The following is a 60948-nucleotide window of genomic DNA, read 5'->3' as shown; positions in this document are numbered from 1 at the left end:
CTGTAAAAATACAATACTTGTATTGCACACAAGTGTATCAGCAAGTGTTTTGTACACAGTGACAATAAATAGATGTAAAAAAAAAAGGGATCACCTAGCAGTATAGTGCTGGGGAGATCGAAGGGATGTAAGTCCAGGGGGCCGTTATTAAGAGTTTAAAAGTCTTATAGCTTGGGAAAGGAAGCTGTTATGAAATCTGGATGTTCTGCTCCTGATGCTGTGAAACCTCTTGCCAGAGGGCAGCAGGGAGAACAGACCATGGTGGGGGTGGGTGGTGGGTCCGTAATGATGTTATGAGCCCTGGTCAGGCATCGTTTTTGTGCAATGTCCTGGATAGAAGGAAATGGAGTCCCAATTATCTCCGCTGTCCTCACCACTCTCTTAACAGACTTTCAGTCTGAGGCTTTACAGTCTCCAAGTATGCTTATTTAAGAGTAAACTATTTATATTTCAGTGCTCCCACACTTCACTGTTATTTCACAGGTTTTCCCGTTGATGGGTCCTGTGAAGGGTGGTTTCCTCCAGAGTAGGGGTAAATCACTGTCAAACTATCAATCATAAAAGAAAAGCCAATCTTATTCCTGAAAGAGAGGCCCTTCCTCAAAACAGCATTTTGTTGAAGTAAAAAAAAAAAAATCAAACTTTATTTTTGGTGCTTGGTCAAAAATTTCTGAGGGTGGAGAGAGGCTTTTTGAGGACTGGACTCACAACCACAGTATTTTTGAAGTCCTGGCTACGGCCCTGAACTAACATAACTACTACAGATACTATACTATGCTATACTAAACTATATTGATAATAATAACTACTACTACTAAGATTACTAGTAACTGCATCATTATCATCGTCTTTTCCAGCCTTTATCAAGTATTCTTCAGCTTATGGAGGTCCTACTACAGGGATGGGCAACTGGAGGCCCGGGGGCCGCATACGGCCCGCACTCTCACTTGAAGTGGCCCTCAGTACAACGACATGCATTTGAGCATGAAATCTTAAAAGTGCAGTGTAAAAATGCATAAAAATGACTTCTTGTAATTAATGTTGGTCTGCTGTTCTTGCACTGAAAAAAAGAGATCACAGTAATTGGTTATTTTTTATTTGCTTCAAACCTTTTGTATTCCTATTTATACTGTTATACATGCATTTGAGCATGATGTTAAGTTACTGCACTGTAAACAAAATTAAAATTGCAGTTTCATCATATCTGGTTAAGTGCACGGTGCTATATGTGGCCCTGTGGTAGTGTCGATGAAAAATTGTGGCCCCTTCCAGCATTTAAGTTGCTCATCCCTGTACTAGGTTGTCGCCTTCATTTTGTCCGACAGAATTTGAACGCATCCTCACTTCCTCTCTCCCAAGCCGCGCCTGGTTTCCTCTCGGTGGGACGGGGGGCTGACCGACGGACGGACGACAGCCCATCAGCAGAAAAAACACCATGTGAAGAAAAAGTATATAAAAAGGGACACGGAAAGCAAACTTGCGAGGGTGAGAAGTTATTCGTTCCTCTCATCTCACCGGGTCAGCGGTTTTTTAACGGCTCGGCAGAGAGCGAATGGACAGAGCGGCAGAGGAGCAGGACAGTCTGACCGACGGTAGGAGCTCACCGTCCGTCCGACCGCTTACATTGTGTCTGTGTGGGTCTGTCAACCGTTGGGGGTGGTGGAGGATTCACCGGGTGAAACTTTGAGGGTTTTTTGTGTGTGAAGAAGCCTCCTAGAAAGCTAAAAAGCGGGTAAAACGTGACAGTCAGTGCTGCGTGTGTGACCACGCTAATATTTAAAAGTTGTAGGTGTGCATTGTGTTGCTAACGTTACGTGTGCTGCCCGTTAACGGTGCTGAGCTACAATAAGTTAACTGTCAAAGTGGAGAAAGCCACCGCATTAAATTACAAAAATGTATCTATTTCTTCAGCGGAACTTGTGCCATAGTGTATTCTCCTATATGTTCCTCATTTGTGGTGATGTGTCGGTGAGACTTACACAATGCCTTTTAAAATGTAGTAGTGTGTCTTTATCGTTCATCTTTGGCCAAAACAAACCCATAAACCCACAGAAGTAATGAAATCCTACCCGATTTAACCTCGATGTCAATCAATGACATCTCACTCGCTGCATTTACTAGTGCGGTAGTCTAGTAGTAAGAGCTGTGACAGCTCTGTTTCACCTTTGTAGTTTCGACTTTAATGTAGGGAACACGTGGCTTACTGTTTGTTACACTGCCAATGTCGATTTCTGAAGAACAGAGTGATTTTACAGCTGTGGAATGTGATGGGTCTGTCCCGCTTTGACTCCAGTGTTTCCCCTCACATCTGTTTGATATTCAGTAGCTCTGAAATCAGGAAAATATGAGAGAGAGGGAGGCAATGAGTGAGTCCCTGGTCATTACATGAAGTCCATGAGAAGCAGTTCAGCCTTTTGATGAGTGTATTTTCCACAAGTTGAATAGCCCCGAGGTGAGTTAGACCACAACTCTTTATGCTCTGACAGGTCAGTTAGTAGCAGGGGAGCAGGACCAGCTTTGCCCTTTTTATGGTCAGGAATGTGAATAAAAACATAGCCTGAGATAGGGTTATAAAGACTGATGCCTGGGGGATCATCCCATCACAGGGTTCCTGCTGAATCTGTCTGGTGTAGGACACAGACCGTGAGAATATCTGCATGCCTTTTTTAATGACATTCCAGTTCAGGTTTAGATGGAGAATTATCAGCTAAAGTCCTTCAAATAATGGCCCAGAGCGACTGTCATGGGATGATTCAGGTTGAAGTGGGTGAGACAGCTGCTGTTGGGCCTATCTTATATCGTGGCCTACGTAAATGACTGAGCCCTTGTCAAGCAGCCCTTGATTCTACATTGCTTTGTTTATGAGTTGAAGAGGTTTGTTGTGCTCTGGGCTAAAATGATGACTAATTGGCTTGGCAAGACAATGGTCTGTGTGTGTCTGTGGATTGGCAAGGGAGTGTGTGTGAGGCTGTGTTCACACATATTGTTGTGTGCGTGTGAAGCACTGACACACACCCGGATGATTTAAAGTACGAAAGTCATCACTTTCAGCACGCCTTTAGTTTAGAGGAGCCTGTTTTCAACAGTTGTTGCAGTTTTTCACTTTTAACAACCTCTTAAAAGAAGGGATCGTTCATCAAGTCACGTGGCCAGAAAGTTGTGTGGAAGCTTGAACCTGCTGACTTTTTGTTTATGAAGACTTATAGTAGCAAGCTGTAATGTCATTACAGCGGTACAGGGTGTTTGTGTTGAGGAAAAGTGCCATTTAAGCCTTTTTTTCTGCAATGTCATTTCCTTTACCCCTGCTTGCTTGTGTGTGCAGGTGTGTGTCCATATGACCTTTCTATGTATGTGTGTGTGTCTGTGTCCATGGCTTCAGATCACCGTGTGCTACCTCCTCTAGTTGTGTGAAAAAAAATAAGTGCAGACTGAAGCTGGCGCACTCTCCTCCTTCCTTACTGTAATTGGTGCCATCTGTTTTGGCTGTGTTAACATAGTTTGAGGAATGTTGCGATCCATTATTCACAACCTCCTTCACTGGTGTGGACATGGGCAGCCAATGTCACTCCGTGTGAGCCGAACCAGCCAGAGGATAAGCTGATGGTTTTTGATTAATAAATAAATAAATAGATAAATAATCCTTTAAGATCCACACTCAAGATCGGAGGTCCACGAGTGAAATGCTTCAAGGGTTATTGCCTGTTTCCCCAGAATCAGCCCCTTTTCTTCCTTCACCTCCAACTGTTTTTACTGTCATTTTATGTGCTCTTTTGGTGTCTTCTTCCTCCCTGTTGACCTCCTCTGTCTGACCTCTTTTCAATCACCGCTTCTTGTCTCAAAACACTTTATTTTACTATTTTACTCAGTTCCGCCTATTTTGCTTTAAATAGTGTGTTATTCAAACTTTACTGGCAACAAACCTCTGACTTCAGTTGAAAATAATCTGTGTAACAAGCTGCCATCAAATTTACATTCTGTTTTTAAGGGATATTTTTTGGGCATTTTTGCCATTATTTTAAAGTGTGAAGACAAGGACGCGAAATGGGGGAAAAGAGAGAGGCGGGTGACTGCAATAAAGGTCCCAAGGCTGGAATCGAATCTGAGTATTTGCTGTAGAGTGGCATGAGCTTTGACCACTCAGCCATCAAGGCACTGCAACATTTTGTTTTTTGAGTTCTTACATAATTGGATGTGACAGACAAAAGTAAATATTTTTGTAGACTTTGACACTGGTTCCAAACCTTTTCCCCAAAAACACATAAACAGTGAATCCACATTGTCATTTTTCTCTCAGGCAGAAGACACGTGTACCATGCCGACTAGTGATGGCCCCAGTCGCTTCCCGGTCTTTGTGGCTCCGCCCCACGGCAACCACCAGAGGTCTCCAGGTTATGTCCCCGGGCGGGTGGCTCCGGTCCGCTCGCCACCACCTGCCAAAGCTCCACCACCTCCACCAATAAAACCTCACGGCCCCCCGCCACAGCGGCGAGCCACTTTCAACGTGACGGAGGAGAACCAGCGCAGGGAGCGTGCTCAGAACCTCCAGCAAAGAAAGAACACATTTATCTGTTTTGGAGTGTCGATCGGGGCTTTCTTCCTCACCCTCATCCTCGTCCTTAGCCTCACAAGTGGAGACGTGCTAGATGGTCAGTATAAGGAATTACTGATTAAAATGTTTTTGCTCTCTTTTTTCATCTCCTTATGCAACCCAGTGCTTTTCAGCTTGCTGCGTATGTGTTCCCATACCAACTGTGTATATTGACTGTCAAATGAGAAGTATGCAGTTCTGTAATTTGTCATTGATTGCTCATGTTTGCAGAGAATTGTCCAGACCACAACCCGTCCCTTAGCAGCTGGAATCCAGGCCACCAACCAGAGAAAGCTGTTATTGTCAGAAGTGGACATTTGTTCCGATTGGATTCTTCTGCTACCTTCCAGACGCTAACAATCCAGTCAGGAGGTAAGCTCATCAAGGCGTATGATTTTTTTTTTAATCACATTTTTGAGTTGTAAGCTCATGGATGTGTGGAATAACTCATGGTTTCTCACTGGCTCTTCACAGGTCAGGTCGTTTTTGCAGACAACGCTGATGGCTCCAAAAACATAACCTTGAGAACACGTCACATCCTTATAGAAGATGGTGGAGCCCTTCACATCGGTGCTCCCAAATGTCGCTACCGTTCTCACGCCACCATTGCCCTTTTGGGACGCTCAGACGACAGGGCAGTCCCTGAAGTTCCTGGCATGGGCCGCAAGTTCATCGGCGTCAAGAGCGGTGGTACTCTGGAGCTACATGGCACAGAAAGAGTTTCCTGGTCTCTACTGACCCGAAGTGTTCCAGCCTCGGGTCTGGCCACAGGGGGTTATGCCTTCCAGCGAAACTTCAGCAGAGGCATCAACTTGCGCGTGGTGGACCAGGACACAGCTGCTGTGCTGTTTTCTGAACGCTACGACACACACGAGTCTCGTAATGACAGTCGGCGTCTCACCCAGCTGCTGCGAACCCTGCCGGTGGGCCGCATCGTCACTCTGGCTATTGGAGACTCAGCTGTTAAAAGTCTTCTGGATGAAACTAAGAAGGCCTTTGAAGAGAGGCTCGGCAGCAGCTTTGTCTATGATCTCAAATACAGGTAAACAGTGCCAATTTATGAATATAGGAAATACTTTACATACGTGTAAATTACGTATTTTCAGATCAAATAATGAAAATGCATTGGGGTTTTTTGTTGATGTTGCCTTGGCGAGTGTGTCTATTGTCAAACTGTATGAAAATTTGAGAGTGGGTTTGTGTCTCAGCTGTGTGGCAGAATATGCCAGCTCTTGGAAAGTTTGTGTTGGTTCTCCATGATGTGCTGTCTGTGCAAGTCTTTGGGAGTGTTTTGTTTATTCTTGGTCTCTTGGGGCTGATAAAGACGGTTAATGTGTTTTTGTTTAACCACTCAAGTAAGACCCCCTCACTTGCTTGGACTGAAAACACTGGGATCTTGTTCCATGTCCATCTTCCCTGGAAAAGTCCTCTTTCATCTATCTTTCTTTTCATCTGTGATGTTCCCTTGAATTGTTCCCAGTAATTAATCTTCCTGTTTCCCCTGTGTTTCCGCAATATCATGCTCTGCCAGAAAAGGAAGCGCGTACAGGATAATGGGGTTACGGTCATAGTGTTTCCAGGGTTTGTGCAAAATGTGGCGATTCAGGAGATTTTTATGTCTTTGATGCAAAAGGATAGATACTGGATGTTTAACTTTTTTTTTTACCGTGTGGGCCAATATTTTCTTTAAGTCCATAAAGTGAGAGAATTGGATTTTTATCTTATATGACATTAGATCTTCTGTTACTACCACTCAAATGTGTGCACACATTTCTTTCAATGGAAAGACTCATTTGTAGCTCTGCCCGCTGGTTTGGGTCCTTGGTTGACTGAAAAGCCAAGTGCTACGCCAGATTCTCCAGTGTCACATTTCGCCTATGGGGGTGGGTGCCAAGTCTTCAAACAAATCCCCTCAAATGGATCAGACGAAAGAGCCCTGCGTATGTGCAGAGGCGCTTTTGTGTGTACCGATACGTCAACGGTGTGCACTCTCTTCTAATCCTCTCACCATTTATTGGATTTTTATCTTAGCTTTCTGTGGATTTGCTTGTGGTAGGAGGAAACACATAGCACACATTTATGAGAGAACATGGAGTTTAATGTCTCGTTAAAGTCACATAATGTTAGGGTGAGTGATTTTTGGCTGAAAGAGTTGGGTGGTAAGGCGAATGACCTATAGGATTGAGCGTAATGATGAAGTGTAGATCACTTTATGACCTGTTATGGCGTGTCACAGACAAACGGCAGAATGTAGCTGGAACATACTTGGGGAAAAATTTGGTGCTTGTTTTTTCAAAATGTTTTGTTATTTTGCATCAGTGGTTCATACCATGGTGCCCACAGGCATATTTTATGAACCCCTTTAACCCCTTGTGATGTTCAATGTATGCCTGATTTAAAGTAAACAATAATAAACTAGCACATTACCCAAATACCATTACATTTATATAGGTTGACCTCAGGGGCGTCAGCCATCCTTCCTGCCACAGTGACATGAATGCGTTGGCTCCAGCTCGTGCCTGTTGAACCCTCTCTGTCTTTAACCTTTGTCTCTCAGGAGAGCACTCACACACACTTAAACACACCTTTGTGTCGGTCTATAGTGAATTCACCTCTCGTCTCCGCATATTTGCTTTTTCTGGTCAAACAATGGGGTTGTTAAAATGCTGGTGAGCATCAAATCAAGGACGTGGCAAAAGGAAAGAGTGAAAACAACCACTTCTTTCTGAACACAGAAAGCCACACGCTCGGGCCGTAATGACAGTGGCTCCACAGATGGATCCTGTTTGTGTGTCAGCAGGGTGTGCAATGACATGGCGCAGGGGCTCTTTCATCTGCAAAAAGATGTGTTTACGTTGTCAATATGCCAGTGGAAGCAATTATTACGGACAGAGATGGATATTAACACAGGGGTAAGTCGGAGATGATGGGATCAGAAACTGCTGCTTGTATTCAGGGAGACTTTTATTTATTTATCCGTCACTTTGGTTTATTTTTTTGTGATTTAATGATTCCAGAGATTCTCCAAGGAGTAGATGCAGTTACTTCACTCTTTTGTATTATGTTCAAATACGCAGTGCAACTCACTGTGTATTTGAACATAATGGCTGTACTGCAGATCCAACATAGTACCTGTTGAAATTGAGCTGGAGAGGCGTAAAGCTGAATGCTGGGGTTGCTTTCCTCTACTGTATAATCTGTATGATTCCATGTTTTGTTTTTTTGTTTTTTCAAATAGGATACTGAATGGTTGAATGATGTGGGAAGGTCATATTGGCCAGGGTCCGTTTGTGTTGATAAAGTGTTTGAAGGTCATGCCATAGGTTAGAACAATGGTTTTAAAATACTATTATATCAATGAATAGCAAGAAAGCTTTCAGCTTCTTCGTACTCATTCATCTTCCGCTGGACAACAAAAAAACAAGAAATCATTCTTAAGAGGCTAAGGAAATGACATTTGAATCATCCAAGGCCGAGCATTGGTCATACGCCCTCAAAGGCACGCCCAATCCCTTTCCCCATCCACACCCTCAAGTCCCTCCGCTCAAATGATTTTGGCCTCTCTTTCTTATTTAATCATTGTAATCTTGTTTAAAAATAATTTTCTTGACATTCCTACTTCATAAGATAGCGGGCAATGAACTGAGAAGGGAGGATTTAGGGCTAAAGTACAAAGTTGGATTTGAATGAAGTTTGGGATGTGGCAGGTACGCCCTTTAATCCCCTGAGCCACATGAACACCCTTCCTGAAATCCTCTGTCTTCATTTCAATAATCCCTCAACTCCTCTGATATCCTTCCTTTATTTTATTTTATTTTTTACCTCTCATTGTCTTTTTCTTATTACATGACATTCACTCTGACATTCACTTGCCTCCTCCTATCCTGCTTCAGACTCATCACAAGCATTTGCACTGCCTTCAGGGCATTACACTGGTGACTAGTTTAATCTCTTTTTCAGATGTGTGTGTGTGTGTGTGTGTGTGTGTGTGTGTGTGTGTGTGTGTGTGTGAGATTGATCCTCACCTTGATGCCTGATACACCTGAAACTAAAACACAGATAAACTTTATTATGCAGTTTATGTGATGTCCTTTATCTGACTAGCAGGCACATCTGTAAAATATTATGTGAACCTGATTTTAATGTCTTGTTGACCTTTTTTCCTGAGACTGATCCACTAATTCTGGTGTCGGCTCTACTGCAGTAACCGTCACCTTTCAGTGGCGTAACATCATGGTTAGGATTGCCTGTCACAAATAATGGGTCATGTTTGGTGTAAAGTTATATTGCCACCAAGAGAATTTGACACAAAACTGCAAGACTGTGATTAAATAGGCCATATCAAGTAACTGAAAGGATTCAGTTGTCCAAAGGGAATCTATGGAAAAATAAGGTCCAGAATCTTATAATTCCTTGCTTTCTGATACCGATGTGTGAAACTAGTGTATGTACTGTCATGTCTGAAAAATGACACCCTCTTCTTTCTGTCCCTCTCCCACTTCTCTTTTCATCCCTCTGGTCTCTCCAGACAGGCGTGGGCTCTGGTCTCCGTTATTGGTGGTGGCAACGCGTCATGCTCGGAGGACGTTAGGGAACATGAAAACCACGACACAGGAGGGAGAGCTTTGGCGAAACGAAACTTCACCACCGTGGACGGAGTAGGCTTCTCTGTAACCGCCTACAGCGAGTGGAAGAATGGTGAGAAGCAGCTTGATGATGGTGTTCTCTATTTCAAAACCAGTTTGAACATGCATGGTTAGGTGTTGGCAGCAATTAGAAATTATATATGACCAGCCAGTTATTTAAGTGTTTAGTTTATGCCTTCTGTCATTTTGTGTAGGTCAGCTAAGTTGAATGCTATTTGTCAGTAGTTCTTCACAATGATTGGCTTGAGTAGCATGGGAGCTGTTCAGGTTTCTCTAACTTTGAAGTGGTAAAGAGTTTTTAGGAAGGTGACAGGTTGAGGAATGAGGTTTACCACATGCCAACTGCTTTACAGATCAATCATCTGACCATGAAAGACATTCTTGTGCCTGACAGAAGTTTTGTGACCATGCCATTATGACAAATACCAGGTTTATAGGCATGTAAGTGTGTGTGTATGCGTGTGGTTTGGGTGAGGCGCTAACTCACCCATTGCCTTATTTATTGCGGCCATAAATGCCCACACCTTGTAATAAACATTTTGTCAGTGACACAAGTTTACTGTGAACATAAAGGGTAAAATGATTTTTTGCTTTCTGGCAATATCTAACTGTCTTGCATAAGTATTTTGGTTGATATTGCCCACAACGGGACAATAATAACTGCTGTACACAAACATTTAATTTCCTTTCTTCACTCCACAATATCTTGGTGGTTATCAAGCTATTCAGAAGCCAGGATCTAAATTGCTATTCAGTGTAAATCATTACTTTACTATGTGCTACTGTAGAATATCATAAAAATGACTGCTTAGTAGATTTAGTTCTTTGTTATACTCGTGTTCCTTATCCGTATTTGATGGGTATTAACCCTCTCAACCTCAACCAAGTAGTTTCAGGACATTTTATTGCTCTTGTCATGTTTTACTCACTCTGAAATGTTTTCTATAAAGTCCTGTACCTTTGTAGAAACAAGACAAACATGGTGGCTAGAAATAAGGAGAACTCAAAAATTTCTCTTTTGTCTTTTTTGCCTTTTTTTTGCAGTATTACACAATAATAATGCCATATATCATAAAATAGAAAAAATGCAGGTTGCATTTCTTTGATCATTTATTATAAAAAAGAAATTCAAGGAAATGGAATCTATGTAGTGTTACCAATATTGGGGAAAAATATTTGCCCCACACCATACATTTTGAACAGTTTAACTTTTTCACAACCTATCTTGTCCTCTCCTCACAGTAAACAGCCTGTAGTTCTGCCTTGTAACTGTACTATGTCCCTCTTTTCTCCCAGGTTTCCCCATCTCAGGCTTTCAGGTGGATGCTGTGGACCAGGTGGTGCTGAACCTGCAGGATGAAGTGCAGCAGACCTGGCAACCCGGAGATCAAATTGTAGTTGCCAGCACGGACTACTCAATGCACCAGGCTGAGGAGTTTACCTTGTTGCCCTGCTCTCACTGCAGCAGCAGGCAGGTCAGGATACAAGGTGAGAGAGAGAACAGTGGTGTGTGTGCGCGCATTTGTGTGTTTGTGTGTGTGGGGAGAGAATAGTTTTAGTGGCAAATTAAAACTGGCTTTGTCTTTGTCATTGTTTGTCTGCAGCGCTATACTGCAGGCACCAGTTTGAGCTGTACAGTTCTTGTAAAATGTGGTGAAGGACAAAAAGAAAAAGGAAGGAAGATTTATGTGAAGTACAGGGCAGTCATATTTCATATTAAAAAGCATATATCAAGATGTGGGCATAGAAGATCTAACACTAATTTGTCATTATAGTCAATAAATGTGATTAGCAGATGTGCTAATGATCCTGAGGGCCAGAAAGATCTAATTTCCTGTTCAGCTGTAAGATTATTGGAGGAGGCAAAAAGGAGATTGCTATCTTGTGTTTTCGTAGTAACCTCATCTTATAATAACCACAGTAGTTCAAATACACCGCCTCTGCTTCACATTCCCCTGCTTTCTTTTGCTCTTTCTGTAGCAATCTGTTCCTTATTCTTTGTCCATCTCTTTATCAGACACATTTCCTGATCCCATTCTTCTGTCAACAAACGTTAACTCCCTTCCTGAAGAGAAGGGTGTACTTATGTGTGTGTGTGTGCCTAGTTTTTGTGTTGCTGCCGTGAGGAAGGGTTGAGCAGCTGGAGTACTGCTGTGCGTTATCATTGGCAGCTGCACCCTATGGGCACAAGTACTTTCCGCATCGCAGAAGAACTGATTATTTTGCGTTTCATATGTATTTGATTACTTTACGTGTCTTTTATATGTCTATTATTTTGGTTGGTTGGTTTGTTTGAGGGCGTAGGTAGTTGTTTATGTTTCAGTGTGTGCTGCTAGGCATATTTCCTGTGGTTGGCAGTTGAAAGCCCACCATTTCCAGAAAATTACATTACTTTAGTTTAGTTTCAATGCCACTTCCATTTTGTTTCAGCATCTTATATTAAGTTGGTATTTTAGTGAAAAGGTTTGAGTCTTAGTGTGACCTGAGAAAGGTTCCACAACAATTCAAAGCCAGATTGGGTTATTATTGTGTTATTGCGCCAAATTAAATGAGTTTTCTCCTGTGTTTGTGCTCTTTTCTGCTTTATTTGTATATTTATATTTATTTGAATATAAATGTCAATCACTGCATTCAATCTCATCCAAAGTAATGACTTTCACCTCTGACAGGTTTTGTCCAATTGTGTATCAGACTTTTCTTTAAAATAAAAACCAAGAACCTGCCTGTCTGTTCTGCCCAGGGAGGCCTCAGTACAACCACGTTGGGGAGATCATAGATGGGGTCGACATGCGTGCTGAAGTGGCTCTGCTCTCCAGAAACATTCTCATCTACGGAGAAATGGAAAACTCGTGCTACGGAAACAACGTGTGCCAGTTTTACAGCCATGACACCTACGGAGGCCACATCCAGGTGTGTGTGTGTGTGTGTGTGTGTGTGTGTGAGTTTATAACACAGGCCCTTGTTTAATCTGTGTCTCTGTGCCTGAAGTAATCTGTGTGACAGTTTCCATACTGCAGAGCTAAACTGTTCATATCTTCTATATTTATATGCCGTCCTAAAAGAGAGGGGTTATTCATGTTCCTAGTTCAGTTTATGTGAAGCACTACTACTTCTTTCACTCCCATTCTCTCTGTTTTTCTATATGTCGAGCACATGTTTTTTTATATAAAAGATACAGTCTATACATTAAAACAAACATAAGAAAGATTTAGGTCAAACACGGCCATAACTGGAGCATCATATCCTCTCTGACCTACATGGGTCTCAATATAGGCAATGAGTTCACTGTAATTTGGTTAATGATGGTTTAGTTTCATCCACTTACTTTGATGGCAAATACACAATAACATTCCTTAGGTGCTATGTAACTGACCCCCCTCGTGCTAAACAAAATAAACACACTTTTTTCCCATTCCATCATTTCTTTTTTTTTACCACATTAACTGTGTCCAACAAAAACACATTGACTTATGTTACACAATCTGCCTCTGAAATGATTGACCTCCCCACTCCCAAACAAACAGAACTCAACAACACATTCACCACACACAGCATTCACCAATGGATATTTTCTCAATTCATTTTTCATGAAACTCTCATCTGGACATGGATAAAATATTTATGGCAGTCTTGTCAGTCAGTTGTGTGAATATGTACAATGCAGTATGTATGCAAGAACTCAGGAATACGGAGGCCTTTTTATGTATATACAGCAAGTATTAATGTCTTGAGGCATCATGTGCAGCACGTGCAGAAACAATTAGTTTGTTATCTAAGTCTGCATGTGTGTATGTGGGTGAGTTACAGTTAGCTGCAAGGATTGGCCAATACCTCTTTAACAGGAACCAGACTGTGTGGATTATGCCATACCCACAAAAAGACCTCCTAGGCAGCATTGTACAGCATATTTGTATTGCATGACAATCATGTTTAACTTTATTTTCTCTCCAGTCCATTTGTGTTTTGCATGTGTGCATCCCTATGTGTGTTTAGCTTTTAATTTGTGCTTCAATAACTCACATCTCTTATTCATCAAGAGGAACATCAGGGCTTTTGGCGCTGTTTGACTCACTGTAGCATAATGCCAACAGTACTATGGTTTATATCCCACTGGGATGGTAGACAAACACAGAGAGTCATACTGTAGTCCTAAACCTTTAATTGGACCAGAGTGGGTAGACGGTTAGCCCACTTTTGTGGCATAATATGAACCTTGTGTTGCCCTCCAATAGGTCAGTATAATTTACTTTTGCATTGTATAATAGCTCTTTGTTCTTTCTTTCGATTTTAAAATTGCCCTTTCTTTTGCGATTTATCCTCTTCTTTGGCCTTTCTCTGTTTTCTTTCTCCCACAGATCTTTGGTAACTTCTCATCAGTGCATCTGTCCCACGTGGAGCTGAAGAACATGGGCCAGCAGGGAGAGCAAGGCCGCTACCCCGTCCACTTCCACATGTGCGGGGACGTGGATCAGAAGGGAGGCTACCGGGAGCCCACCTATGTGGACGGCCTCTCCATACACCACTCCTTCTCCCGCTGCCTCACCATCCATGCCACCAATGGCTTGCTGGTTAGTTGAGTGTGTGTGTGATGAGTAAGTCTATAATGTATGTGATGACAAAGAAAAGGCAGCTGTAGATACATGAAATCATCTGTATATTTGGCGATGTGCAAGACAGCTCCTTCTAATAAGAACCATGTGATGTTAGCCTTTGAATACTCATCAATTACAGCCTCCATTGCTGGATTACTGTAATGGCTTGTTTCCTCCTTTTTTTTCTTCCTCTCCCCCTCCTTCTTTTTCTTAATCTCTCCCTTGAAATCCTCCTGTTCCGTACCATTCTCTGTTATAAAATTATCTTTGAAGAAGTCTCATTTGGAAAGGAATACAATCATTTATTAGTCCCTCTCTTTTGACAAATATAAATGCTGTTATATACTTGCTGGATAAGTCAAATTACATGAAATGACATGTCTGTTTACTGAAAAAAAGGATTGTGTGTGTATGTGTGTGCTATGCTCTCTCTTGACGTCAAATGGTAATGGGTAAATTCTGTCCTTGAGGCCATAGGATTGAGAGCGTTCTTCCTATCTGCTTTGAGGAAATGGAATTTACTAAGTTTTGGAAAACATTGTTTTCCCTGTTTCCCTTCTGGCACAATGAGCAAGTGAATATTGTCTTGTTGAGTGTCTCCTCCAACAGCTCTCTGATCCCATCATTTTCAGATGGGTTTAATAAAAAAATAAAAAAATCCTAGCAGGAAATTATTTAAGGAATTTTAAGGACGCAGGCACATCAGTTGGAAAGTACTTTATTTTCCTGTGGGCTGCTGCTGATTCCAAGATAGACTGAGAAATGTTGCCTTAGCCTTCTTGTTTACCAGAATTTTCTGCACATTTCCATTTGATACTAAGTGCCTCTTTGTTGGTAAGGGAAGGATTTCCATTAATAGGATATAGTACTGTGTTTATTTTTCTCTCCTTTCAAGAACTTGTAATAATTTGGTCTTCTTTCTTTGACCCAGGTGAAGAACACTGTCGGCTATGACACCTTGGGTCACTGTTTCTTCCTTGAGGATGGGATCGAGCAGCGTAACACCTTCTACCACAACCTTGGCCTGCTGACTCGACCCGGGACTCTGCTGCCTACTGACCGCAACGAGACCCTCTGCACCAGCATCAAGGACAAAGTCTACAAGGGCTACACTCCCTCACCCAGCACAGAGTGCAAGTAAGGGATAAGGATAATGACCTTGTTTTTTTCTGTTTGGAGATATGAGTGCATAACAAACTGATAAAGGACAGCACGAGTTTCTGAACAGTCATAAAGAGCTTGTAACACCTGTGAATAGTTAGAATGGATTGCTATAAACAACCACACAGGTCAACAACGTAGGATAACAACTTGTACTTTGTTATTTTACAGTACAGTCACGTCATTGGTGTTAACCAAGTGGGTGTAACAATCAATAATTTACTAGTGTGAATGTTTATATGTTCACACCCAGGAGAGTAAATTAAGCAGCCTTGACAGTATTGAATGTCTGCCACAGAGCCATAAAAGCTCTGTAAGTGCTTGAAGAGGTTTAAAATAATCGTCATGAATGTTGTACAATTTGTGTTGAGATCCCAGTCTTTTTTTACCCAGATTTTATGCATATGGTGGTATGTTCTTTATACTATGACAGTTTTCTTAACATATATTTTTTCTTATATACAATATTGAACTACATCACAGTATATTGAATCATAAACCCCTGTATTGTGATAATGCATCAAATTGCCAGTTTCCTTGACAATACACAGCTGTAGTCGTAGTGCAGACCTTCTGAACCACCATCATGTACACAATGAGGTCCGCTTTCATCTAGTAGTGAAGACAAAAAAGGCCATTTCTTGGTCTCCTTTAAATATAGAATGCCAAAACCATCCACCAGCAACAGCTGCAATTCAGAAACCCCGGGGTCTTGTGAAGCATAAGCCTTAGGATAATTGTAATGACAGATAATAGCAGGGACACTGCAAAGGCACTTGCCAAGCCCTGAGAGCTGTGAATAAGCCAACATCTTGACTGTAAAGTAGCTTGATATTTAGGCAGTGAAATATAGAAGACACTGAGCAGCTGCCTAATCTTTGAAAACACAGACCAGTGGGGTCAAATCAACACAAATGACAAATGACGACTCAAACGCTGACATTTAAGACTTTGAATCTCAGTCAAGTGTCTGTGTGGGGAAACCTGGTGATAGTGCAGACATACCCTGATAGAAGACAGATGGTGTGCTTCCATGTGAAAGAGATACTGTAGTTAGTATTAGTGTGTGCGAGAGATATTGGCTGGGTGTTTTTATCCATGCAATAACAGCCTCAAGTCTCCACAGGATGTTTTTATGTCGTACCAAGAACAAGAAAAGTGCCTCTGTGAGAGAAGCAGCAGGGCTTGTTTCCAGAAGTTTCAGTATGTGTGTGTGTGTATGTGTGACAGGGAGAGAGTGTTGGCAGAGCTGTCCCTGTCCGTGGTTTATGTTGGAGAGGTGGATTATTGAGGGAATGTTGAAAGATCACAGGATTCTTTGATCTGTCTTGTGCTTATTAGTCATAGTCTCTCTGTTATGCCTGGATACCTTCTTTTTAAAAAATATTTTTTCTGCATGTCTTTGTGTATCTGTCTCTGTCTTTGTGTGTGCGGCGGGGGTGTTTTCCAGGGCAGTTTCAACATTCTGGATCGCCAACCCTAACAACAATCTCATCAGCAATGCAGCTGCTGGGTCTCAGGTAATAACACCAGAGTTATTGAAGAAAACAGCCAACCTTTTACAAGTGATTAACAAAAAATGAATGATCAACAAGGAGAGCCCCTTACTGATTTATGATATGTAGTGTATTATATGAAGCTGCCATGGCTTTGGTGTTCCTGAACTTTACAGAATGAATATGGAGGATTTTCATGCTCATAACAAATTGATCCGCCAATAAAATGGGATATAACAGTTTGGCTTTAGTGTCTGATAGAGGGGTGCAATAACGTAGTGAGATGAGGTCGAAGTACAAGACGAGGATACCTCACCGCGTCTCTTTTTCATTTTGGCACAAACAGCGTGGAGGTCCACTGGGGAGGGCTGTGTACTAAATATTGGTAGGGGGTATGCTTGTGATATTAAAATTCTGTTATGATAAATCTGTGTCTATTGAAACATAAACTTTAATGAACTATTGAGCTCATATGAACTCCTACACCTGGTTTGTTCTTTCCGTGGGGCATGGACCACATGTAGTATGACATTCTGCACTGTTCCACTTATTGGCTTTATATGTTACTTCAGTGCTCCGCCTACGGATAATGTGTGTATGAGCCTAGATAATTAAATTCCTGCTGGTGCCCAGCTGTACCATGAAAATGATTTATAACCTCATCTGTCTTCTCCTCCTTGCTGTCTCCAGGATGCTGGCATATGGTTTGTGTTCCACAGCTCTTCCACTGGAGACTCTCATGGGCTGGTACCAGAAACCAAGGCAGAGCTCACTCCTCTGGGGATTTTCTACAACAACCGCGTTCACTCCAACTTTAAGGTATCATCACTGTGTCTTATCTTTTATCTTTTTATTATTGCTGAGTTTCCACTCACATATACAGGCCAGTCTACCAGGTGCCAAACCCCTCAGTGATATCTCTGCCTGCTTCTCTGTTTTATAGAGACAAGAGAAATATTGTATTTATAGCTTGTAAAAAAAGCATGGCACATAAGTCTGTTTATTCACATGGTTCTTGCCAAAAAAGAGACATGGACATGCGCACACACATACATGCACATAAGTAGGGTCCACAATAGTGCTCTGTTGTGTAATGACAGAAGTCGGGCAGGTGAACTGTAAGGTCTTTGTTCAGTCTGACCAGAGCAGCCTCTCTTGTAGAGGAAGGAGCCCAGAGGTTTAAGACTATACCTCGCTTATACCACAGGACCAACTCGGAGCAGTTTCCATATACATAGGACACACAGATGTATAACATTTTTCCTATAATTTATTTTACAATTCATTTTCCAAACATACAAAACTAATCCATATTATGGACTATGAAAATATACATTACGTTTTCATGCACATTATAAATTATTCACAGGAATTCTGTTTACCACCTTTCCTACTTTCCCTGTACAGCATTAACTCTATAACTCTGTTGGTCCAGGATTTAAATTTAGTACATTTATTATTGCCTCAGGACAGGTCCCGCACTGTAAAATATAGTAGTAGTCTTGTTTATGTCAGTCCAACAGAAATAGATCTGTGGCCCATCGTGGATCTCTAAGTATAGTTTAAGAGAACATTTGGTGTTTAACTCTAATCATATCTTCATCTTCCTAGGCAGGGCTTTTCATTGACAAAGGAGTAAAGACCACCAATGCCAGTGCTGCCGACCCCCGGGAATACCTGTGTCTAGATAACAGTGCCAGGTGTGTATGCATGTGTGCAGTAGCATAACACATTTGAGGATGTATACAGTCTGTCATTTATAGCGTGGAAAGAGATATTGACTGCTCTCAGGAGTTCTTTTGTATTACTTAATCGAGTAGTTAGTGAGTGAATGTGAATATAAATGTATAGTGACTCAAATACTCAAATTAATACTCTACATGTTTTTGCACAAAGTGCATAAATGCATCAGTGGGTCTATAGTGGGTTATCATATGCATCGTGGTGTACAGTTGCACTGTATGAATATTATGGTATTTGTGGTTTACTAATGTGTTTGTTTAATGCCACTGTCAATAACTGTTTGTGAATTAAGTTATTTATAGCCTCCCGCTCTACAACTTTTAGTATATGGTCAGTTGGCTGGGATAGATAGATAGCTTTACACACTGTTACTGCATTTTAGTGGAAGGTCTGTCAGGTTTGTGTTGACAGAGAAAACAAGGCTTCACAGATAGAGTTTCCACTCTCCCTACCCAAATACAGCCCTCAACTAGACGGAAAAAATCTTACGTGTCCACTGAGACTGCTGGCCACGCTCTGTGCGTGTGTGTGTGGGAGTCTATGCATGTGTGCAGAGGTTTGAGGGGGAGGATTTTAAATGTTAAAATGTCTACTTAGTATTAATGTTGCATGAGAGAGAGAGGTGGACACTTGTTTTGTATGATTGTTGAGGATGAAGATGTAAGATATTGATAGTTTCCAAAGAATTCCTTCTAATTTTTGTGTTTCTCGGACCTTTTCGTCTCTAGCCACTTTCTGGTAGTATTTCCCCTCGACCAACACTTAGTCAATGACAGGGTATATTAAAAACTAGCAGCAGGATTCCCATAACATTTGTGGATATTCATGGTTTCCAGAGCATAAATACTGCTGTTAAAGGAGAGCTCTGACTTGAATTGAGCACCACCATTAGGCTTGAAAAAGTCGACAAGAAGACCACAAATCACTTTCAGTTTGTACTAAAAGATATTTCCTAATCTAATTGGAAGAAGGCCATACACTTTCCAGGCACAGTCATGCACCCAAAGGGAATAAATCCTTTTGTATTTAGTGACACCGTGTCCTCTTCTGCAATACCACCCGTAGTGCTCATTGTGGGAGGCGATGAGTATTGAAGCCTGCAGTCTCTAGAGTTCAACAGTGGGGCTTTAGACGTTTAGTCTAGTTATAAATTATGTCTGCACGCATTTCTAGCTGGATGACGTTAGTATTATCAGGACCATTAGTCACTCAGAACCCTCCAATATTTAAATTGGTTACATCTATCGTGTGTGTGTGTGTGTGTGTGTGTGTGTGTGTGTGTGTGTGTGTGTGTGTGTGTGTGTGTGTGTGTGTGTGTGTGTGTGTGTGTGTGTGTGTGTGTGTGTGTGTGTGTGTGTGTGTGTGTGTGTGTGTGTGTGTGTGTGTGTGTGTGTGTGTGTGTGTGTGTGTGTGTGTGTGTGTGTGTGTGTGTGTGTGTGTGTGTGTGTGTGTGTGTGTGTGTGTGTGTGTGTGTGTGTGTGTGTGTGTGTGTGTGTGTGTGTGTGTGTGTGTGTGTGTGTGTGTGTGTGTGTGTGTGTGTGTGTGTGTGTGTGTGTGTGTGTGTGTGTTGTCCTGTACATTGGCCTTCATGAGGACCACATGTGCAGAAAAAGAAGGGGAAAAACTGAGGTTTGATATTGTGGTAAGAGTGAAAGCTTAAGTGGAAATTATCGTAGTAAATGGAAAGTCACAAGGACGATAATAGACACGTGCGTGTGTGTTTGCATATGTGTAGATTCCGACCACACCAGAACGCTGATCCTAGCCGTCCACGGGTGGCGGCAGTCATTGACACTCTGATCTCCTTCAAGAACAACGACTTAGGAGCATGGATACGGGGAGGGGACATCGTCATCCAGGACTCTGGGTGAGACGACTCATAGGCTGTGATGTGATTAATGTAGTGTCTTCAGTAGAACTGATGACTGGGATGCTTCTGAGGAAAAATGAGAAAAAAAGTTACAAAATCTGTAAATCTCAGTGCTTTTTCAATCAGGAAAGGATTGTTTTTCAATTGCACACATTTTGTATTTTTTTGTTTTAAATATTTCCTTTATCTAAACAGATTTGCAGACAATGGAGTGGGATTGTCCTTTGCCAGGTGTGTATTTCTAAATCACTCTTGTCCTTGCAGTGTGTGTAATTATTAGGCCGTAATTCCGTTTCACATCTCCCTGACAGATGAACTTGCCAAAAACCATATGTGATTGATAGACACTGAACATAAACTTTGAATTGATGTTGCATCATTTTTTTGCTCCTCTTCTTTTATCAATAAATAGAAAGTAAAAATTTGTCCTGTACCATATGCTTTTGTTCAATTATAAGTATGATATCGTTTTTTTCTCATTTCTATATGACCTTATCTCCTTCTTGTTCTCCAGTGATGGCAGCTACCCTAAGGATGAAGGTTCCAGCCAGGAGGTGATGCAGTCTCTGTTTGTGGGCGAAAGCCGAAACAGAGGGACCAATGGAGGACAGAATAAATACTGGGGCTTAGGAGGGGTTGATGCAAAGATGAGGACACTGCCTAGAAACAGGTGAGGGGGAGCAAACAAAAGGAGTGATAAGCTGTTGAAAGGTTGGGGAATGAAGGAAAGATGTATGTGAGGAGCTGAGGGAAAATCCAAATCAAACTGGGCTTTCTCAGGAATTGCAGGGGATGGCATTGGAGGAGTTGGCGAAGAAAAATATGCTGGGAAAAACAAACAAGGAAGAGCGAGCCAGCGAGGCAATCGGGTAGTTGGACAGATGGACAGCTGAGGCTGCTACACTTTAAGCAGTAGGTGGACTTGTGAAAGCAAGTTCTGTTTTAACTGACTTCCCTCCAGTGATATTTTAGGCGGTTTACAAAAAACTGCGGTGGCAACACTTAACGTGGTTTCGCAGAAAGGTATTAGTCATTGTAGCATTTGATTACTTAGCAGCAAGGAGATTTTTTTCAGTTTTTTTTGGCACATAGCTCCCACTAATTTCAGCTAAATTTCACTATTCCCTTCCTTTGTTTCTATCATTTTGAGTTTTTGGGACCATATGAAGATCTCACTAATAGAGCTCCCATTGACAGGTAAACTAGAAAGATGTTTGAGAAGACAAAAAGTGTGTTGCGTGACTTGTGCCTCACTGATGATGCCTGAGATAAGACTTCCTTTATGAGGAAGTTTATAGAGTCTCTCGATGCTGTTGCTGCCATGTCGGACTAAGTGAACAATCCTAATGAGACCAGAGTTTTGAGCTTTATGTCCCCCCAGGGTCTCCTCTCTGTATTCCTGTCTCATTACAGAGATGGTTATACAAGAGGAGCATAAACAAGAGACTGGCAAATCACTGCCTTTTTTAGTCTCAAAAACTTGGGTTTATGTCAGTTTGTGACCACTGTCACCGCTATGTACAACTTTACAGCCATTTTACAGGCTTCCTGACCGCATTCTGACATCTGGCTCAGTCCGGTTGTCTGTCGTCATCGTGGTTAATGCCAGAGCTGCTGACACTGGGGTTTTTTTTTGCCAGAGAGAAGATGGTTCCACTAAAATGGATGGATAATTTTAATCCATTAAAGTTCTGCAAGGTTTCATTAACGGCAAATTACATCAGATTTAGATTCTTGTCTGAGAGAAAGAAAAAACTCAAAAAAGCATGTGATGCAGGAAAAAAGTACTAAATCTTCTCTGTAATTCATATAAAGAGCACCAGACTTATTAACTTAACCAACATAAGTTTTGCCATATATAATCACTCTTATTTGTGACACACTTTTTGAAAGACTGGGAAAAAATGTATAATTTTGAATTATGATTCTTTATAGTGTGGTCATTTTTTATAGGTTTGTTAAATAAACTTATGTTAAAATAAAATGTACCATGATATGAGGCCATATATTGACCTTAATGTCTATATTAATAATGTGTTCCTCTGAAACTTGTTTAAAGTTTAGGGTGTTAGCCAGTCCATGACTAAAACCTGTGGTCTGTTAACTCTGTTTACTTCATCTGTATTTTCTCCTAAATCTATTGCTGTCATTTGTCTTGCCTAATCATGGAGTCATGGGTTTCTCCCTCCGCTCTGTAGGACGTTCCCGATCCGAGGTTTCCAGATCTATGATGGTCCGGTGCGGCTTACACAGAGCACGTTTCGTGGTTTTATCCCCACACCAGAGCGCTACACCAGCGCAGTGGGTTTCAACCTGAAGAACACCTGGCAGCTCAACCCACGAAACAATCTGTCCCAGCTCAACTTTCACTCCACTGTGAGTAAACATCTATTTTGGACATCCAGACACACTATAGAGTTACTGTTATAATATTAGAATGGAATAGAGGAATGAACATGCAGTGGGATACATGAAGCTGTAAATGCTGAGACTGAGGGTCAACACAGAGCGGTCCTTAGGAAGCAGTCCAACCCTTTGGTGACATACATTATATTTATGGCATATAGTGTCATGGTTCACTTGTGGACTCCTTTAACAAGCTTACTCATAACAGCCAATGACTTATACTATAGGTGTAACTTTCACTCCCAGAAGGCCTTGTTCGACTATATGACTTGGGGTCATTTTAGGATAAATAAATACTCCCACGCAACTCTCCTCTTCTCATTTATTTTGGTCCGTTTTTTTTTTTCATTTTCTCTTCCTTCCTCTTTTTCTATGCTTCTAATGTGTTGTGTGTTCTTGTCTGCAGAGTGTCTGCTGTTGGGGACTACAGCAGTTGTGAACAGTCATTTATTTAAAATTTGTCTTTGTTTTTACCTTTTCTACCTAATTTTCTGTGTCCATTCTCTTGGTACACTGGGTCTGACTGTTTCCTCTTTGGTAGTTTGCTCCTATTTCTTCTTCACCCCTCTAAGCATCCCCTCATCAATTAGATCACGACTCAGATCAGAGTCACGGAGTTGTTATTTGAAGTATTTGTTAAACAGAAGAAAGGAAAAGAAAAGGGGCACCCCTTTCAGTTAGCCCCGTGGAGAACCCATTGTGAAACACTGGTGCCCTCTAGTGGTCAGATAGTGCAGTGCATTCACTTTACTTAAATGTAATGAAATGTTTATGTATTTTCAGCTCATCAAACCTTATGTTTTAAACCATAATGGCATAATGGTTACACTCCTCTTAGACAGACAGTAAACATTTCCAGTTCCAGTAAATAGCAGCTGTGTTTAAGAAAGCACCATGTTTAACAAACATTTACCAGAGGTGGTAATTTAAAGGATAGTTTGGATTTATTGAAGTGAGGTTGAATGATGTACTTTTCTATGACAGACAGCATGTCTCCAATAATATTCTGAATTCATACATTTTTCCTAAATCTATTTTTTGGCATTTTGCAAACATTCTCAGGTGGGTCTGAGGAGTTTTTTTGGTCGCCCCGGGCAGTGGTTTGAAGAAAACGACCTGGACGGTGACAAAAACTCCATCTTTCACGATGTGGACGGATCAGTCACCGGCTACACAGATACCTATGTTGGCAGGGCAGACAATTACCTGATCCGACATCCTGGCTGTGTGGACATGTCCCAGTGGAATGGAGTGATCTGCAGCGGCCGCTACTCTCAGGTACAGCATGTCAGGGTCCACACCTCAGTTTTGTTTGAATGTAAACTATGCAGTGTTCCTGAGCCCTGCCCTCCACCACATCCTCTTCTCCTCCAGGTTTACATCCAGACCCAGGGAGCCTCCAACCTCAGTTTATCCATCAGCAGAGATGAATACCCTGCTGCTCCTCTGGTATTGAGGGGGATCAACAGCCAGGGGGCGCTGTCTCAGCAGTACCAGCCCATCCTGATGATGAGCAAGAGCTACACTATACACTGGAGCGGACCTGCACCCAAAGAGGTTGTCCTCTCTCTCATCAACTTTGACAAGTGAGTTACAGCAGCATGTATGTGTGACCACGCCTGCTGCAAGTCTGTAACATCTTGCAGTTATGACAGAAAAAATGAGGATATATTTTTTCTCCATGAGAAAGCCATAGAACAACAAGACCATCACTGCATTAAATTGTGTTTTTCAGCAGCTTTTGTGTATTGTGTTTTAAGCTGAAAAACCTCATAAACAAACCAGGGTGTCATAACTTCTTTACTACTTCTTAATTGTCTCGGGGGAAGCACCGTGTGATGTAACGTCTCATTCTTTCTCTTTTTCCACTCAGAGATGACTGGGTGCTGGTGGGACTCTGTTACCCATCAGACACCACGTTTCAGATCATGGGCGACATCAATGATAGACAAAGCAACACATTTGATGACCTCACAGACTACGGCACCGTGTCATCCCTTGCAGAGCTGGAGAAGAGGCCGATGGAGAGGAAGTACTACTTTGACCGAACTGTTGGGTGAGAACAAACAAAATACAATCCTCTCTACTGCATTTTGTTCAAAAAGGATTGTGTTAAGATGTGAGAGTTTGACTCCTGAAGTTAATTACACGTTGGCTATTTCTCCTGTTCTCCTCCCATCACCTACAGCTTGTTGTGGCTCTACCTTCGGGCCCGCCATGGGCGTGACGGTCACAGCTACTGTTCAGCAAAAGGCTGTGAAAGAGTTAAAGTCATGGCCACCACGTCCTCCAAACAGACATGTAACTGCACAGCCAAAGCCTACCCTAAGTACTCCAAGACTCCCTCAGCAGTGGTTCCTATGCCAGCCCTTAATGCACAACCCTGCAAAGGCTGTGGTGCTAAACAGGTATGTGTTGCTACATTTAAAACGTCCATTTAAAACACAATCAACCACCGCTGACCAGTGTCTCTGCCTCAGCTTGTGTTTTCCAGTGAGCCATGGACCTCCTACCTCCAGACACAAGTCAAGTCTCTCAGCAGTAAAGAGCAGCAGAGAGGAGACAACAGCTCCTTTATCACTGTGAGCATGCCAGGCCTCAAGTGCAATATCAAAACACATTACCATATCTATATGACTTAACCTTTTGTCCTTCCTGTCACCTGCCAGGTGAATGAAGTGGCCATGCCCTTCTCTCAGCCTGGATATTTCCTGGTCTCAGTGGATGCCTGCTCTGGGAAGGTCACCAAGAAAACCTCATTTGCCAAGATGGACGCCAAGATGGAACAGTACCTAAAAACTGGAATACCAAAGAGGTGAGCCAGGCAAAATACCACTACACACCACTACATTTGCATTTCTGATATGGACATAAAGTAATGGAGGAAGTATTCACATGCACTTGTAATCAGGAAAATTTACAAAAAGTATTAAAAGTAAAAGTACTCCATGCAAAGACATTTCCACTGTGACTGGTATATTATTAGATCATTATAACTCATGCATTAATGTAAAGCAGGATCTTATTCTTGTTGAGTTGGTTGAGGTGGTTTTGTATCGTACTGAAACTCATGATTATCACCCTTCAAGATGCAGTGTAGTAGAAGTATAAAGTAACAAAAGTAATAAAATGGAATATTCAAGTAAACTTCAAGCACCTCAGCTTTGTAGTTAAGTACAGTACTTGAGTAAATGTACTGTACTGTTATATTCCAAAACTGAATGGACATACAATGGTATCAATCTTAGACAAACTTTCCTATTTAGTATAAATACGCAGCAGCCTAGCATAGCAGAACCCTGAACATGCTTGCTTACCGGTAATTTACAGACGTGTTTTTTTTCTTCAACAGGTCTATAGTGCTCATGGCAACACGAGGTCAACCAGAAGGCCTGGTTGGTGTAGCACCATATCTGGTCTCCTTTGGTATGGCCAAAGCTGCTGATCTGCACAGTAAAGGTTGGTGAAATTCTTAAAAATGGTTTCCCTTTCTTTGTCTGTCTAGTTGCTGTATTTTTGGGCATAGACTGTCTTACTCATGCACTCTTATTGCTCTCATCACAGAGAGTCTGGCACTTTGGGGGTTCCAGGGTGGTTCTTCACGCCCTCCGTGGGTCTCGCTACAAGCCGGGCAGGGTGATGAGTTCCTGGGGCTGCAGGAGCGGTACTTGCCTCTGGGTTTGGAGGCATACGGCTGTACGCCGCCTACAACTCAATCACGCAAAGATCTGGAGCTACTCAAAATAGCCACGGGACTACAATGACCAATGTGAACTATACAACTTAACTACCCAGAACGCTCTTGCACACAGATACACCAACACACACAACCAGCTGATGAATGTGAACTGCTGAACCTTTAATTTATTAACAATGGCAAAGATGTTTACTGATTTGAAGTGGAGAGAAGGTATTTTATTATGAACGGGGTGAGTATTTTTGTGTTTTTTTGTGTGTGCGCGTGTGTATGTGTAAGTATGCCTTGGGGCCGTTGAGTCAATGCACTTTCCTTTTAAAGACACAACTTGCCTTATCAGCCAAAGTGATCAAATGGAGCTTTACAATAACTCAGTTATCTTACAACAGTACAAACAAACCCAGAGCAACCTTTAACATCTACCAATATTTTTATTTATTATGTAGTAAATGAAAACCGAATAAATTGGAGTTTGAAAACAGAAAAAAATGCATTAGACACACACACGCCTGAAGGAAATTATGAAAATAAATTGCATTGTTCCTGAGACCATTTTCGATCAGTGCAGAAAATTAAGTAAGATGGAAGAGATGAGTTCTGGTCAAAGGGAAATAATTCAAATAAATGTCAATGCAGAATTAAACAGCAATATTGAGCCGAAACGGAACAAAGTGTAAAACAGAGCTGTAGGACGTAGCCTCCAGGTCTGAAAGGTGAAGCCAATGCAGCAGTGTCTGCATTCTTTCTAATGGCAAGCAGGGGGCAGCCCCACTGGTTGCAATAAGAAGCCAGATTGTATAGGAATCTATGAGAATATGACCCTACTTCTCACTTGAATTATTACTTTAATAACCTTTTTTAATGGTCATAACAAGCCATACTCATTAATATTATAATGGTTGTATAGACATATGGAAGTATGCAGTAAAATAAATCTGGTTACCTTGCCTTTTGTAATGTACAAAAATGCCATTAGATTCAATAAGTTTCTCCTATGTAGGCCATTATTCCCTTTCCACCAAACCTCACACAAATCTTTTAGCTTTTTAGTTGATGTCTATAATAATAAAATCTTTAACTGGAAAACCTCCTCCGATCATCGTGCAGCTGTACAACTTAAGACTTTAAGCACCTTTTTTATGGATTCCTACATGGACTTACTGGATCTTTTATCTCATATTTTTATTTATCTCTTCACGGTGATGGTGTCTCAAGTGCTGGCCACATGTGCAGCACAAATATACATACAGTTTATATATTACTTTTCTTTTATGTTGTTGTTGTTTTCTCAAACAGAGTTGAATGTTTTACCTTTCATCTGCCTCATTCATGATATTTTCATGTGCATTATTGCCAAAACCGTGTATGGATACAATACAGGGGCCTTTGAACCCTGACTTTACAGAAGTGAGCAGCAAAATGCATACAGATCATATACCAGCTGTAAGGCAAAAGGCTTTATGTTGACACTTGCAGTATGTAATCTTTTAAAGGGTGTTTGGATGTGAGCAGGGCTCCCCCACTGAGCAATGATAAGTACCTATCTGTGACTGTGTGTGTGTGTTTGACTGTGTGAGTAATATGACTGACTATGTGAGACCGAGATAGAGAGATCCTCTGGAGGACAATGACCTTGTTGCCTTTTAACCACTCTACTGTTAAAAAGAGCAAAAGAACGAGAGAAAAAGGTTTCCAGCCGTTACCTTTTGTTCAAGCGATGCTTTGAAGATGCACAACCAGAGAGTTCTTGATGTTTTAATTAGAAGTGAGCTTTGTAAATATGGTGTTTAATGTTATAACTCAAACTGTGTATGCAATGGAAATGTCAAACAGGTTGTCGATAGTGTGTGTATTTACTGTGTCTGTGTTTTTTGTCAATTGATAAGTCATTTGAAAAACAATTAAGCTGATTCTTTCAATGTGAAAACTCAGCCTTTGTTATGAAATTGCCAATTAAATAAACATTTATGCTTTGTGATAAAATTATATTTGGTCTTTTGCTTACAGCAGTAGCAAGAAGAAATCAGTCTCTCCTGAGTTAAACAGGGTTCCCTTATTTATTTATTTATTTATTTATTTATTTATATATACATGTACTTGTTATATAAAGAAAGCCCTAATGTCCATTCGTTTTGCTGAAGACGGAGTGATTCATTTTCTCTGTCAAGAACTTAAAACAGTTTAAGGGAAGCATTCAATTTGAATCCAAAACGTTTACAGCAACTATGTTATAGGTCTGACAAATTAGTCTTAATATTCAATGTTTTACTATTTGTTTTTAGCATCATTCATGCAACTTCACCACTTGGGGGTAGCCAAGTATTCTTGAGGAATTCTTCCACTCTTAAAATTAACCTCAGCACAAATCCACATAAAATTAAGTCAGTACAGCAAATTGTGTCCCATATATATATATATATATATATATATATATATATATATATATATATATATATATATATATATATATATATATATATATTTATTATTATTATTATTAGAATCTGGAATCTGAATAATGTTTTCAGTGCGAAGACACAATTGCCAATATGCAGCACAAAGGAGAGGACCAGACTTTTAATGGACTGATGAAGTGGATGAAAGGCACATGCAGTGTAACGTGTGAATAGAATAACGAATAGAATAACCAGAACAGCTCTTTTGTTTTCCACAGTGTTGTTAAAATGAACAATTCCATGCAAATTTTAACTATTACAATGAAAATGTGAAATGTTTTGTCTAATGTATAATGTAACTCTGCTTTGACCAAAATATTTTACATGTAATTGTTATATAAAGAAAGCCCTAATGTCCATTCGTTTTGCTGAAGACGGAGTGATTCATTTTCTCTGTCAAGAACTTAAAACAGTTTAAGGGAAGCATTCAATTTAAATCCAAAATGTTTACAGCAACTATGTTATAGGTCTGACAAATTAGTCTTAATATTCAATGTTTTACTATTTGTTTTTAGCATCATTCATGCAACTTCACCACTTGGGGGCAGCCAAGTATTCTTGAGGAATTCTTCCACTCTTAAAATTAACCTCAGCACAAATCCACATTGTCACATCTGGGATGCTAAAATTAAGTCAGTACAGCAAATTGTGTCCCAGTGACAGTGTATGGGAAAAAATACTTGTACATGTTTGTAATAATGTGTGTAGTAATATTAAAATTGTTAGTTTTTTGCAGCAAAGGTAGCTTTTTAGGCAACATCACCATCTACCTAGCCTGAAAATAAACATCGCTGTTTATTTGATCACATCAGCCGCCAACACAGAGGGAAGAGGTCAGAGGGAGTGTTAATGAGCCTCTGGAGATCAAAGTAAACATGGAACATGTAAAGCTGTTACTGTATAGTAACAGCTTTACATGTTCCATAGTAGATATGGCAAGTTGGGATGCAACAGTAGATATGGGAAGTTGGGATGCAACGGTTGCCTTTCTGTTATAAATCATGCAAGACCAGCATATCGTTTGACCAATACTATGCTGATATGGCATATATCTGTATTTTTTGGTATCGGCATATATGTTTCCCAAAATGCACAGACATGAAAACTTTTAATGCAGAAAACGATGATTTAAAAATGGTAACACCTTGTTTGTCAAATCAAATATTATTGAATCTGTCACCTATTTAAAGCTGACTTCTTAGAACTTAGAACTAGAACAAAATTCCAGCTCAAAAATATATGATATAAAAACTAAAACTTAGTAGATTTACACATCAGTCAGGCCCTATTATGTATGAGGAACAAGTTACAGTGAGGAATATTCATTTTCCACAGGAGACCACTTGTCATCAGTCAGTTAACACATGCAAGGTAAAGAGGTAGATAAAAGTTTATAGATTCAGGGAGCTGCCTCATCAACCCTGACAAACACGTGCAATACCACTGCTGCCGATAGCCTAATGAGACTGATCGCTTCTGTGTGTGCTAGTGAGTGAGGATCCTTGACAAGGAAAAGGATATAAAAACTGTCACTGTCTAAAGAAATATGGTGCAATTCTAACAGACCACAGCCCACCATATGGCTCACATAGTGAATTTACTTGTCCATAAAATGGTCTCTGACCACAAAGGCTGAGTGCTCCCACACACTTCACACCATTCTGGAAATGAGAGAGGACAGATTGGTGTGACACAGTTTGCAGGCAAAACGATGCACACGAGGACAGCAGCTCCCTCTGACGCCCAAGCAACTGTCATTAGGATTAAAAAAATCTTTCTCATTGTTTCTGATTGATTATCTCGGCAGAACCCTGTGTTTTAGGTATAAAACAATAGTCCATTAGATCTGCAGTTGCCACAAATGATATCAAAAGCTTTGTGTAGTGTGATATTTGTGTCTTCTTTTTTTTTTTTTTAATCCTTTGATTATATTTTTATATCGCATGGATGGAGTGAGCGTTCTTTACAGCTGTGTTTTAATTATGTAATACTCAAGCTTTTGAACTGTGCAAATACAATTAGAGAAATGCCAAGGCTAAAAATATGGCACTGTAGAGACTCGTGTGTGTGTGTGTGTGTGTGTGTGTGTGTGTGTGTGTGTGTGGTGGAGTGTGGGCGGTAGCCCTTAGCGATCTACTGTATATTATTTTTCAGGAGAAGGGTATAGCTATAGCAACACGTACTCTACAATGTGACACATCTATAGTTACTATATTTTTTTCTGGGTTTCCTCTGCCCTTTCTAGCCCCTCTTCTAAAGGTTAAATGAGAGAAACGAGACAAATCTGCTCTACAAAGGCAGAAGTTAAGAGTAATAAGGGTTGTTTGGTTGACTGGGTGAACACATGTGGGAAGGCTTTAATGCTTAATTTGATGTCTTTTAGAAGGATTTGTTATTTGTAAAGCTAAAAATCAAATAGGCTCCCTTTGGGAAAATTGAATATGAGGAGCCAAACACATTTTTCTTTAGCTTCTCATACCATTTGTTGACAATTACCTTGTAATTAATTATTTTTTAATTTAAAGGGGACATATTGTGTTCATTCTCAGGTTCACACTTTAATATTGACTTTCTACAAGGGCATGTTTACAAACTTTAACTGATGTTAAAAAAAACATGCTTTTTCTCATACTATCTGTCTTAACCCTTTAATGCACAACATGGTTCAAAACATAGACTGTATATAAATAATGGACGTAGTCACTGTGACATCACCCATTGGTTTGTGGCCTGTTGGAAGCATCGAGTTTAGCGTTACGCTCGTCAGCATCTTGTGTCACCATCTTGTTTCCAATATGTGAAGCAGACCATATTTGGACTGTGGAGGAGTGAGAGGGACCTGATGACACTGACTACAGCCTCTCTACACCTCAACTTGACTGAGCCGGTGCTAATTCATGTTAGCATTGACTGGAGCATTAACTGGGATGTTAGTTTTGACTAGCAAAAAAACAAAAACAAAATGTATGTTACTTACCTCAGAAAATGAACAGCGACTCCTTGGAGTGTCTGTTAGTCCAACCAAATGCTGAACAAGACATTTTAATGAACAAAACGTTCAAATAAACTGTCATTACATGAAAGTACATTGAGAAAGGCAAGCAACTACTTAGCCAAGAAGTTAGCTAAGTAGTTAGCTAAAAATGAATATGGGTCGTCAGAGTAGTGACACAGAAAGCGAAGGAGCAATAGGAAGTGAAGCCAAATCTGAATGACTTATCGAATCCCATGTTTTCTGATCTAGGCAGCCAACAGAAAACTGACTGGGTTGTCTTATTTTAAAGTTCCTGGGTAGGTAGGCACTCCAGATAACCAAATGTATGTGCAAAAGTACTAAAAAAAGTTATTTTTTTACACAATTAATCCCCTTTAATACTTGGGCTGTAGTCAAGACCAAATTAATCGTGTCCAGTTCCAAGATCCGGTCCAAAGGCAGTCAAGACCAGGTCAAGTCCACAGCTAATCGAATCCTGTTGAAGACCATAACAGCCAATAGTGTATTTCCAATGCTAACATAGTGATTAAGCAGTAGTAAGGACTTAAATAATCTATCTATAAACAAAAGCTCTATCTAACATCAGACAAGTTTTGAGTCTCCGTTATCCTCATGATGCAAAATTTACATTTGCCAATTGTCAATGCGATTTTGTGGCCATTGTATTACAGGAATAGTTAATGGTAGTACCTTGCACAGTTTTTGCGGTCTGTAAGCAGCAAAAGAAGCTTGGTCTTGAATTCTTTAATCCACGAACAGCTAGATACCTGTTTACGGCGTAACACATTTGAAATTAAGTGAGTTGAAAAAAAAGCACTGTTCTTATGATACAAATGACAACACGTTTGAAAACAGGCGCGTGCTGTGAACGTAGATGAGGACACCATCCTAACAAGGTGTGATCACCTACTCAGTCAGCCAATACACACCGGTGTGTAATACTTAAGGGTTTCCTTAAAGGTGAAAAATTAAGACAAAGAATGTGTGTGTGTTTAATTTGCTAGCTGTTCCCGACGTCCTCTACAGCAGCTAGTCCCTGCTAGGGAGAAACATTTCATACACTTACTACAAGGCTTAATAAAATACCTCATAATGCAATTCCCTCCAGTATTTTGATGGCTTGAAGTTTCCACTTTCTCTTTCTCCTTTTTTTAAATCTTTTATTCAATTTTGCAACTGAATTTTCTCCCAAGTTCTACATTTCTAGAGCATGAAAGCAAATGTACAGTATATATTAAAGCAAATGTCAAGAAGTCAGATTCTGCTTATGACTGAATTTATATTCAACGACATATACTGTACACCTGTGACTAAAACTGACCATGATTAGAGACAGCGTGCCTTAGATTAGTGGATCACTGGTGTGAGCATGTGCATATTTGCATAGAAATGAATTGTGTGTTCAGAGCATCAAATACTCATTAGCTGGGTCCACCCAGGAGCTTTGCAGCCCAACAGTTTAGTATATTGAAGGTAAGTTTATCTGGATTCCCCAACTCGCTACATTGTATAATTTTTTAATCTCGCCATTCAATCGGTTCAGCGGTTCCAGTTGATTCCCCGCTGATGCTCGGTGAAGGTGGTCCTGAATAATTAAACAATTCTGACAGCCGTGTAGGGGTCCGTTTCCATGACAACCCATCTCCCGGTGTCCTCGCTGCCCTGAGGAGTAATGTAGATCTCCTGACTGGTTAATGTCACAGTAACAGCAGCAAAGTGGAACACAAAGACGTGTAGGTTGGGGTCAGTGGAAGCGTTTTGATTTTGTGTCTGGCCTCTGTTTCCTCTCTGCTTGGTGTTGTCACGTGGGGAAGGTGTGGCCGAGCACCTGTGAGAAAGGGGTTCCTGTGTTTTAATGGCTTTAGAGTAGTTTTCAGGGGGCATGTGGGACAAAATAGAACACAATTGTACAGTGCAGAGCTTAATGTTGTGTTACAGTTGGAGGAAGCCGAAGGTTGAAAACATTCTAATATTCAACTATCCTATTTCTATGGTTAGGAATTTTGTGTTGCTAATCTTAAACCTATTTTGCTATACTTTACTGGAGCCAAGTTCACAAAATTGATGTTTGGCTGTCACATCTATTGCATTTGAACTCATCCTATAATAATCTCGGCTGCTCTAATGCAAATCAAGGATCCCCAACAATGCAGAGTATCTGGTCTTCAATATAATATGAGACCAGGGGTAGCAAACACAGTGCCCTGGGCACCAGGTTGCCTGCAGGGACCATGTAAGTTGCCCTCAGGGCATGTTCTGAAAATAGCACTCACTACAATGAAAGTCCATCTAAAAATTGTATTTAGTTGTGCTACTGTCCTTTTTGAATCAATAACACTTCATGTAGATTTGAAAATGACAATATTAAATATAACATTTTCAAAACAAAAATGTTTAATTTATATATGAACTATGACCTTAGTGGAGTCAAAGTTCAATCTCGTGCGCAAGACAAACCTCCATCTTACTCTGCTGAGACAAGCTAGCGGGTGCAGCTACAATGGGGAGCTAAATGCAGTTTTAACCCCCCAAAGCTTAGTGATTAGCACTCTTGCCTCACAGCAAGAGGGTTGCTGGTTCGCCTGCGGCTCTTCTGTGTGGAGTTTGCATGTTTTCCCCGTGTCAGTGTGGGTTCTGACCAGGTAATCTGGCTTCCTCCCACGGTCCAAAAACATGCACTTAGGTTAGGTAGATTGTCTTTCACTATGTGTCAGCCCTGCAATAGTCTGGCGACCTGTCCAGGGTGTACCCCGCCTCTCGCCCAATGTCAGCTGGGATCGGCTCCAGCCCCCCACAACTTGAGTGCGGATAAGTGGTTAGGGATAATGATGAATGAACAATGATTGGGAGGAAGAGTTCTGTTTTACGACAACTGTGGCGGCGGCAAAGCAGCACAGTGTGGAGAGACACTTCAGTATGAGTCACAAAAGCTTCCATGCTATATACCCACCTGGCAGCGCACTTCGGGTGGAAAAAGCATGTGAGTTAAAGGCAGCTTTGGGCAAACAGCAGTCTCTTTTCAGAAGGCTGGTGAAAAAGTAACTAGAAAGAAGCTATGATGATAATTTACACTGTGTTCATAGACGAGAAGTTTGTATCAAATAAGTAGCCCTTTGTAATACTCAGTACCCTTAGTACCCTTACAGTGGCTCTCGGTTTCAAAAAGGTTGGTGACCCATGTTTAGACCTATGGTTTAGACCAAAAGAGCAGAAAATCAAGTCCTGTTGAAGATCATAACAGCCAAAAGTGTCTTTCCAATGCTAAAATAGCATAATCTGGGCTGCTCTAATGCAAACCAAGGATCCCAACTGTGGTATTCAATACTCTGAATGGAATTAGGCCAACTGAACAACATTTACTCAATTATATGTGAAAGTAGTGGGCATAGTAGTTGAGGCATAGAACAACCTCCCATTGACAATGTCAGTGCAGACCTATAGATGGCGATATTTCCCCAGTTGAATGTATTTTAAAAACCTAGAAAAACATTGGGGACTGAAGCTTCATAAGCCACTCCCCTTATAGCGACTGAGGCAAACTGGCCACAAACAGTTTCTTTATGTCCTGATGAGTCAGTGCAGAGGTTGGTGGGTTTGCTTTAATGTCACAGAGGGAATATTTTAATGACCTTCATAATCTTTACTGACGGTATGCTGACACACACACACAGCTTAAGTCTCCTGATCTGCCCTCACACACACTACTACTCAATTACCCTTTAACATCAAATGGTTCATCACTCCCTCTGTCCATTAGACGGTGAATTAACCTTATCTACCTGTAGATTAAGAGGTATGGGTGTGACGGTTATGGGCTTGTCCCAGTCTGAGCTATTCCTAGAAAATATGCCATGTACTTTCCACACAGCATGATACTGGCTTATCAGGCCCCGGGAAATGCAATAAAAAAAGGATTATGATGCGGTTATTTATTGTCAAAAGTGCTTATTCTGTGTTTTAATCATTCACTCAATTAATATGTGGCTACGTGTTGTGTTTGGGGACTTGAAGGGGCTGTGAGATGTTTAAATGCAGGAACCCAGCATGGGACTTTTAAAGCTTCCAGTGTGTCTCAACTGATTTGTGCCCTGCGTTTCAGAATGACACAGCAGAACTGCGAATGGTATTGCTTCATGTTTGTAACAAACCTTAAAAGATGCTTTAATTTAGTCATTTTCATTTTGTTTAAATGTGAAGGGACCTTGTGGGGGCTGTTAAATGTGATGCTGTGAAAAGAATCACAGTTCTGTGTCATTGCTGACGACTTACTCAAGGCTTGCTGCTGATGTTTATTGGTTTGAACAAAATCTGGTCTTATGAGGCCACCTAAATGTCAGTGGAAGTATGAGGCCATTAGCATTTGATGATGATGCTGATGACTATGAAAATGATGATAATAATGGCGGCAATCATGCCCGATGCAGCCAGCCTTAATCTCTGACTAAACTAATTCTTGCTGTGACCCTCGGTTGGCTTTTGAGACAAATCAAGTTGAGACATGAAGTGTGATTACCAAACCAAGATAATCATCATTCCCTGGAGAAACTGTACCAGATTTGTGTCTGCTGTGACTGACCAAACATCAGGGCCCCCAGCTCTTCTGAGAGCTACTGCTTCAGGCTGTCACTGATACTTCTTATCCTGCAACCGAGTTAAAACCAACATTTGTCAGCTCCGAAGAGCTCTGTGATCCCTCACAGGGTAAATCCTCCGAGACGCTTGCTCAGTATTTAGCCACAAGTCCGCCCAAAGACTAGAGAAGGGAATCGAAAATCTGTTCCAGTTCAGAACCAGCTTCCAATTCTCCAATCATTGGAATGGTATTCCTTTCAGTTCATCAATCGATGCCGGCATTTTGCAGTTGCACACTGCAAAACAATGATATCAAAGTCATGTGTCCACGTTCCACGCATGCTTTGAATTTAAACTCTACGCACAAATGCCACTGCTTCCGAACCGAGCAACACGTCCATTCCTGAGGGTAAATAGTCTAATAACATTTGTGCAATGCAGGCAGGCTTACCAGAAGAAGGAAAAAAAACCTACATTCAAACCAATGCTGTACAAAAATGTTCTCATTTCATCCATTAAAGATGTTGACAGACAAACTGTTGCAGTTCAGACTCAGAGATGATGCAAGTTGTGCCAAGTATGACGTGCCTCAGAAACAAATATTTGCAACTTTGAAGTTTTGTACTGACATGCTTAAATAATTTATTGCAACAACTGCCAATGTCCACACTAGAGATTGTTTCTACAACAAGTTGTTTCAGCAAAGGGCTTGTTACTCAATTCTAATAGAAATAAAGCTGGAAAACCTTAAAGACATCTCTGAAAGTAACTTTCTCTTAGTGGAGGAATGGGATATAAGATGTTCAAAGTTTCATACGTGAACCATCAACCCTTTTAATTGGATAAGGAGAACATGCAATACACTGATGAAGTTAGACACATTTGATATTATTTTTTCCTAAACAATCCTATAAGTGCATAATTCATCAAGGTACTTTATTTCACTGCTTGTGGGAATGTGAGAAGATTCAAAGATTTTGGACTTTGGTGATACTAGACACAGTAGCCCATAAAGTTGAAATAAATTTGTTTTCAGACACAATCTTTTAATTAATTAACCATAATTCATTGTGGTTTCATTTTCATTGTGATATGTTTGGAAGAGAAGAGAAGTTTTGAGAAGATTTTCACTTTATTTTTCAAGAGTAAATCACAATCATTTCATGGAAACTTTATGGGTGAGCATTTATCTCTCAAATCACATTTTTTCCAATCAGTTCTAAGCTATATATAGTACATTATGCATTTATCCAGACAATTGTTTTCTACATACGAGGGGAAAAATGGTGTCTACAAGCCAGATGCTCATTTGCTTTGTGCTGGAAAAATGTTGGTTGCCCCTCTCTTTACCACCAGTTGAAAATGTATCATCAAGTCTGGCTCACATGTTTAGTTAAGAAGTTAAGAAGAAAAGTGTTTGTGAGTTTTTATGAAATCTGGGAAATGTTTTTGGAAGATGTTGACAATGAGGAGGCATTGGAAGTGTGAAGCTATGGTGAAAAATGTCTAATTTATTGTGAGAATTGTGTGCTGTACTTTTTTAAATGTTTGTGACAGGAATGAAACAGGGAATCAGTAAAGAGTCAAACTTGAGGATGAATGATAATAGAATCAGTATCGATAGAATGGTATCAAGTCCCATCCCTACTAAAGACGTACAGTGAGCAGAAACCTACTTACTCTGATAACCTTTTCAACTGACAAACTCAATATGTAATTGATATTTGTGTGGCATCGAATAACCTGACACAGTTTATGTATTTCTGATAGAGCAGTCTCTGTGTTGTGGACGGCAAACTGCTATCAGACCCAAACGCTTCATCACACTGTGATTAAATATAGATTTCGTGTGTCCTAAGGTGAGACTAAGCGAAAGGCCTTTATATTCGCTGCTTTTGCACAGTGTCGATCGATCGTCTATAATGTCCTTGCCCTTCAGTCACATATGAAAACATCCATTAAACCCACACTAATATGGAAAAACCGGTTGGCTCAATGTGTTTGGATTTTATCTGAAGTTTCTACGACTGCTCAGAAAAGTTCTCTCCTGTTCGCTCCAGTGTTCTCCTGTTCTCCAGTGCGCTGTACGTTTCCTCCCTCTCTTCTGTGTTAATTAGGCAGTCATTATCTTCACAGGTAAAATGAGATGAAATGACCTTTTGTCCTTGGCTGAGGCTTTAGTGACATTATTAACTATTAAAGTTAAAATTCTTGTCTACCCTTTTAAAACATTTAATCCTTAGTTTTACAACTTAAGGTCACAAGCTGTTAACGTCCTCTTTATTCCTTCACTTTTCTGTCCACGCTGCTCGTCCACCCCCTCACCCTCCTCCTCATCATCTAGCTTCTTTTCCACTTAATTATTGTCTCTTCTTATTTGTGCCCGACACAGAGTATTTGCAAGTTTGCTGAAGAGAACCGCCCACTCACTGCACTCACAGTAAGGTAATTGATTACTAATTGCCACGCTGTTATGTGGACCTATTGTCTAAGGCGCTATGCCTCTTAATTGCTTTATCTTGTTCACACATTCTTTTCTTAGACCTGTCTCTGCTCACTGATGAGAGCATGCATAAGGTTGATTTTTAAGCTTGAGGAGGCTGCTGTATAGTATGTGTGAGTATGCAGCAGGTGTGCATGCTTGCATGATGGAGCGGTGTGGAAATGAATGAAGCCTTGATCAGTACCAGTTTGTACCTGATGTGACAGGCCACGATTGGATGAGCCACTTTGCAATCTCCCAGCTGCACCGGAGCAGACAGGCCATGACGGGAGAAGGGACTAAGTGATGGAGGAGGAGAGGAAGGGAAGTAAAGTGTGAGGATGGAAGGAAAGCATGGCAGAAGAGGAGAAAAATTAAAGATACATATTTAAAAAATAGACAGAAAGAAAGAGAAATAAAAGTAGTGAAGTGGATTTGTTACCGACGGAAATGAGTGAGGGAAATGAGACGTTATGTCATGCTCATGTTTCCAGACAACAGAAAGGCCTCTCAGGCCCTAAAATGATCAGCGGCTTCACAGGGGCCCCTCACTGTCGTCCCACAGGACGGCTCCTCCCCTCTGTTGCTGTGGCATCCAAGTGATCTCTTCATTAATTCATAGCTGAGCGCCAAACTAAATTAGCACTCGTTAGCCACCCGCTGTTTACTTTTCTTTATTTGCTATCATTAACCCTCCTCCCTTCAAACTGTGCAGTTTGTGTGTGAGTGAGGTCATGTGTGCTTGGGAGGGTTTGGGGTGGGCACCATAACAGCCTCACCTAGCAACCTGCCCTGGTGAGATGCTCAAAGGGTCCGGATCACTGGGGGTGACACACACTGAGTCTCCCACCCTGCAGCCCCTCAGAGGAACTGTGACTCAGGTCTTTCTGTTGATGACGTCCCAGCTGCCAGATGCTCATCAGGCCCAGACAGCAGCCAGATCTGCAGGAACAGGTCTCCCCTAACACCCCGATTTCCATTCTCTTTCACACTATGTTTGATGAAACACAAGGCCTTGCCAGCTCATTACAGAAAACAAGGCACAGACTGATCAGGAGGGGACTTCATTGAAGGAAATGGGACCACATTGCTTTATCACTTTGGACTTTTATTCAATCATGGCTGCCAGATGAGAGATGTTTGCGTAGAGATGCAACACAAGAAGAAATCCTCTTTTTCATCTTCATCTTTCAAACATAGACCAGGCTTGCTATAACACGCATTTAAACAAAATCAGCAACTGTGGCGAAGAGTTTTAGACGATTACAATACCTGTGTTGATGAAAATTGGATGCTGTGACGAGATGATTGTGGAATATCTGGATCCTCTTCCTCTGCCCAGCGTTTCTCCTGGACCTACAGATGTGTTTTAATAGAGACTGACAGTGTCACACACACGCTCGCACACGCACACAGGCTGCGTCATGCCCTGTCCCCCAACACGCCTCCACTAGCAGAGGGACGTCTTACCCACCTGTGGCTTCTGACTCCTGGAGCCAGCCATCTTCTCTCTCAGCCACCATTTCTCTTTCCTTCCAATCTTCTGGCTTTTTCTGCCTCATTTGGTTGTGAAATTACCCAGATTTACACCTTTCTGCTTAAAGTTTTTTTTTTTTAAAGGAAAGAAGGACTTTTGCTAAGAAGAAGAGTGAGAAGTCCAAGACTCAAGTGAACTAACAAGGATTCCCAAAGGAGGCTCGGAGACCTTCAGAGTGGTAAGACATTGGCCGTATTGAATCTGAATGCTTTCTTGGAGATCAAAACGTGATTTTACACATACAGGGAAAGTTTGGTGAAACCATAGTTTGGGTGAAAACGTGGTGGAAACAAGGACACAATGAGTTGGCAAAAAACTAAAGTGTTACTTTTGGGATCATTGTTCATGCGTTAAATTTTTATTGGGTGATGATAAAAAATGCATTACGTGAGCCGTAGTAACAGATCAATGCTGAGAAGTGGTCGGCTGCTGGGGTGCTAAATAAATGATAGACGTCTCCCCATATTCCCTCTCTTTCTTGCTTTGCGCCTCCATCTGTTGACCGTTGGACACTGAAGCAACCATATGCTCCCTATGTATAAATCATCCACAATAGCCTGATCCCTGTTAGACTGATAGGACATGGATTTAGCACATTTTTCTCCAGAAAAAGCCTTTGAGGGATTCTCTGCCCCCTAAAACTGAGCTACTCTTTTCTTTTTTGTTAAATAAACTTTTTTTATTGATGTGTCTCAAATGTAAGACAACGCATCAACCTTGCTATTTCAGAAAGAAAAAGAAAGATTTAGCTTTTCAGAAAGTATTAAGATATATCAAGTGAAGGACAGATATTGGATAGTGGGAAGAAAAAATAAAGAGAAGATAAGTCCAGGCTAAATGGATCCCTATCCTGTGGGAGTCCAGTTTTAGTCTGTCTCCAAAAGATAGAAAATGATCAAGTAGTATCCTTTATTTTCTCTTGGTTGAGAAATTGTTTAAAATCTCTCATCCACTGGCTAAGTTGCCTCCATATAGCGTAATGAATTAGCCCGAACTTTGCCTTTTTTTGGTCTTTTAGAGCAGACGAGTCACACCTTTAAAGCTTTAAGTGCAACTTCGCAGCACCCTCTGCCACACTGATTGCTGAGTACCAAGCATAGTTTCATAAAAGTTTAGGAGTTTTACCTCTACCATGCAAAAGTGGCTGAAGATGGAATATTTCGGTCACGACCTGTGCAGTTCTCCCTCAGCGGCGAATGATCATTACAGATGCAGTTCTCCGCATGTGTGTGTGTATTTTATATGTGAGCGTGCACACACTTTGGTCTCTTCTCCAAGATTCAGTGATTAGCAACTAGTCTCCAAGCCTGATGGTGACTGTCGCTCAGACACAGATTAGCTGTCCCTCATTAGCATCTGTGTGTGTGTGTGTGTGTGTGTGTGTGTGTGTGGCTCGGACAGAGAGCCAGCACGAGTGAGTCATCCAAACCCACACATACTGTACACACATGCTCGAAAAATTAACAACGCATCAGCTTGTGAGCATATTGAAAATATCATGGGTTTGCTAACTGCCATTTAGACTGTTGTCAAACAGTGTGTGTGGGAGTTCCAGCAGCACTATGGACAGTTTTGGTGACACTTCTCTACAGGAGGCTGCATTTGCTTTTGGCTCCTCTATTACAGCTCATCAGCTAGTTGAGTCTTTCCCAGCAGAATGACAGGCAGCTGCAGAAAGGTCTAAACAACAGTAGACAGGTTCTACTCTTATCTCTTACCTCGGTTTATTGATTGTTGTAGCCGCTGTGTTGATTTTATAAATCTCTCTTTCTTTATGTCAATAAAAGTCCACCAGAGTATTATCTATAAATATGTACCTGGTGCACAAAGCAGGCGCACATCAGAGAAATTCGGGGCAAATAGAAACACACATATTGTCTGTGGATGCTGAGCGTGAATTATTGATGGTGTCGGCCTGCTTAAAAATGCATCCCCAACCTTTCTGTCGCACAGAGAGAGGAAGCAGTAATTAGTGAGGAGATGGTGGTAATTATCAGTGAAGTAAACACACCACCTCGCTCTCTTTTTTTAATAATAAACTTCATTTTATTTCCCACATATTCGCAGGTATAAATTTAACAAAAAGCTTTCTTGTGAAACATTTTGTTTTGTTTAAAGGGAGGGAAAGAGTATGAGACTGAGGGAAGATGAGAGATGTCTTTTACTTTTGCATAAATGTAGTAAAGTCAAATAAAAGATGCTAGGCTGATTATGAAAATATAAATGCAGACTTGGAGGAAAGACTCGGATGAGCCACTTATTGGACCATTCCCTATTCGAGGGCAAGATGCTCCTGAATTCATTACCCCAATTTCCTACATTGATTTTCTCATTTAAGTGAGATGGCCACATGCCAGACGCTGAGTATGGCACTCACAGCTGAATAAATTAAAAAAAAGTATGCAGGGATGGATGGATGGGGAAGCGGGAACTGATTTAGATGGGAGAAAATGAAGAGTAGGTGGAGAAAGGGAGGTCAGAGGAGCAAAGAACAGCTCCGTTTGCTCAAGTTTAGCTGGCTGTAATGAAGCTCGAGAAGTTGAAGTCAGGTTTTGTGAAGAAAACAGGAGACAGGTGAGAGGTGAAACTGTCACACCTGCCTCCTGCCAGTAAGACCACTGATTATTCAGTATGGAGCCCCTGGATGGATCAGATTTAAATGTCTCAGCCTCTCTCTCTCTCTCTCTCTCTCTCTCTCTCTGAATAGTGAGTGGCCTTTTTCTTTACGAAATGCAGACACATAGACTATAACCAAATTTCAAAACACAATATATATGTATACAATATTTAAATTCTAGGCCTTTTTTTAATCTGCAGATTATTTTCTCGTTTATTTGATTAATATTTTGATCTATAAAATGTCAGAAAAAGTGAAAAATGTCCATCCCCATTTCTCAAAGTCCACAGTGATGTCTTTGAATGTTTTTTGTCCTTCCAAAACCCCCAAAATATTGAGTTTAGAATTATACAAACCAGAGAAAAGCAGAAAATCCATATTTGAGCAACATCATTTTCTGACATTTGTGCAAGAAAAACGACTTAATCGATTCTTCAATGATCTAAATAGAGGGCAAATATTTTTTCTGTTGATTGATTTAATTGATTGAGTAATTGCTGCAGCTCTATTAATGATTTCTTTTGCCTTAGCATGCAAAGTATTGGTATTTGAAGTGTATATGGTCAGTATATAGATGAAAAAGAGACTTATAGCAACAGGAATCATAATGTTCAGCTCAAATAATAAAAATCACCATGAAATCAAATGAGGAAATATACTGATCTATTAAATCAAGCTAAGCAATAGACTGTCTTCTCATTTTCCTTGAGATTTTTGGTTATTGACACTATCTGGTCATGACACAGCTCAGTTATTTAAAACTCTAAAAAAACTTTAAAAAATGTTTTAAATGAAGACATTTATTGTGTGTCTGTTTCCTGTTTGACAATTTAGTCCACATTCTGCTTCATTCTGCAGTTCACCTCCTTATGTAATCCTTCTCAGTGATTCGAAACATGAATTTGTTCTGTCTGGTTTACACTTTGAATTAACTGAGGTTGGAATAATGTCATAACCTGTGAACCAAAGTCCAGGATGAGAATTTGTCAAATCATTGAAATCTTGCTGGCAACCAACCGATAAACAAAACAGACATTCAGGGTGAATAATTTTAACTCATACATAGCACCATAAAAGTTCCCCAGTTGATTACTTACATTATGACAATTATTTTGTGTATTACATGTTTTCTGAAATTGTATGTTTAAATATGCAAATAAGGCATTATCTAATACTTATTTTGGTGAATTTAGTAGAGATCTACACACACAAATAGACAAAGTTAAATAAAATAAACACTTTTAATGTGTAGTATGGATGTTTTCTTTTTACCAGACTGAAAGGAGACATGTTATGGAATTTAGGGAAGGGAATAATTAATCGATGATCGATTAATGGTCGTTAAGAATTTGGTCGATCACGTGGATTTTTTATTTGATCTCCATACTTTTTTCATTTTAATTTGATCTATGACTGGGTATCAGTACTCACTGAACTGAAACACGGCCAAGCGTTAAGTTCTGCAGCCGTAAGTGAATAAGTCAATGAGCTGAGAATTCAGTTGGATAAAGCTACAGTTTGCAAACTGAAAGTTGCAAAACCAATTATAAAAAACACAGAAACAAGAGAGTATTTATTTGGAGCAAAACTAGCTTACTGTATCAAACCTTGCTAGCATGAATTAGGTTTAATTTTATCCAAAATCTATTCAAACACAAAACACACACACAAGATTACTGTGAAAACTAACCTCATGCCTCTTCGGGTGCTAAAACATAAAATATTGAACATTACAGTACAATCTCACCATCTACAGGAAGTCTCTTTTCGTCGTTTCAAAATAGAAGCGTCTCTCAAAACAGGCTTTTGCATATTACTGTATATACTGTATGTATAAAAGCATAGTAATTAATCGATTAATTGACTGTTAATATTATAGATGCTGGAATTGGCAGGTTTCTTCCAAACGCCCATCCCTAATGTAATTCATGAGTGTCTTGCCTTTAGCCTCATCACCTGGTTTTCCTCTTAGAAAAGGAATGGACTGAAATTGCAATAAAAGAAGTTCAATAATGAGGAATGTGTCATATTCAGGGTGCATATTTTCAACACATTGCATCATGCTTACAGTATGAACACTGTTGAATCAACAGATCCCTCGCACAAGAAGTACATGACCACACTCATCGACTGTAGGCGTAAAACAACAAATTTAGACATTCAAAGATTATTATAATAGAGAGAACTTGGGAATTCAAGGAAAAATTATATTAGACTCAATTCCTTTTATTATTTCAAATATTTGAAGTGCAAGGCAATCAAAAAGTTATTAACTGAACCAGTTTCTGATGAGAGTTTGGAGCCTATTCATGTCATTATGAACTACAACAGATATTTTCTAACTTGATTCTCTCTCTCTCTGATTTTATCCTCCAGAGGAAAATGACGCGGAAATCTCACACTAGAAGAGTTCTCACCCCGCTGTGCACAGAGCTGAAGGTAGGAAACACACTTCCTCTTCCTCCAGGATCTCCAAAATTATAGACAGAGGGATTAAAAAAACATGGTTTTTGGTTGAGTAAATAATTATGCATGGATTGTATTTACTTGCATACACAGTACAAGCTGATTAGGATCAGAAAATATAAATATTAGAAACACTCATCTGCAAAATTGTCTGAACAGCTGCTTTTACCGCTGCTAATTAATTTTTGAAGGAGGCTGAGTCCTGTAATTAATTAACAACCTTTCAAGGGAAAAAAGTTGACAACATTGCAGAATTTGTTTGCTCTTGAATTTCAAGCAGAAAAGGTCAATGAGATGTGGAAGCTAAAAGGACTTATTGGAGTAAAAATAAGCACTGTAATAAAATACTTGTGAAATTGAAATAATTACAATCAGACGCTTAGTCTGAAAACATTAAAACTTTCATATATTTTACAGTTTTGCCTACATTTTGGAGTACAAGGTTTTCTCACTCTGATGTTCATGTTCAGTCAGAGCTGGGAACTTTCTGGCTGTCTGATAATAGGCTTTTTGTTGGTGACAAAAAGCTGATAAGAAGATTTAATGTGCAATGATTTAAAAGCTCAGACTTAGAAAAGAAGGTCTGAATATATAAGAGTTGGATAAATTGGTATTCAGCATGAGAATTTGTTAAACATGATCAATTTGTGTATTTAAACATGGTTGAAACAAAAACATCACAGATCTTTCCTTCGAATGTGGTTTTCTCTTTAGTAGTGCACTCCAGGATTAAAATCAAATAATATCTTAAGTGTTTTTTATCTTTGACAAAGAGATGAACTTTGATCATCAACACACTCCAGGATGAAAAATAACGTCCTGTTAAAAAGGTCTGACAATGAATATTTGTTTTGAAGAGATTAGTAAAATAAATGAGCAATTTTCTCAAGCATTTTGTTATTCTTCTCTGCTAATGGCCTCTTCTTTTGCAGGGGCATGCTTTGCTCTTTTCTTTCCTTTTTTTCTGTAACTTGTTAAAGTCAGAGCTTGACATTACACAACCCCCAGAAAATGTATTCCAGTAATTAGACAGCCAATTAAAAATCCTTTCTGTAAAAAGTTACTTACAGATTTAATGGAATGACCTGAGATTTAACAAGTGCATTTTGGTCAGGCGAGCAACTCTGTAGGTGTTTTTAATTATATTTATTTATTTGGAGTGGGTCCATTTATGACATGTCCTCTTATGAACTTTTTTGCCAAACTCAGTATACTGCTTTATCATTATGGCTCTTGGCTGGCCGCTGCTTTGACCAGAGGGATTATGTTTCTGTGTTGTCCATCTGTCCATCTGCCCCATTCATGTCAACACTTTATCTCAGGAATGGCTTGAGGAAATGTCTTTTAATTTGGCAAGAATTACCACTTAGACTGAATAATGAACTGATTCGATCATGTTGAACAAAGGCCAAATGTCATTCTGATCTCATAAAACATGTTTTTAGCCAGATCTCAATAATTTATTATGCTTGTTATGACAACATTTCAAACAATGTCTAATTGGATGAAATGATGGATGTATCAGGAGAACTACATACAGTGTTGGAGGTGGGGCCACATTCATTAAAAGTGAAAGACGCTCAGTGGAGCATGAAGCTGAAAAAAATCCAACTTCTGTGTAGAAAATTATCTGGATCTTCTAAGGCTTTGACACCTTTTAAAGACCTTGGATTAAATAGATCAAGTTCTGACCAGGGCGGTGGTGTAGCACTTTTGCCTAACAGCAAGAGGGTTGCAAGTTTGAATCTGGCTTGCGGCTATACTTTGTGGAGTTTGCATGTTTTCTCCGGGTCCTTTGGGTTCCTCCCACAGTCAGAAAACACGTGAACGATAGTCTGTCTCATAGTCTGTCAGCTGGGACCCGCCACCCGGGTTCGGATAATGAATGAATGAAATTCTGATCATCTCACAGGATTGTGACGTTTAAACATTTCCAAATCAAGGCAATGGGAAAAAGTAATTTTGGACCCCATGGCATCACATGACAGACCAGAAAGTTTGGCCACTGTGTCACATTGTCAAGTCCTGCATTCTTCCCGGGAGCACCAACTAGTTCAGAGATTGTGACCATATTTCACCTTTGGTCAGATACTGAATTGGTGACACTTATCGTGGGCATCCACCTTGAAAATGTGGTGATGGAGTGTATAGATCTTCTGTGCTGCTGGGTTGAAAAGTTGTGTGAAAAGCATTGTCTACTATCATGGCTACAACTTCTCATGTTCCTCTGGTAGTCCACCACAAGTCCACTGGTTTTGCTGATACTGAGTTTCTTGTGACTAAGCTTTCTATAAGTCCTCTCTACTCTTCTGTAAAACAGACATAAAACCTTTTATTAAGTTGTATTATATGAATTTGGACAAACATTGGTGCAAACTGCAACTTGACTGGTTGTCGGAAGCATAACAGCAGCAATAATTATAGTTTTTGTTTTTTCATACAAAATCCCTTTCATGCTGCGTGTGAGACAATGTGGTCAGGGAACAGCTCCTGATCACTAGCGAGTGATCCTGTAAGATGGCTGCATATAAGTGTGCATGTCTACACTGTATTATGTGTGTGCAAGTGTGACTGTGTTTATAAGAGACAGAAAACATGAATATTTTGGGGGGGATTGGATGTGTCTGCTGCTGGTGTTTTCATTGATGTGATAGTGTGAAATAATACACGAGCGCACGTGGTGACACATGGGAGGATTGTAATGAAGCTCTGATGATGCAACCCAAAGTTTTCGGCTTAGTAACCACAGCAACCACACATCCTTGTGTGGGTAGATCTTTGATGTTAAAGAAAGGGGGTGGTACGGAGGGACAGGAGCGAGGCACTTGTCATCTGGTACACACCGACTAGTCCAAACTTTAAACACTCAATTTCCGAAGAAGCCCCTTAGGTGAAATCTTCAACTCTTATTTCAGCTTCTGTGTTTTTACTCTCTGTCACAGTAAGTTGGAAGAATACTGTAAATTTCGGTTCAGCATGTGTTATGGCTGGCTGTCGTTTATCATGTATTGTATTGTTTCTATGTATGATTCTGCTGATTATTCAAATCCAGCTGTGGGACTCCGTGACGTGGATTGGTCCTTCTGTAGCTGAGACCGCCTACTTCCTGATTGCTGCTCACTTGCGTCTGTGATTGGTGCAGCTGAGATTCCCCGAGTCAACCAATCAGGAGTATTCAATCAACCCAACTGCACTTAATAAATAGCTGTTTCCACAGTTCAGGGCAGCTGTGAAACAGTGAACAGTAGCTACCCCTTTGCTGTTGGTTGCACACCATTTATGTCATAAGAAAGCATTGGACTGTATTATTGAGTGTTGTAGTATTGTTTGGTCACTGCCTGTCTGAGTGGATCAGGCAGTGCTTTTGGGAACCTTTGTATGTTATGTTAGTATGTAAATTTGCTAGATTCAGAGTACCAAGAGTTGGACATCCTTTGTTTAAATAATAGTTTGTTTTGTCTGTTGTTTCTGCGGACCTCTTTTTATTATTTAGAGCTTTTCTTATTTCCAACTGGAGCTAGAGCTTCGATTGCGTTTCCCGCTCCTGAGCTTCCAATTGTAGTCGAGCAAGACGAACTTTAAGCTGTGCCTTGTTATTGCCAGTACTGCTCTGTGGGGAAGGATCGTACTTAGGCAGAGTAAACGGGATCTTCGCTCGCTCACCTGCCTGGTAGACTTTCCCAGAGTTTGAGGGTGCCTCAGTACTTGGGACCACTCTCTGGTTCTGCTGAGAAACTGGGAAAAGACAGAGTCTAACTGCTCAGAGTAATCACACCCTGTTCCACCAATCCACGAATCACTCGTTCTCTAATTTCTTTTTTAAGCATGGACCTGACAAAGGGAATATTGAAGTGACTAGCTATCTCTACTAAATCCTCCTTCCTACAGCTATGTACCTGTTCAATGGTAGGATGTACTACAAATGTATCCAAATCAAACTTTTCTGCCATGGTGCTCAGTAGCCAGCAGCACTCACTCAAGTAGACAGCTGAATCCACTAATGAGCTCACTTAACTTACCTAGTAGTCAAAGGAGCTCAGCAAACTCTCACCAACTAATCAAACACTGAGAAACCTGACTCCAGTGTCAATTTACAATTTTCATCTTTATCCCGGACGAGCCCCCATTTATGTTATGACCCGGCTCGTTTTGGAGAGCAGTAACATGTAATTGGGATAAGAAATGAGGTGGAATGCAACACTGGGCAGTTCTGGTTAAAGTCAAGCATTTATTTAACCAGAGAGAGAATGCTCTTGCACAAGGAAATATAACAAAAGCACTATACAAAGTTGAATAAATGAATTACCGAGCTCTTGGCTCAAAAGAAAAGCTCTAAAGAACAAAAAGAGGTCAGCCCCCACAAGCTTAAAAAAACAACAGACAAATAAACTAATATTTAAACAAAGGATGTCCAACTCTTGGTACACAAATTTACATACTAACATTACTTACAAAGGTTCCCAAAAGCACTGCCTGATCCAAAAAAACAAATGCAATGCACGCAAGTTATTATTTGGGAGAACCTTTATCTTTCTGACTTACTTTTTGTTAAAACTTTTATAAATATTGATACATGAGTCGTATCTCCTGTGTCCCTCCCTTTTGTATTGTCATATCCAATGTATAATTTCTATAATTGCTATAGTATAATTGTCAGATTTGACAAACAGATGTTGCATAAACTTTTGAAAAGTTGGGAAAAACTACCATGCAAAAAATAATAAATATATACACATTTCCACATCAGATATGTTTCAATGTTTTAACTAATGGATTTATTTTGCTCACAGTGTTTTCTGATTTATGAAGTGATAAAAAGAGATATTCAAATATTCCATCCAAAAAGCCTTTGACTTTAAGATTATGATTTCATTTATTACTCACACAATGGGCAAATTTCAAGTGTTACAGCAGCAAAGTGGATAGCAAAAAACAAACAAACAATAAATAGTAAACAGCAGTATAAACTAGAAATATAAGCAAATAAACATCTAAAAAATATAAAGTATTAACAATTGAATAAAAAATGTCAATGAAATAAAAATGTAAAACCTGGCTTTAGCCAATATTCAGATTTCTGCTCTGGAAATGTATATGTAAATTAGCACACATTCAATTAGATAATGCCTCATTTTCATATTAAAACGTAACATGTCAGAAATAAAAAATGAACTGTCTTAAAGTAAGCAATCAGCTGAAGTTTTATACTGGTATAATTTCACTCATTCCACCTGTGTTGCCCCTTAATCACCCAAAAAAGGCTATTCATCAGTGTTTTTGCATTAACCAATATGTTAAAATAAACTGAGTTAACAGGCTTGATAATCAAACTGTATCCCACCTGCAGGACCAAACATAAGATAAAGCCAGTTGCTCCTGAGAAAAGTTGACCATCTAGCAGCTTTTAGCTGGAGCTAAAATAAGAGTGAATATTGATAATATTGACAGAATGTGGCCAGATAAAAAGTTCTGCTGGTTTCGTCCCAGGGGGTTTAACTATGTTGGCTGAGGTATATTCATAGACTGTATAAGGGCACGTGAGGAAAAAGAAAATGTTTGACTTTGGCGACACCTAGTGGTAGCGTCTAAAAACACAATTCAGCAAACACTAGGTAGCTAACGAGCTCCTTAAGGGGAGGACAGAGCATGTCAGGTAAGATAAAGTCAACAATAAAGTAACTTAATGTGGTCATGTTAAGCAATTCATACACTTTAAAGTTAATTGGTTTTGTTGTTTAGCGGTGAAGTTTTGGTATTTGTAATCGTTAGCATGCTAGCTCGCTATGCTAACAAACGTTTACAGACAGTGTCAATGAAGATATTTACAAAAATAAATATTCCATTAACATATTTGACAAAATATCCTGCAAATGACTCAAGTTTCCACATTAGGTGTCACAGTAGTTTAATTAAACACCATTCTTATCATTAATTAGTTCTGTGGGCTGATGTTAATTGCCAGTGAAGCTTGTTGGCTAAGCTACTTTTTCTTGTAGTGTTTTGTCAGTTAAATTTAAAATTGTATTTTTATGCTAAAATTAGATGCTGAGTAATTGGCAAATGTCAGTATTATTAACTGTTATTCTCTTTTACTCTTGTAATTGTCAGATAAGTTGTATTGTTTCAACTAAAATGCATATATGCATTTTTTTATTGCACCAAATACTGTAATGCAAACTGGTACATAATATTGACCACTGATATTGTAGCACATGTCCGACAGTGTCCACTGGGCTGCCAAAAAACAATTATTTTCATTTCTATCAATTGTTTAACCAGCCAATAGTTCCTCAATTAACTAATTGTTTGTCCATAAAATGTTAAAAATTGAGAAAACTGCATTAAAAGCTCCCAGCAATTCTAACAATGCATGGCCAGGATCTCTGTCAGACTGAAACGTTGCATAATTAAAACCGCTGGGGGCTTTTAATACAGTGTGCTGAACTTTGGTTTGTTTCTTTCCATGTTTTTTATTTACCCTGCACCTGTTAAAGTTTCTGGATACACCTTGTTAAAAATATATAACACTGTATCATGATGTCCCAGAGCCCTGATGACCTTTTGAAATGTCTTGCTTTGTCCGACTTAAAGTTCAAAACCCAACAATATTTAGTTTACAGTGACTGCTTGATCCGTTTTCTGGAATAACCTGATTCATTCTCTTTGTTTAAACGCTAGTGACACAAGTTAGCAAAAGCATTTGCAGTTGCAGAAACGTGTGTTCCGAGTTTAATTTTCTGAGCTTTTCTGATGAAATACAGAATAATTGGCCAAAGGTTATATTGTGTCAGTGATTCAGTGGTACAGCAGTAAGGGCGGCCTTTGAAGTCCCCATGGTGTCGCCCTAAGTTTGATCAAAAGTTGAGATTATGTGTTTTTACTTCCATTGTCTCTCTTTCTCCCTCCTTCCCCTGCTCACACACTCCACTCTCTGTACTCTCATCCTTCAGGGAATATCTGTCTTGCTTTTTCACTTTGCCCGTCTCTCAGCAATACAATGTCTTGCTCCCTCTGTCTCTCTCTCTCTCTCTCTCTCTCTCTCGCTCACACATACACACACACACACACACACACACACACACACACACACACACACACGCACACACACACACTGGAGCTACTCCCAGGTGGTAAGTGGTTGCTTGGAGCATTGATGGCAATGTCCCTAGTGTTCAGACACTGTCACCTCTCCTTACTGTGTCTCCATCCCACCATCTCTCTGTGTCTCTCACTCTGTCACTTGATTTTTTTGTCCCAGAATATTCGTCTCATCTTCTTTGGGCCAATATAGAGTGATAAGCATTTTTTAAATTTCTGATATATAAGCATTTGCACCTGAAGACATAACTAAAATTCTCACCTTTTGTCAGCTCGACCACTCAACAAGCGTGGCACCCCATTTAGCACAGGTGAGGACTTTGAGTGAGAAGTATGACAGCGAAAGGAGAAGATGACCAGTAAATCAGCAGGAAATTGAAAAAGTGGAGAACATCGCAACCACTGGTTTCATTTGGCATCGTCTTTTACTCTTCAATTGCACTAGTGAAACTGAGGCTCAGGTGGCTTAACTCATGAACCGTGAACCATGTACATCAAAGAAGAGGCAGAGAAAGGAGGAGAGACGCGCTCCCCGCCCGGAGAAGAGGATGAGAGTGAGATTGTGAATGAAAGCTCGGGGAACAAGAGGAAAAGAGGAGGGAGGAGGTTTAGTAGCAGTGGTTATTCAAAGCGCAGTGTTCACAGTGAGAGAGTGACTTACTGAGCAGGGTGTCTGTCTCTGTGCCTCTCAGTTAGCTTAAAGCAGCTCTGCACTATTCTCAACAGGAACCCGCACTCCTGAGACTCTTTTCTGTCTCCTCGTTTTCCTCTTTTTCCTCACTTCACCTGTCTCTTGCTCTTTTTTTCCTGTTCTCTCTCTGCCCACTTCCTTGTTATTATTTTGTCTCTGTCTTCAAACCCCTTTCACCCGGATCTGAATATTGTACCCATCAACCCCCTCCCCCTCCCTCCCTCTCTGTTTCTCTTGCCTTGTTTTCCCGGTTTCTCTCTCTCTCTCTCTCTCTCTCTCTCTCTCTCTCTCTCTCTCTCTCTCTCTCTCTTTCTCTCTTTCTCTCTCTCTCCCCGTGAGGAGGGAAAACAGCATCAACGGCCGAGCCACAGTAACAGCACATGCAACAGGGTGCAGACAGCACCTTCTGCTTCGCCACCTCTCCTCTCTGACTGTCATCCCTCCCAGAGGAAGGCTACGGGGAAGAGAAAATAAGAGCACAGGAGTGCAGCCGAGCAGGTGAACATCTGTTGCCCCTTCCATTTTGATCAGAAGATCAGAAGAGGGGAAAAAGTAAAAGAAACAAGAAGAAAGGAGTGGGAAATTTCTCTTTTAAAGTGAGAAAGAAGACTTAAAGAAAGAAGAGAAACTCAGAGACTTGTTCAGCAGGCAGCAGAGTTGAGAATGAATTGGAGATGCCACCTGTAGCACTAGTCGTGTGATTAAAGAACAGCCTCCTCGACTCAGCGTGGCTGCCTCACTTCCCACATCTTTTTGACCAATTTTTTTTTGTTTTCAAAAACACCAAATGGCTTCCAAGAAGAAGTGGGCTGAGCGGAGGGAGTTGCGCAGGGATCGGCCGTTCTCCACCCGGGATGATTCATCTGTTGCGTCCGGGACATCTGGACCGGGGCGTCCCACCACCAGGGGGCGCTTCTCAGAATCGTGGAAGAGGCTCAGCTCCAGAGGGGGGTCCACCAAGAGGGGGGCGCTCAACTCTCAGCAGCCACCGGTAAGATGTTTCGAGGATACACAGGCCCTCTCTACATGTCTCCCCAAAGATTAATCAATGACTTGGGTGCTGGGAGGGAAATGGGACAGGAAAGGCTGCTGTCAAGTTAGCACCTTGCCTGGGAGGGAGCTAAGCAGCAGTGAGGGATTAGGAGGTAAATGAGGTGGAGGAATTTGGAGGACTAACTTGTTGGTTAATTTACCAGTTTAGTAATAAGGCTTTAAACATCAAAATCCTCAGTAAACTACTCGCTCTGTGGTACCTTTTGCTCACTCAGCAACAGTTGAGTGATGAAAGCATGCTGTGTTAGCCCTAAAGTAAAATGCTGATTTTTTTCCCTTTCTCTTTTTTTTTTTGCCACAATGTAGATGTTTTTAGCTTTACACAGTCTTCCACCCCTGTTACCTTGGAAACCAGTCAGAACACAATAATGTATCTATATTTGGGTTCATATATTCGTAGACTACATACTATAAGATCCATTTTAACACCACTAATTGTTTTGACACATTAAGAGGTTGTGTTATAAGTAACCTCTGCAGTTGAAATGCAACTAACCAGCAGTGGAAGAATAAGCTATTTTTAATGCCGATTTCAACTACAAAGCCCTGATGGGTCAGTCAGCAAGTTACTGTTACTGTTACTACTACTACTATTTCTTAATTGTTTTCCAATTATAAAGCTACATACACTTGCATAAAACAAGTGTTAAATTTGAATTGGAAAAATCTACCTTTAGGGTATATTTTTATTTTGAACAGAATGTGTCAGACAATCATGCAATTAATGCAATTATATATTAACTACATTAACATATTAGATGTAGGGTTTTGCCGATCCGGTATTCAGTATCGGTATCGAGCAGATTTTGGCCAAAATCACTTGATCGGATATCGAAAAAAAAAAATCCAATCTGATCCATGAGCCTAAACTATTTCGTAGATGCTTCACTAAACTTTGGGCGACCTGCCGTAGAGAGAGTGAGCAGCATGTGTCATGTGAACAGTTAGAACAGTTAGTAGGCAATGTAATTGTTCCTTTAGGTGAGTTGTTGTTTCAGAGTTTGAGCATGTTTTTTTTTGATGGCCAGGTTTATCAAAGTCGATTCTAAAACATTTTTTTTTCAGCAGCTTAGATGTTTCAGGGAAAAAGACTGTATTGGATTGGTATCTGCATTGGCAGAAACTTAAGGTTGCTTTATTGGTATTGGACCTGAAAAAGTGCTATCGTTCAATCCCTAATTAGATTCTTCTTAGAATGTACTATTTACATTCAAAGCTGTTACATATTAATGGACATTTAATGAAGAATACAAGGCACAACTGTAGCATGCAATAGTGATACAACCTACAAAATAACTATGTTGGAAAGGAGAAATGTGTGCTTTTTGCACGTTAGCCATCTTTGAAAGACAATTGTCTGTTTTATGACTTTATAATCCAATGCATAATGAACAGTATTTGAGTAGCTTAGATCTTAACATCTATATATACAAGCTTCGGGGTCAGGTAAAATCCTGCTGCAGTATTATTTGTAATACATGCACTTGTCTAAGTAAAAGGGGGCATGAACATGTGCTCAACAAAGAATCAATCAATCAAGGAATGCATGATTCCTGAGGATTATAATAGTCATTAAACATTAATCACAATGAACAGAAAACTAACAGCTTGGTGACTTTGGATCACCTCTTGAGTTAAGTTATAGTGCATGGTGCAACATCACATTTTTAGTAGTTTTAGTGTAAAATAGACTAGAAGTCTGGAAGAGAAGCAAACTTGTAAATGATATACCTGAAGACACAAGACAACTGTCCTTTTTTAAATTACCTTCTAAGATTTACCATCAGCTACTTTCTATTTTGGAGACTGGCTACACACACACACACACTTAGACTCTATCTTTATATCTGTTACTATTGTCTTTTTCACTCCATTCTCATCTTTTTTCTTGTCACCTGCACCTGCTTCAAGGTGCTCGGTGCTTGCAGTGCTTCAAAATCGATACATACTCTATGTCTTTTGACAGCAACTGACAGGCTAGTGGGAAAAAAAGTCTCCTTATGGATCTGGGGTTTCATCCACTCTATTTCTGAAATGTAGAGCTTCACTGATGTTTTTGGATTAAGGTCAGAATAACTAAAGCAGGCTGCTAGCTGGTGCTCATGGACTATCATACTTAGCCAATCTGTTGGGTGATATTTGGCACTGATATCTGAGCTGGGAGATGTGTGGGAGACAGAGATATGCACGGTCGAAGATACGAGATCCATTTCTGGTTTTTCAGTTGTGCCCCAGTAACCAGTGCTACTTTGTATTCCACACATATTCTGATATAAGAAATATCAAGGAATAGTTTTTTTTGAGAAATACTGACTGCGATGTGGTGGGCTGTCAGACAGTTTTGTCACAGATGTGAGTAGGGACTTTAGAAATGTAAGATGTGTATTTTTAAAAACTGAATCAATATTTTTTCTGACAGTAGAACAGCTCTGCTCCTGTCTGCCTCTCTAGCTGTATTCATGTTTGTGTGCGTGTGTGTGTGTGTGTGTGTGTGTGTGTGTGCGCGCACAAAGAGAAGCTAAGCTTGATCCGCTGGGATTTGTGTTGCTTGGATATGAACCACACAGTGATACTACCACAACACCTCTGCTTGTCTCAAATCATTAGACACTTTGAATCATTAGGCGTTTGTAGTGGCCAGGTGTGTGTGTGTGTGTGTGTGTGTGTATATTACTGAGTGAGTAAGTGATCCTGTGTGTGTTATAGAGTGAAGGATAGAAATTGGAAGAGAAAGTGAGTGAGAGAATTATTCGACAGGCGCTTTGAGAATCCAACACAGAGTGATAGTGCTAAGAGTGAAAGACGAGGAAAATTAGAGGCCAAGACAGACAAGGAGAGTGAGAGAGACGAGTTTAAGAGAATCCAACACTGTGGATTTAAGTTTGTGTCAATCCACAGTGGAAGAAGGGCAAGGCAATGTGGCCGAATTCTTATATCCTGATATAAGTCGTTTCATATTGAGATTAAGATTAATACCCTGATATAACATGATTTTTGGTTATTCACTAAATTAGAAGTCTACGGTGTAGCCTGTTTTTGTGTACTTCATACTCCAACTGATGTTAATATTCCCATTAGGTTGCAGGGGTTTTCGATATAGCAATAGAAATGATATAGAAAATATATACAATAGAAATGTGTATGTATAATATGTATAATACATATATATATATATAGTGCCCTGCGATAGTCTGGCGACCTGTCCAGGGTGTACCCCGCCTCTCACCCAATGTCAGCTGGGATAGGCTCCAGCCCCCCGTGACCCGAATGCGGATAAGCGGTTAATGGTAATGAATGAATGAATGAATGAATTAATATATATAGTGTCATATTTTATTTGTTTGTAACTCAGCGTTCTTCCAAATTTTTAACTTTAGTCTGGCTGCTACATTGCATACTGATGTTTTTTTCAGTGTTGGATTTGTTGTGAAAGGCTTAAAGAAAGTACTATATGCTGTTGTAGTTTGAGGAGGTGTGGAGTTGCAGCAGGTGCAGCTGTTGATTCATATTTTTGGGGATTTGAGCTATTTTTTCAAAGGGTGTCCAAGCTTTGTGGCAAGATTAGCCGCTTGAATTTGCACCCAAAATGCCATCAAAACTTTAATTTATAGTTGTCAATGCAGCCTCCATAATTCTAGACTGGGAAAGAGGCAGAAAAAATCTGCACGGAAAAGAAAAACCTTGCAAAAACTCCCACCAAGATGCCGATTTGTATGGGACTAACATTAGCACATGACTGCTGTGTTTGGCGAAATATGGCAGGTTATTTGCAATTTAAATTTTACTTGACAAATTACAGTCATGCCACATTTGCATGGGTGAAGATTACAGACAACCTCCACAGTCATTACAAATTACAGGAGGTCCCCAGGTAATACTAGTCCTGTGTGAAAAGGGCTTTTGTTCATGTTTACACAACTACTGTGCTGTGTTTCCCACGTGCTGAACCTACTTTTTGTATTTGAGTCTGTAGAGATCAAGTGTCTGATAAAGTGTGTGTCTCAGTTTGTGTCATGCTTCTGTCTCCATCGTCACATGAATGCCCTGCAGTTCATCGAGCCATCTGTGGATCACTGAGGCCTTCTGCTCAGTAGCTAGAGAAATCCCCTGTCCCTTGTACAGCAAGATGAAAACGTTTTTTTCTGGTTTAAATTGCGTGTAAGTTTTGTGTGCTCGACTGTGGATGTATTTTAGTGTGTGTGAACCAGTATGTCATGTGGACACCTATTCCTTGGAGAATATGGCAATTTGAGATATGATGGTGGTGTCAAAGCCTTGCAGCTCAGACTATCACCCAGATGTTTTTTGCCGTAATGAGTCTCAGTCTGGGACCACAATAGATGGGAAAACAAATATTTTGCTCACTCTGATCACCCCTGGCTTCAAAGCATGAAAAATGTCCACTTGTTTACTTTCCTCTGTGGTCTTTGGTCGCTTTAATGAGGCACATTTGTGCTCCCTATGTGTTTGTCTCTTATGTTAAGAAAAATAAGTTAAAGTTACAAAAAACTACATAATGCTTAAATACACATGTGCCATCAATCAAATGTGAAACAGCTAGAAAAAGAGTCACAATATTTATGTCAGCCAATGAAATATCAAAAATATAATTTTTGGTCATTTGTCATACTGGTACTTTTATCTCAAGTAGTACTGTATTAAATGATGACGGTCTGCCTGGCTAAACAGGATTGCTTCTGTATGGAATTAATGCTTCCATTTAACCACTTAAATGTGCCCATTGTACATTAAAAATGTCTTTTCCGGATGTATGTAACATGTTTCCTGGGTTGGTAATGAACCTATTAAAAATGATTGCAAGCTAATAACCCTAACAACCTTTAGACACTTCCATTTCTACTCCAATGCCATTAAACGTCCTCCTATAGATTATCTCAGCATATCATTATACATTATAATAAGAGTATACACCTAACAAGCTCTTTGTCTGCCCTCTCATCTCTTTCTTTGCACAATGCACTACGATACTAATGTAATAAGGCCATTATTGATGTTTCATTGTAAGAAAAAAATACATTTTTTTGTGTTGAAAATTCAATTTGTCCTTTTTGGATCTCCTGTAGCACCTGGGGAAAACAAAACTGAACATGTGGGAATGCTTGTATCAGATTGTGATTACAATGAACCCAAGTGTGATATTACTTCATGAGGCAGGGGTCGGAAAGCAGCAAAGAGTTTTGACGGTTCCTATGGAAACGGTGCATGGTCCAGTGATTTGTGTTGTTTTTAAAAGGAATGGTTTTAGAACAAAGATCAGTGGTTCACACATTTAAAAGTGTTTTCTGTGAATTATAGTATGAAATCGGGCTCTTGTTCTTTTGTTGCTTGGTAGCGCAATCAGCCAAATGACAACTTTAAATATAGGTTCAGTGCCTGGGAACATTGTCTTCCACCACAAAGCTGCAGTTCCAGCCGTCTGATCATGGCAGTGACACTTTTAAAATCAGAAGTTTGCTTGAGCAAATAATTTTACCCCAGTTCACCGTAGTTGTGTGTACTTACATGCAAATCCAAAAAACAAACATACAGGAATATCAACAAATTTGAGAGCGCATTTTGAAGATTTGCATGTAAAAGCTTGATGGAAACACCAAAATTGGATTAAACTTTGGAAAATGCGCATAAAAGTTTTTACGCACGATTGAGGTAGCTTTTGTCTTTTGCGATAAACAGAAGATGGAAAGGCTTTTTGTGAATAAGTTCAGACGTAGCAAACATTTAAATCACATGACTGATCAGCTGTTTCCGGTCAAGACGAGCTGACATCAAAGAACAATTATAAAGTACCTAGTTGAATCCAACTCCTGAAGAGAACCCATTTTCTCTTTAGCAACCTCTCTTTTTGCTTGTTTTTCTTTCTTGTGCAATCTCTACTTCTTCTACTGTTTACTGACGGATAAGCCTATACAGCAACACATTACAGTGCCATCTTCTGACAAAAGTACATTCATGCAACTTTGTTAATTGGCTCTAAACCAGTTGATGGAAACGTCCTTAATTCGCATAGTCTTTAATGCCACATTTCAAAATTTTGCTTCAAATTTGCTTCGACTTTATTGGAAACACATTTATAGTTAATGTACAACAATCATCATTGTGTCATTGGAAACATTTGAGATGCAGTCTATGGTAGAGAAGAAGAGTTGTGGAAAGAGCACATATTTCAGAGGTTTCTCCAACCCCATATTGCTTCCTGTCTGTCTAAAATTTGTGGATTCATTGACAGGTGAAGTCAGGCAGTTTCTTTGGTGTAGTGTTCTTCCATGTTGACTGCCTTGTCGACTGAGACCAGTATGATTTCGGAGTGATTGTTGACTTTAAGTGAACAGGACAGTTGAGAAACTGTCTTGGCCTTTTTGTTATAAAGATACAGAAACAATAAACCTACAGTCTGTGTTAGGCTACATTCACACCAAATCAGGCATTGCTGTGAATAGCGCAGAGATTTACAATGGTGTGTTGCCATGCTGCTAGTATGCTGCTGCATCCCACAAATGATTGTCACCAACAATTACTAAGCCAATTTGAGTGACTACAGGTGAAAAATTACGCTCCATTGTGTTTTGGTCATTCATGCTATTTGTCTTTTCAAATCAAATCAAACTTTATTTCGTCTATTTGTCTTTTCTTCATCTTCCAGTCTGATTATTGGTTAGTTAATTGGATCAGTGATGACGTTGGGTTGTGTTTCTCAAAAAGTTGGTTCCGTTTCAAGTTTTCCACCAACACAATCAAAACACACCACCCACATTCAAGTGAAA

At 40.2% G+C, this 60948-nt stretch overlaps 1 protein-coding gene across 1 annotated transcript; it reads left to right on the top strand.

Annotated features, from left to right (window-relative positions):
- The first annotated feature begins 1413 nt into the window (after positions 1-1413).
- cemip2 (cell migration inducing hyaluronidase 2) lies at positions 1414-28182 on the top strand. The gene is made up of 24 exons (XM_059337753.1): positions 1414-1592; positions 4295-4646; positions 4820-4960; positions 5063-5630; positions 9117-9286; positions 10531-10722; positions 11975-12144; positions 13590-13802; positions 14758-14963; positions 16438-16507; positions 17174-17302; positions 18095-18183; positions 19962-20093; positions 20292-20327; positions 20611-20766; positions 22295-22472; positions 23565-23780; positions 23877-24088; positions 24376-24558; positions 24691-24910; positions 24983-25084; positions 25172-25317; positions 25855-25961; positions 26067-28182. The coding sequence occupies exons 2-24, from the start codon at positions 4313-4315 to the stop codon at positions 26264-26266; spliced, it is 4170 nt and encodes a 1389-aa protein (XP_059193736.1). The 5' UTR covers positions 1414-1592; positions 4295-4312; the 3' UTR covers positions 26267-28182.
- Positions 28183-60948: the final 32766 nt, after the last annotated feature.

This window comes from Centropristis striata, chromosome 7, assembly GCF_030273125.1.
Source record: "Centropristis striata isolate RG_2023a ecotype Rhode Island chromosome 7, C.striata_1.0, whole genome shotgun sequence".
Classification (NCBI taxonomy): domain Eukaryota; kingdom Metazoa; phylum Chordata; class Actinopteri; order Perciformes; family Serranidae; genus Centropristis; species Centropristis striata.
Note: the sequence above shows the minus strand (reverse complement) of the source record. Positions and strands in the feature narration are given on the sequence as shown.

Coding starts and splice junctions, on each gene's coding strand:
- cemip2 (XM_059337753.1), top strand. CDS start 4,313: ATGCCGACTAGTGATGGCCCCAGTCGCTTCCCGGTCTTTGTGGCTCCG. Junction 12,145..13,589: donor CCTACGGAGGCCACATCCAG/GTGTGTGTGTGT, acceptor TTTCTCCCACAG/ATCTTTGGTAACTTCTCATC. Junction 23,781..23,876: donor GCAGCGGCCGCTACTCTCAG/GTACAGCATGTC, acceptor CTTCTCCTCCAG/GTTTACATCCAGACCCAGGG.